The sequence below is a fragment of the Macrobrachium rosenbergii genome, chromosome 54 (genome assembly GCF_040412425.1).
Source record: "Macrobrachium rosenbergii isolate ZJJX-2024 chromosome 54, ASM4041242v1, whole genome shotgun sequence".
NCBI lineage: Eukaryota > Metazoa > Arthropoda > Malacostraca > Decapoda > Palaemonidae > Macrobrachium > Macrobrachium rosenbergii.
The window spans coordinates 45,481,147-45,553,235 of NC_089794.1; positions in this window are offsets into that span (position 1 = coordinate 45,481,147).

A 72,089-nucleotide genomic window follows, 5' to 3' on the forward strand; every position below is an offset into this window, starting at 1 on the left:
TCGCGAACTGATTCTAGAAAAACGACGTGTATTGTATGTGTAAACTGCCTACTTTGAGTTTTTATAGAAGTCCATTAAAAGAAATGTTCCCCTTGTAAGCATCATCTCCTGTCAGTTTCTTTCCACCTTTTTAATTTCATTTCCTCTTCTTAAATAAGCGGATGAAAGGACTTTCAGTGATGTCCTTTCGCAGACCACATCTGAGTAAAAAAATATGTACTTATGCATGTGTATATTTATACATATTTTTGTGTTTGTATGTATATACATATAGTAGCGTGGAATCTTGAAGGTTAGAAGATTTAAAGTGTGATAAAACGAATGCAAGAAGTGAATCTCAAAGCTTAGAATGACTTGACGGGGAACAGTCATGCAACCGTGTAATCGAGATGTCTTATTTCCACGAAGTGGATATGTAAGGTATTACCTGCCTTTTAGGAATCACGGAGCCGACAGAGGAATGGGAGGACCTCGTTCCTGGATCTCAGAGAACATTGCAGTATTGCATCATAATTATTATAAAGTATACAAGACATTTTGAAACCAACGGATGAGGTCAGGAGAGGAAATTCAAGTCGGAAAACATTAGTAAAATGTTTTTCATGACGCAAGAACAATGCTTGCAAGAAGGTCGCAAGCCGTTTGCTGCAAAGTAATCAACCTGTAAACGAAACCTGTGTGAACAAAATTTAATTCTCATATTTTTATTTGTTAATCCGAAGGTTGGTTTACAAGCGTTGTAATTATATTTGAAATATAAACTGTTTCACGCTATCTTTTTTTTTATTGTCTTTCTTTTTGGCTATTTTGTCACTTCCCTTAACTGCAAGTTTTAGCGTAAATCAGGCAGTATGTTTAACAAATAGGTCATGTGAACTAACAAGAAGAAAAAACGCTTTTGATGGTTTAGACAACCATCGGGGTCTTAGCAATTCTTTTCTCTTTTACTTCATCTCATCATCTTCCTTATAGCTTCGTGGCCTCCTTCCAACTCAGCAAGGCACCCGGGTCTGTTCTATCATATCCAAACAGGAGCACTGATAAAACATCCATATTTCATAACTGGAAGGCCGGCCGCATCAGATTAAAACAATACTACACATTCGCCTACGCTAGTCAGTGTAAGACTATGCCAGATGAGAATGATGCAAGATATAAGAAATCCAGATATATAATCATGCTGAGTCGTTCATACAAAAAAGGGTAATTCTCTTTTATAAAGTATTATCCGATTCTGTCAGTTCAATTACAACGGTAAGCACACACTGACAATGCAGGGATCTGGGAGCCCATCTGGTCATTCTCTCTCTCTCTCTCTCTCTCTCTCTCTCTCTCTCTCTCTCTCTCTCTCTCCTTCTTCTTCTTCTTCTTCTTCTTCTTCTTTCCAGGACCGAAAAAATATTTGGTTCATTGATTATTTTTTATACGTGAGTTTTCTGTGTCCACGATACATACATACATTCATACATATACATATATATATATATATATATATATATATATATATATATATATATATATATATATATATATATATATATATACATATAAAAAATATATATATATCTATTTATAAATACACACACACACAAACACACACACACACACATATATATATATATATATATATATATATATATATATATATATATATATATATATATATATATATATATACATACATACATACACACACGCGCGCACACGGCATATAATGAATATTCCACTAACCTTTTGTTAGATACAAAAGGTAGGTAGAAAATATATGAAAGTCATAGTTATAAACACCCTTAGGTCACAGGCCATTTTCGCCAGTTACCTAATGATGCATTGTAAACAAGGCGTCCACCTTGACCTGCAACCCTCTAACCAGCGAGGGAGTTGACTCGTAAAATTTCACAAATTGATTATTAATACCGCCCTGTAGTGTAGAATAAAACGTCATTTACCCTGCACTAAATCGTGAAATATTTCCGCAGTTCTGCAGTATGACCTGCCAGGAAAATATTACGCAAGTGATTCGGAAAGTCTTAATTTCACAAAAATTTCGCTTGAAAATGTCCTAAACGGATAATAGTATAAGGTGAAGGCTATTCACAAGGACTTCCATAGTCTCACTGTGCGATGAGAGGACTCTTTTTATCTATAATTCATTTACATCACAATATAAATTGATGTGGAAACGGATCACTAAGATCCTTAGCCATCCTCATTTCCGGACAGATAGTTCATAAACTGACTAACCTCTTGGTATAACGCACTGATGAACAGTTCACAGACCTGTTCCTAACCTCATAATTAGCGTAAATTGATAAACTACAGTATTTGTAAAAGTATATTTCCGTAACTTTATAGCATGACAAAATGGGCAAGCATTAAACAAATACATTCCCAGTCGCAAAATATCTTATTGATCAAACAGTTTACATATTCCTACGAACCCTCGTTGTACTGCAATGAAAAAGATAGAAAAAAAAATAAAGTGCAACTATTTAACGTCTAGGAAGTATTATATATATCGTATAAAGTGGAAGGTGCTTCTGAAGGGTTTTATCACGACGCACAGGAAAAACTTAAAAAAGAAAAAGAAAATAAAAGCGATAATGGGTGGACATAGTAGAGGCAGTATTATAGGAATATGGTATTTCTCGAGGCTCCAGTCCAATGATATAATTAATTAACGATGATTTTCAGTTTCCAGTTTTTTGAACATGATCCTTTCTCTTAAGAAAACGAAAACAACATGAAAAACCACTTGCTTATGAAGTACTATATTACAGTTTTTTCTCCCTATTTGAAAATTGCTCACTTGTTGTCAACACAGAATAAGTATTAAGGAAATTCAGTTAGTGATGTTTAACAGAAAATTTTTAAACCAAGAACCACTCGCCAAGAAGAGAGAGGCGCTTATTATTTTTATTTTATTTATTTTCATTTTTTTAGCCAAAAATCGGGGAGCCCTGTATAAGAATAACGATTTTGTAATGTACCAAGCCGTTTCACAGTACCAATGAAATTAATTGGCTGCAAATAAAAAAAAAATTACACATACAAATCAAGGAAGATTTATTTCCCTAAAGAAGCTTACATGTGTTTTTTCTCCGATATCTTATGCTAATTGGAAGGAAAACGGTAGTAATAAAGCCTCACATAAAGATATAACACAATAATTATAGCCCGCATTCTTTTTATAGTTCATCGTATAACCTAGTAAAATAAAAGTACAAAAAAGCATAAAATACTTTTGGCTGAATTGAGAAGCGGAAGATCTTCCACTTCTGTCATCGATTCGGGGAGATACCGAACTTGATTCTAAGCTTCTTAATCAGTAATAGCATTTGATCCAACAACCGGACGAAAAGAAGATTGAAGGCGATATTCTTATCAGCTGACACCGGGAGATTTCAGCCAGATTAGATCTTTTGCCGATAGATGGAGCTGATTTAACCATTAGGCTAAATGTCCATTCCGTTCTTTACGTCTTTGTACGTGTTTGTTCCTCGGGGATTTTCAGAGGTAAATTGAGAATAAAAGCATGCGGTTTTATGTCTTTTTGTATGTGAATGTTTTTTATTTGTTCTTGTTTATCACTGCATGTTCTCCATTCAAAACTGTTCAGTGACTCCAGGCGAATGTTCATTTCTCAAATGAACGATTGCTGGAGGATACACTAAAGTTCGAGCACTTAAAAAAATAACATTTGATGTTTTTGATTTTAACAAGAAAATACTGTTTTATTTGTAAGGCCAGTGTTGGCAGTAACTAAAAAAACGGTATTAAAATACCCATAACTGGATTTAATATGTGAATGATTGTGAATGGAGTCTGAAGGTTTCATGAGGATATTTTCATTTTAGACATGAACAAAGGAATGCGTAACTTTTTTTTTCTCTCTCTCTCTCTCTCTCTCTCTCTCTCTCTCTCTCTCTCTCTCTCTCTCTCTTTACATATATATATATATATATATATATATATATATATATATATATATATATATATATATATATATATATATATGTGTGTGTGTGTGTGTGTGTGTGTGTGTGTGTATTTGCATATATCCATCCATATAGCATCTGGAGCCTAAAGCTGTTTGCCTTAGTCACTTATCCCACTTTAGAACTTCCAGGGGAACGAAAGTCTTATTGCATAAAATGTAAAGTTGCTAAAAAAAAAGTCATTTAGCTGCCATATATGTTCGGATAGGGGTCTGCATGTATTGAATAATGAATATTATCGAGCGAAAATGAATCGAAAGCCTTTGGAGACTGAGTTGTGTCTGCGTTAAATTTGCCACGAAGAATAATTGAAGGCTTGTGGTATATTTGTCGAAAGGGAGAACCTTTCACAAAAGAGTAGGAAAAGAGTTGTATACCTTAGTTTTACCAGACCACCGAGCTGATTAACAGCTCTCCTAGGGCTGGCCCGAAGGATTAGACTTTATCTTACGTGGCTAAGAACCAACTGGTTACTTAGCAACAGGACCTACAGCTTATTGTGGAATCCGAACTACATTACAGCGAGAAATGAATTTCTATCACTAGAAATAAATTCCTCTAACTCTTCACCAGCCGGCCGGCGACTCGAACTCGGGCCTAGCGAGTGAAAAAGAGTAGGAAAGCAGGAAATCTCAAGATACGGCAACTTGCATGTACGAGTTGTACAGTTAATCAGATTATTTTAGGGTGAACTGCGTGTGTGAATTTGATGAAAAAATGCTGAATGGCGAAAGAAATTTATTTTTCAAGTAATTTGAGAGAGGAAGAGCGCTGACTCATGCATGACGGACCTTTATGTGTATGCAAAAATACACGATAAACGGATTGGAATATTGAATATATGAAGCAGTCAGAGAGGACTAATGTTTTTTCTATTTTATCTGTTTGGTTGTGTATTTATTTGCATGGTATTGTTTTATTTGTTTATTCGTATAATTGGGTAGTTGTTTTCATTTATTTTATTTCTTTTCAAACCCATCTCGTTTTTCTGTAAATGACAGTGACAAAGTAAGCAAATCGAGAAGTTAAGAGGTCATTATGTCTATTACAAATGAACACAAACGCACATACATTATGTATATATATATAAATACTATATATATATATATATATATATATATATATATATATATATATATATATATATATATATATATATATATATATTTGTAAATGTGTGTCTTTGTAGACATATATATATATATATAATGATCTGTTTTTCTCTTCTTTCAGTTTCATTTTTCTCCATTTTTCTCCCATGCACATCGTTCTTTTCTTAGATATGGATATACAGATGGCTAAAGCTAGAACCACACTTGATAAACTGTGAAGACATAACTCTTTTGTCTTGAGCTGAATGTTTAGTGCTGATATTTTGGCATAATAATAATAATAATAATAATAATAATAATAATAATAATAATAATAATAATAAACATGTTATTTCATTAAAAACCGATTCTGAAGAAAGAAATTACCTGAATGGAAGGAGAAAAAAGGAGAGCATATACTGTGTCAAGAACTTATTTTAATGCAAATATTCAGTTGATAAGGTCTATATGCTTCTCTCTCTCTCTCTCTCTCTCTCTAACTCTTTTGCGAATGTATAATAATAATAATAATAATAATAATAATAATAATAATAATAATAATAATAATAATCTCTCTTTCATTAAAAAACTCTCCTGAATGGAAGGAGAGCATATACTCTCTCAGTTGATAAGGTCTATCTCTCTCACACAGAATATAGTTGTACACAGATATCTTGACTGCCTTCTGATTTTAGTTACGTTTTCCACTGAAAAATGTTTTAACCGTTAGTGTTAAACGCATCAAAAATATTAAGCAATCGAGAAGTTACTGCTTCACTGCGTGTTGGTCATTGTATGTGTGCGCATATGAAGTGCCTTTGCATGTTTGTATATATTGATGTGTGCAAATAATTTTTCTGTTCTTATTATTTACAACGAAACTCCGTTACCTATACGCGCGTTCTTCTTCAAAAATATTAAGCCAGAAATTCCACTTAATATCGAATTCGCTAGACCTAAGGAATAACTTACACGTAAGAGGAGTTTCAGATGAACTTCTCAGCTGTAATTCCTGAAGAACTATAAGTGATATTTGTGGCTTAACTGCTGGGAGCCGAGGCCGAGTGGTGTAGCGCTAAGCTTATGTTTGTTAGTTTCGGGCAGAATGAGTAGCATCGTTAGTTGTGGTCAAGAAAACGGGTTTTGGGCTAGCAACCCCACACTTAAAGACTTTTGAGAGTACACGTAAACGCTGTAACTCTCTGGCGTCAATCCATGAAAAGGGAAAACAGAAGTATGATTTCATAAACACACACACACAAACACACACACATATATACATATATATATATATATATATATATATATATATATATATATATATATATATATATATATATATATATATATAATTTGTCTGTATTGTTTTAACACAACCGTTCATTAAATTAAACACCATATGTGGAATTTGATGTGGAACATCCTATAATCATATATGCAAGAAGAGAGAGAGAGAGAGAGAGAGAGAGAAGCTAATTCATTCACCCGGCCTTCGAGGCATTCTCAGTTTATCCAGATATATGACGTCAGTCGTCAGGTATTTTACGTAAGCCTATTCATTTAAAGTTGCATTTTATTTTTCAAGAGACGCAGTAACATCTCATGTTTAATTTGGCTAAAAGAGATCTATAAATGAACCTTCTATGAATCTTCACCATCGTTAAGATCGTTTGTTTAAAATTTAATGGTCTACGAGATCGGAAGGTGCAATATGGGGCAGATTTCAGTATGGTCATTCAGCAGTTTGGCAAAACCACAAATTCCACACATCACAAAAGTCATCTTGGCTATTTAATACATCCTAAAATATCATTATTTATATTTTAGGCTAAAATTGAAGAGAAAAAAATACGATATGAATCTCCTGAAACACAACAGTTGACCAGTGATTGATATTTTGAAATATCGAGAACAATCAGGGAAAGGGAACCACAGTGTGATTAGTGTTTATATTATTATTATTATTATTATTATTATTATTATTATTATTATTTATAGATTAATGTTAAACAGATTAATTAAGGCAGTGAGCCCTGAATCTCTTTGTTCACAAGGATGTAAGATTTTATTCTTTTATAAGAAAAACAGTTATCTCATAATTGCAACATCCAATTAATTAAATGACTAGATAAACTGAGTGTGACAAGACGTCCTCAGGGGATCTGTGTCTGGTTCTTGTAAACCTAACTCTTCTATAATGAGACTCAAGTGAAAAAAAAAAACTGAGCTTTCAATCGTCATTACGGAAGACTAAGAAAGTCAAGCAAATGACTACACAAGTAGATGTGAGGCAATCAATCACCAGATATGTTAATGAGGATGGAGAGGTCTGGGAATGATGAACCGTCATATTTCTCCCTTGAGTCATGTTTTCTCCTCACCGCTCTCGTGGCCTCAGTCGTGTGAGCTTATCTATCCGTCAGCAATGCGGGACGTTTTTCTTCCTATCTGAAACTATGGGGCAGTTTCCATTGACGATAACGCGATGTGAAAATGACGTTCGATACATAATCATTAATTGGAGAAAGGGTTAATTATAACAAATGGGCGTGTATATACATATATACATACACATATATATTTATACTATATATATACACATATACAGTATGTATATATGTAATATATACATGTATGTATACACATATATATGTTTGTGTGTGTGTGGTTTGTGTTTGTGTGTATAATTAACCGAAGTGGACACGCTTACGCACGATATATTTATATATATATATATATATATATATATATATATATATATATATATATATTTATATTTATATATACACGTATATATCGTGTGTGTATGTGTGTAAATATATGTGTGTGTGTTTATATATATATATATATATATATATATATATATATATATATATATATATATATATATATATATATATGTATATATATATATAAATTTTAATCCCGTCACTATCGAATTCACTTTTCCATAAGAATAACTTACACCCAGAGGGAATTATAAATGATTATTGCATCTACCCTAAGATTCAAGCCTTCGCCTTTGCCAGCTGATGCATGAGTGACAATCGCATTATCCATTCAGCCATCAAGTTATGTCTTTGCAGTGGGACACTGGTGACAGTGACATTATTCATTCTGCCACTAATACGTAGCTGAATGGATGGTGTCACTTCACCCTTTAATCAGTCCACAACGCCATCGATTCGAATATTGGCCAAGATAAATATACGTAGCTTATAATTCTTAATATGGGCAAGTTATTCCATAGCAAGAGTCAGTTCCATATCAATGGGCTATTTGCACCTTAATTTTTGAATATATAAACATCAGTGTACATCAGTTGATAACATGATAAATATACAAAAGTTATTTACAGTATATAATATATATATACAATTATATATATGTGTATATACATACTCATTTAATATACACATATATGTGTATGTATACTAATTTTTGTGTTTGTTGTGTATATGCTCTTTAATATTGTGGCCTAAACTGGAGGGGACTTGAAGCCCAAAGACTTTTATTTACTTTTACGTATTATTTCAAACGAGATCTGTCAACGAATTGACGACGATCTGAAATATGTTTTATGAGTACCGTCCAATAAGGAGTTTTCTCTCTTTTCTGGTCCAGTCCCTTTGATGTCTCTTGTGGGAGTCATACCCTCTCTCTCTCTCTCTCTCTCTCTCTCTCTCTCTCTCTCTCTCTCATTACATAATATTTTCTGTCGTGGGGAGCTTAGTAATTATCTGTTTATCATTTTCTTGTGGATTTGATGCCGATATCTTCTTTCTCGCGGAGTTGATATCCTCTCCTCTTTAGTTCCTTGTTTCTCTCTCTCTCTCTCTCTCTCTCTCTCTCTCTCTCTCTCTCTCTCTCTTCTTACACACATAAGCGCGCGCGCGTGAGGTTTACCATCAAAATAGAGTATTAAACTTGCCTTCATATAAATGACGTGTACCTCAACATTTGAAGTTGTATTCTTTGTGCATGTTTATTGAGTGTTCTCTGTTTCTGAAATGAGTTTTAAATGAAAATGTTATTTATCAACTAATTTAACCTTTTTATGAAACGTCTCTTGTATTTATAGCATTCTGATCGTGGTTTTTTATGGGAGTAAGAGGTACTAAAAAGATCAAATTTGTGAAAAACAAGTTATCCACAATTCTTTCAGTATCCTAATTATACTGCAATGTAGTATGTTCACTCTGGATGCTGTGGAATCTTGAGTTCTTTTCAGTTCTCCCTACTGACGTGATTTAACAAAAAAAAAGTCAGCTTGTCGTGAATTAGATGTAAAAACTTGATGTAATCTTAAAAGGGAGAGAGAGAGAGATTACATGACTACTTTGTTATGAAAGTGAGTTTGAAGCAAGAAGTGAGTTTTACCCATTTATTTAAATATTTTTCGGTGATGTTAGGTCACTCCAGGTACCTCTCAGTTGATTCAACGGGTATACCAGGTGATATATTAATGCCTTTACAAGGATAACTCCAGAATAATGCTAATAAAACGTTTTGTTACCCTCAGAACTCAGCTTTCCTGGAAAGAGACAAAAACGCTTTAATTTTTGCATGTATGTTAGAGAGGGAGAGAGAGATTATGAAAAGTCGTCAAGTAGTGCATTTCCAATCCCCGTAGATAATCCGTAGAGCTCCTCGCTTCTTCTATAAGACACAGCATTAGAATCATATTTCAGAGAGGAAATCTATCCTTTGTAAATACAGCCTATTGTGGTGTGTCCGAGGCGCTCCTCTGTGTATTTATAGCCGGTTTACAAAACCTAATATGGCTCCTTGAACCCAAGAGTATTTAATTCCAACACGTTCTGACTTTATCATAGACTTCATCCAAATGCCAAGGAGAATGTTTCTCTCTCTCTCTCTCTCTCTCTCTCTCTCTCTCTCTCTCTCTCTCTCTCACGAAGCTGAATTTATGGTATAAAAAAGACGGTAATGCAATCTTTTATGCTGTTCTTGAAAAATAAAAAACATAATTAAGGTGTGAGCTTTATTCACTTATGAAAACTTATGGCAAAAAACTTTCGGCAGTTCTTTCCCGTTTTGTTTCTCTTAATGCCCTCTCAAGGTCGTTCCGACCCTTTAATGTCAATTTTGCAGCTTTACGGTAAAGCCCTCTTTCGTAAGTGAGTTTTAGTCAAGTCAGCCTTCAAGATTATCGGAAGTATTCCTATCTAGTCATGCAACTCAAGTTTGTAGTATTGCATTAACAAAAAGTTCCTTTATTTTCATAACTCACTTTCGTATTGAATTAACTAAAAACCCTTCTTGTTCATTTTTTAAAGTACATTTCTATAACAATAGAGTCAGCAGCAGGCTGCTGCAAACATGGAAGTTGAATCTAGCATCATCTTGATCATCCTGTAGGTAGAATAGTCATCCTCATATTTTCAAGAGAATATCAGACAGGAGAGAAAATGCTTGACGATAACGGGTAGGGTACAAACTAAAAGGTTTAGTTGTTCAGGTGTCCGTCCCCGGAGAAAAGATAGAAGAGACGTGAGTACCCATAGTTTAGGATGACGAAAGAAGGAGATAAATCAAGTTGCGCAACAAAGGGGATAGAGAGTGCAAGAATGAAAATGTTGCTCAGGGAATGATATCAAGGTTTATGAAATAAGACGTCCGATAATAAGCAAGCAAGCTTGCAAGGCAATTGTCGGATTTGGTAAACCCAACAAAGGAAAGATAGTGTATGGCTGTTTGGTCTTAAAGGAAAGACCGTCTCAGTTTTAATTTGGCCACGAGTTCTTACGCATACTCTTAGCTGGAGAGATCATCTTTGGCATGGATATCCACTTAATACATTTATATTTTTTACTTTTTGTGCTAGGACTCAGGACCTGCGATTCAGATCTAGATTGAGGAAGAAACCAAAAATGTTTATTAGGATTAAGAAGAATAACAAATTCCAAAAAGAGATGGTGACGGTGCCAGAATGCTCCTTAAAAATCGGAAAATGATACCTGATAAACCCCAGAATTCGGATACCGAAAGGGCATGTCTTTAGGTCTAAAGTGAAAATGGGATCGTCATTACCAGTGACAGTTGGTAACATCCAAATGGAGAAATATTGGTCGATATCGAATGAAAGTTATGAGATTTACAAAAAAAAAACACTGATTACGTCAAAATGAAAAAGAAAAGAATCGTAAATGAGGCAAAGAATCAGACTGAAATCAAGAACCAAAAAGCGTCATAAAGTTAGAGACAAATAAGATCATAAGGCGCCGTCGGGTGCTGCACTAAAAAGCGAGATAAATTGAGAGGGAGAAATAGCGGTTAAGAACCATCATTTGGTGCTGATTGTACGAGACACCAGCCCCACAAAAAAGACGCGTAATCACAGCCTAATTTGTCGTGTCTTTAAATGGATAATAACTTGCCTAAACGAACTTAAGTACGACTTAATGCGCAAAACCTAATTCCATTTGTGATACTCGATTCTCGAATACCCTCGACTCCATCCTTATAGAAATGGATCGCAATTAGACGTTCCTAGTCCGGCGAGAGAGACTTGGGACAGCATCCAGTGAATAATGCCTTCATTATTGGTCATAATGAATGAGTTTGTACCCAGTAGTTGTTAGTTACATCTTGAGGGGCAGTAGAAATTTAATCGTCAAATCACCTCATTTTATTGAGAAAGATCAACGGCAAAGCCGAAGACTTAATCGAATCTACACTCCCTTTTTAGAAATAACAATTATTAGTATTTCTTTGTCACTTGATTTGTTAAATCACCATTTGTGTTTGCTCTGACATCTAACTGATCACGCTAATCAACAAGTAAAAAAAATGCGCCAAAGTTTATCTGGCGCAATTGGGTTTTCTGTGCAGCGTATAATGCTGTATGAGCCGCGGCCCATAAAACTTTCAGCCACGGCCCTGTGGTGGCCTGTCCTATAGTGTTGCCAGACGCACGATCATGACTGACTTTAACCTTAAATAAGATAAAAACTACTGAGGCTAGAGGGCTGCAATTCGGTATGTTTGATGATTGGAGGGTGGGTGATCAACATCCCAATTTGCAACCCTCTAGCCTCAATAGCTTTTAAGATCTGATGGCGGACAGAAAAAGTGCGGACGGACAGACAAAGCCGTCTCAGTAGTTTTCTTTTGCAGAAAACTAAACTAAAAGTTGTGTTAGCTTAGTCAGTAAGCAATATGAACTATGCAATCATTCCTGAGGTCACTGAGGAGCTCAGAATATGATCGTATCCTAAATTAATTACAAAATGGTCAACAGTGTTTTAAATATTATTGCTTTGGCATTGCTGTATCCATACTCGTGTTGTGTCATCATTCTTCGGAATTAATACTTTGGACATTTAGAGAACTTTAGGTAATCTTTGAATATTACACGATACCTGTCGAGCAAGAACAGTTAATTCTCTCTCTCTCTCTCTCTCTCTCTCTCTCTCTCTCTCTCTCTCTCTCTCTCTCTCTCTCTCTCTCTGGGCATGATTCCATATAAAGACTAATTGCAAAAATTATAAAATTTCTCAGCACTCCCTAATAAGAGTACCCGAGGAATAACCATTTTAATAGGCCGCTATAACTAAAGGCTGGACTCGTAAAGTCGGGGTGTTCCATTACTTAAGTTCCTGCAACTAGACGATATTCCAGCATTAGTCTGTAAAGTTACTTTTAATACGGATTTGCCCCTCTGATTACAAACCTACGTGTGGCAGGTTATTTAGTAATAATGATTTTAGTTACGTAGGTGAGAATGCGTAGAATATGCATAAGCAGGGCCAACGTGCTGCTGTTAAGGCGTCTGTGTTGCTGGAAGACGTGACTGTGGAGGTTGTTGTACCTACTGTATTGATAACATTTTCATTTCATTAGATTTATACTTAATGTATTGATATCATTTTCAGTTCTTCAGATTTACACCTAATTTATTTATATCATTTTCAGTACATTAGGTTTAAAGTAACTGTTTCAGTGACTGCTGTTATGTTTTCCTGATCTTTGGAAAAATTATCTGCCAGCAAATAATAATAATAATAATAATAATAATAATAATAATAATAATAATAATAATAATAATAATAGTAATTGGATTCGGAAAGAGAAACATGCAGAATAAAAGGACATGGCTCTTTGAGTCACCACCTATCCTTATCGAAGGACAAGTTCTGTTGGCGATGAGTCATCGATAACGTGGATTCTGCCCCATCTGCCGAACCTTCTGACCTTCGTCGGCGCATTATCAGAGAGAGAGAGAGAGAGAGAGAGAGAGAGAGAGAGAGAGAAATATAGAAAGATAGTAACAGAGTAAGAAAGAAAATAAACTAAAAGTCCTAGTCATCGTTCCGGTGTTCAGAGGATGGTACAATTGTGGTAAACTCTTAAAGATTTGGTTTTATTTTTGTTTCGCTTTTTGTGAATAATAATAATAATACATACATATATACATACATACATACATACTGTAACACTGTGTTTTTTATTTCATTAAATGTCATTTATCATGATGAGCATAAAATCTCCAAGCTGAAAAAAAGACAAGTTCATAAAGAATTAAAATATTACAGATGAAAGAATGTAAGTTACAATCAAGTTAGGCTGTTGCCTGATAATCTTGAAGGGTTTTGTTGATTTTAAGTATGTTTCTGAATGATTTTCTTCTTTCATCCACTCAGTCACTTTTTTTTTTTTTTTTTTTGAAGTGGAAAAATTCAAGATTCAATACTTTGTAGTTCAAGGAAAATTACTTGGTTTGTCTATTCATCTAATGATGTCACGGTGAATTATAACATAGCAGGTCGAATCATTAATGTTTCTGTAAGTTAATATATTGAAATTGCTCTGAATTTATGGCATGAAATAATACTTTCAATTTGGTGGCCAGCTCAAAGAGTTTAACTGCAAAATATAGCTTTACTGTGGAAAACTTTTTGGAGTTTTTAGTTACTTTTTTTTTTATCACAAACCGATTATTTTCTTTTGGAGAGACAAAAAAAAAAATGTTAATTCCCAAGTATGGATGGATAGATGAAGAGGTAATGATGTAAACACTCGACTTATGGGCCCGTACCAAACAGGGTAGAGACGAGAGCACTCTGTCTTGGCTCCAATAACCACAGTGTCCAGAGAAAGTTTTCACAGTAGAAAACAAGTAAAAAATGCACCGAAGTCTCTTCGGCTCAGTCAAGTTTTCTGTACAGCGTATAACACTGTATGAAACTTTCAGCCATGGTCCATGAAACTCTTAGCCGCGGCCCATGAAACTCAGACACGGTCCGGTGGTGGCTTAAGCCACGGCTCATGAAACTCTTAGCCGCGGCCCATGAAACTCAGCTACTGTCCGGTGGTGGCCTCTGTTGTTGGTACCTATAGCGGTGCCAGAAGTACGATTATGGCTAACTTTAACCTTAAATAAGATAAAAACTACTGAGGCTAGAGGGTTGCAATTTGGTGTGTTTGATGATTGGAGGGTGGATGATCAACATACCAATTTATAGCCCTCTAGCCTCAGTAGTTTCCAAGATCTTAGGGCGGAGGGACAGGCAAAGCCATCTCAATAGTTTTCCTTTACAGAAAACTAAAAATATATTCGAAGTCAAGGTCGAGTTACTAGTGAATTAGGATATATCGAAAGTAGATCATTGGAGTGAAATAGTATTTTTATACGGTAGCAGTGATCCAGGGTCCTTCTGCGCAATGATCGATGCAAGCGGTCGGCCTAATGGTATTATATAGTGAATTAAAAAGTTTAGGGATTGAAAACTATATTTTGTCTCTTTCGAACTGACGGTTAATGTCCTCAGCCGATATCACTGAATCTAATCGTGACGGGCGAAATAAAGACTCATCACGGAAATGCTTACATTCCTAACTTGCCTTTTTTATTCGTTTTATAGTTTCGTTAGTTAGCTACAATACACAAGGTGATAATGCTAAGAAGATGGTTTTGGATATACATCACGATAATTCAATATTTGACAAAATGTAAAGAGAGGTCGTGTTACTTTCTACGACTACACTACATCGACCAGGCAGAAGAATGATAGGAGTGTCATCGATATTGAATGCTTATATGTTTTGGTAAAAAAGAAAACAGACCAAACAGATGAATAACCACAAAGTATGTGGTGGGAGACAACGCAGAACAATTGCAATTCCTTACCTACAGCAAGATATTCAGGCAGACATGGCAAGACTGGTTATGCAGTCTCCAGAAATGTTTTCAGTCATTTGCACAACAAAAATAATGATAGACTTCGAGTGATGGCTTTCGACGCTTTTTCATTATTAGATAGAACTATTTGTGATACAGTTTATTTTGCCACTAAATTTCTTTGGTGGTTAGGAATTAGTCCATATTACAGCACGACTTCTACTGTAGATTAAAGCAAGGAAAACAGCGTGAGTTTCAAAGAAGGGCGAAGAAGACTAGAAAGTTTATTATGCGAGACAAACCCGCTCTAATGGCTGCATTCTAGTGTTTGTATATGAACAGGTAACTACAAGCAAACGATGTGTACCTCTATCCTTATGTGTTAATGTATGTCTGTTAAGAGCCAACAGAATCTCTCTCTCTCTCTCTCTCTCTCTCTCTCTCTCTCTCTCTCTCTCTCTCTCTCTGCATGTAACGGTTTTTTTCTGTATAATATTCTTATGTGTTTAGTTTTTTTGTGTGCGTAATGTAAATGTTCACCTTCTTTTTATTCCATTTGCAAAATAGACCATATTGGAATATCTCATTTCTTTCGTTACCCGTAATTTTTCTGTATTTTTTACTTTCCCGTCAGGTCTCAGGAAATTAAGGTCCCCTTCCCTTTTGAGTAAAAAAAAAAAATAAATCTTACAAAATAAATCTAAATTTTTATTAAACCGAGCATATATACTGATACAGGCCAAAAATCTTAAAACTGTTTTTCAAGCAACGAGACATAAATCCAAGTAATAGTGATACTTTCCTGGACTTTTATGCTTTAATTTAGGATATTGATATAGTTCTGTGAATTACATGAAATGAAAAGAAAGAGGAAAAAATCATAGACTGTGTCCTCTTCTCAGATCTGATAGTACAGAATTTGATGTTCCGCCACATGTATTGCAAAGCGGAATAAAAGTGAGAAGAAAAATTAACATCGTGGGAAAAGCCTTTCTAATTTATATATAGTTCTGATACCTTATTATTAATTATGTTTCTTCAGACTGCTGCTCCTACTGCTCCGTCTACAGTTTCTTCTTCCGCATTTAATACTAATAATAATAACAACTAACATGAATTCTTGTCTGCACGAATGTATAGCCATCAATTCTTATCCGTCATCGTGCAACGTACCCGCTTTGGGCATAAACTCGAGACGCGTTCTCTCCAAGAGTTCATTCCTCGGGGCACGTTGGTCATCTGAAGATCTGACACCCAGCTGGTGACGAGAGAGCCCCCGGGGCCTGGCGTAAGAGATAATGATGCGAGCCTTCGGCCGAGCCTTTTTCCAGGGCCGGCGGCCCCCCCGGAGCGTGGATAATTAGCATTGTGGTCCCATACCCGCGTGGACAAGAACGCTGGTGGCGTTTTTTCCGACGGCCTCCAACAGCGATGCTGAGTTGGTATTTGCTCAAGTCAACGCCGGTGTCACGACCCGCCCGCTCACTTCTTCATCTTTGGGAGGAAGAAGACGGAGGAGATGATTTATGACTTCGTTTATTGATATTAGACAGCCAGTGGACATGATCCCACGCTGGCTGACACTCGGCAGAGGGCCAACTCCATTTTCGGGCCTTTTATCTGAACGGTCTTCTGTGTGAGAGTTTCCCGTCGTCAGTTCTTACATTGTTTTCTTGTCCGGGATGGATGACTCCGTCGGCGTTCTTGCAGCATTCTTTTATACAGGTATTTTGCTTTTCCGAGTCATTCATATTCAAGTTCATAACAGCATTTTCCAAATGAAGGAAATCTAATTTTAACCCCATCTCTGGAATGTTCTGTAACTATTGTACCCATACCGTAGAAAAAAATGGTGGTAATCCAGGAGAGGGTTTAGATAGCAAATCCTGACCCTACGGACGTTACGTACTGTCCCGTGGCTCAGACAAGGTATCTTCATTTTCTGTGCGCATGTATGTTGTAGGTATGTATGTATGTATGAATGTATATATATATATATATATATATATATATATATATATATATATATATATATATATATATATATATATATATATATATATATATATATATATATCTCCTCATTGATGTATATATATATATATATATATATATATGTGTGTGTGTGTGTGTGTGTGTATACATTTGTCTGTATAGAGCATTGTTTCTCAACCTTTTTACTTCCGCGCATCTATGACTTAACAGAAACTTTGGGGCGCACCTTTGGTTTTAATATGGACAAAATACTTATGAAATTTTAATTTATTGTGAAGTTTCAGAAACTTTAGATTGCTGGCACGGTAATACTTTCTTCCTGAGACGATATTTTACTTTTTTGTGCACAGCGTTCAAGCATATTTTAAAATGTGTTTTTTTTTATATGCTGCATATTTTTATTTTCTTTTAATTGTCTTTTTCCTCACTTATTTCCTTTGGGGCTGCTTTTCCTGCTATAGTGCCCTCGGGTCTATAGCAGTTGGGGTTCATAGTCTGTATAATAATAATAATAATAATAATAATAATAATAATAATAATAATAATAATAATGATAATAATAATTATGATTATTATTATAATTTGTAGTAGTAGCAGTAATAGGAAAATTATAGATATGTATTCTAAAATAACCATTTATTTTTTAGATATTACATTTTGCATTTAAGTATCCTAATGAGAAACCTGTGTTTGATGAGAATTAGCAATTTTGTGAATGTTAGGCCTTATATGTCATAAACAAACACCTCTTCATCAATATATTTGATATTTGATCTACTTTTACATTTAATGTTAGTACAGAAAATCCTTGTTCACAAAGATAAGATGTGGAAAATTGCAATAAAACCGTTAATGCCTTGTTAGCTATTGAAGGATATTCTTCTTTAACTGAAATCCAAAACTGATCGATGGGCACCTCTTTATGCCTGATCTTTAATCCCCGATCAGTAGATATAGCGGCCAGCTCTTCCTCATCTGTTAACGAAAAGCCAACGTCCTTGGTAGAAATATCAATGAAAGGGTTGCGAATCCAGTCGTACTGCTCGGTGTTTATGGAGGGAAAGTAATAATTCAGATTACCTTCCAGAGTCGCTAAATGATCCACTATTAAAGGAATTAAATCGTCTGAATAGCCTTTTCTCAGCAAAGGAAACATTTCCAAACAGCCTGAACTTGCTTTCCTTTTCCAAATCACTATGTTTTTCTGGAATGCTTTGATTCTGTCGGTAGATGAGAGAAGATTTTCATTTCCACTTTGCATAGACATGTTCAGATTATTCAAGTGTTGAAACATATCAGTCAGATATTCCAGTTTTGATGTCCAAAACTCACATTCCAAAAGTCCACAAAATTTACTTTTATTTTCTTTTTTAAAAAATGCCAATAGTTCTTCGCGAAGTTCAAGCCCACGACAGAGTACCTTTCCTCTTGACAACCATCTCACTTCTGTGTGCAATAGCAAGCGAGTGTGTTGTGAATCCATGTTTTCACAAAGTTGTTCAAATATACGAGCCTTTACTGGTCTAGTCTTGATGAAATTTACCATTTCGACAACTTGATCAAAAACTGCTTTCAATTTAATACCGTGTTTTTGCCATCAGGACCTCTCTATGCAAGAAACAGTGAGTTGTTATTATCTTGGGATTCTTTTGCTTTACAAATGATGCAAGACCTTTAATGGAACCCACCATTGATGGAGCTCCATCAGTACAAATTCCAACACACGACTCCCAGGATAAATTCCATTTCTCAAAATAACTATTCAAAATAAGGAAAATATCTTCACCTTTAGTAGTGGTAAGCAATTCCTTGCAACAAAGATACTGATTTACTATTCTATCCCCATCAATAAAGTGAATAAAAGCCAGTAGATGAGCTTTGTTACTTATGTCTGTTGATTCATCAACTTGTAGCGCAAAGTATGCATCCTGAAGTTCATTACGACAAACATTTTCCTCAATGTCGGTAGACATTTCCAGAATACGCCTATGAACACTTATCATTTCATAGTGGAATTTTACTTAATTGTTTCTCTGCATCATCTCCTAACATATATACGTAGTCGTCACCATCTTTCTGCAAGCGGCCAAAATAATAGATACTGTAGATTCAGGAGGAGTACCGTATGTGACTTCATCTTTACGGCAATCATTTCCGATACTTCATAAGATGCAATTTGAGCTTTTTCGGACAACGTTACTCTCTACTTTTGAAAGCAAATGCTTGCTTTGTTTGTTGCTCAAGTAGTCTTTTGAAATAATGTACGTCTTTTCCTTGAAGACTGCAATGCGATGTTTGAAAATGTTTACTTAATTTACTAGGAAGCATCGACTCATTTGACATTTTGCAACCACAAACCAAACACAATGGGAGAGGCTGATTTCCATCTCCAGTCCACGTAAAGCCAAAACTTAAATAACTTTTGTCGTATTTCCGATTAGGTCTAATCTTAATTTTCTTAGCTGGACACTTCACTCGAAACGGTTTCATAATTAGAATTAAGTTCCTCACTGGTACGTTTCTTGCTTAAAAATCTGTCCATTTTATGGGTAGTCCACCTGGTTTTCTATTATATAAAAAAGTCCATGAATTATGATTCACTGAGTATCTTGAACGAGATATTTGAAGAGTAATGTAGTAACAGTTATAGGTATCTACTGACCGACTGACCAGAATCGCTGTTTTAGATTTAGCTGGCCTTCTGCCAGCACGGGCTCTTGCTCCTAGAGCAGCCCGTAACGTAAACCAGAATCGCAGATGCCCTTGCTTTTAAACAGGACACGGAGGTCATCGTCACGAATCATAAAACCGCTTTGACATGTCAGCCACCATATGGTGAAGTCATTAACCTGGATTATAAGTCACTAACCTGGATTGCTGCACTGGTTAATTCTATAGCCAACCGACCTCAAGGAAAATTGGGTATTAGCTATCCATTCATCCACTGCACTGACCATATATGGTGAAGTCATTATCCTGGATCCACAAATCTGGATTACTGTACATAGATTAGGCTTAGTTTATTCTGGTATCTGGCCTCAGGGGAAATTTAGTATTGTTCCTGCTTTACTTTTATGAGAGGAAATCAGAGATTAAGAGTGACAGGCAGCTACTGTGGCTGAGAATCGATGGAAAATGCAGGAACTTAAGAAATTATGTTAATGGAAGAATATACTACTCTTCATCACAACAGTTCTACAATTTAATATTCAAGTATCAGAGAGAAAGAGAGAGATTCATGAAAAAGAAAATATAAAAAAAAATCTACCAAAAGTAATGAAAGATTAAGAGTGTCAGTTCCATTTCAACCACGAATGAGACGAAGATTTCGTAGAACCAGTCAAAAAGTACTGGAAAAAGGACTGGTTCTTAACACTTTTTATGGAAATTCATATATCGGCAATAAAATTATTATTTTTTTTATATTTTTCCGATACTGAGATTAAGGATGAAATAATTAAGAATATAAGTTTTCATTTAGCAATGAATTTTGCAAAGCATAAAACACACAAAACTTGTGAGAAAGGTGTTCGTGAAAGGAAAGTGTGTCCAGTAGTCTTAAGAAAAAAAAAAAAAAAAACTGACGGTTGTCATTTTCGGCTGAGCAACTACTAAGAAGATTAGCAGGATAGAAATTCATAAAGAAAAGGGCCAGTAATGACGGATTTAAACCCCCAAGGAAATTAAAGGGAAAGATCAAGGAATTTACCTTATCTCTCTCTCTCTCTCTCTCTCTCTCTCTCTCTCTCGAGAGAGAGAGAGAGAGAGAGAGGGAGAGAGGCCAGTAATGACTGATTTAAACCCCCAGTGAAATGGAAAGGAAAGATTAGGGAATTTACCTTCCAGTTTAAAATGTCAAATATCGAAGACTTGACTCAGACATAGAAACCTACACTCGGTGTCTGCAAAATTTATGAAAATAATAACATGTTTTAAACATTAGAATATAAATTTCCTATTCCTTGGGGCGCACCTGAATCACGTGTGTGTGTGTGTGTGTGTTTGATTTGAGTGGGGGGGTTGCTTGGTGACAGAGGATAGCCTCGGGCTGAACGACCACAAGTTCAAACGTGAAAGTCCTTACCCGTTGTTACACACGGAAAGAAAAAGATTCTTGATGTTCTTATTCGGAAGTTGATACCAATGTGTAAATATTATCGGAAATAAGCTACTAGTTCACGAGAGTAGTAGGGTAAATACTGTGATCTGTCTCGATGCACATGAATTGGAACTAAGCAACTGCTCTAAAGTTTTTAGTGCAGAAGTGAAAGTTTGCGCCTATGATAACGGAAATTTTATTTATCTTATCTGTGATAATAATTACTTAAATTTTTGCCCACCGGTTTCGCTGAATCCTGGCATCAGTAATCTTCGTTTTAAGAAGTAGATTTTTAGCTCGTTTCGGGATTAAACTCTTAGTTTCTTTTCTTTCGCATTCCTTGGCTTTCCAGCTTAATCTGAGAGAACCAGCCTTGTCTTTCTCCTGATTTATTTTAGGACTGGACACCACTCGTTATTACTAATCCGTGCCCTCGTCGTTTGCATTGAGAAACGTTGGAACCTGAATTCTTGGCTACGTAAGAAACTGGAAGGCTGTGAACAAACGAATTTTCTTCTTAGGAATAGAGTTACTCAGAAAGATATTACCTTTGCGATTTTCAGTTAGTATTTGGGACAATGCCGAAAGCCCGATGCCCTTGTCTGTTTTGTTGTGACGCAGTAGAATCGACTGGCTCTCAGTGAACTACTGTGCGTTTCAGGGCCGCGCTAATTGATTTTCGTCTGTAAAATCTTTACAAAGCATCGGATATTGATCGTATTTTGGAAATAGCTATTTGAAGCCACAGTCTAATTGTCAAAAACATGCAGTAATGTCTAATGTTGATAACTGAGGTACTTATCAGAGTAAATTAAAGAAATTTAAAGGGAAACTTGGCTAAATTTAGCAGGCTCGTAGATAGAGGCTAGTAAAACGTTATTGATATTGAAGTATGACGCAAGGCCGAGGGACCGGGTCTACCCAATTGGGTGGAGTCGCTTCGTACCTGTGGTGACTACGTATGCGATGACGTATCTCAGAGGTACCTGCTCATTACGGCAATTCGCCTGCCGACGCAATAGGGAGGTAGACAAAGCTCTGCCTACATGGGGGATTTGAGGGGGGGAGGGAAGTGAGTAGACCTTCTCTTTCTCTTGGCTTTGGTATGACGTACTTTACTGGACACCCCGCCCATATACTTTATGATTGAAGTCTCAGATGCTGGTAGCAGTAGTAATAGTAGTAGTATATAGGATTCTTATATTGTTTCACACACTCAAACATCTACCCTACATACTCTCTCTCTCTCTCTCTCTCTCTCTCTCTCTCTCTCTCTCTCTCTCTCTCTCTCTCTCTCATCTTTTCGATGAGTTATGTCTCTAAGCAGAGTACAATAAGGGAATGGGCATCAAATGAGAATATTCATTGTGTAATAGCTCCATGGCGCAGTTCACGTTTCCTTTAACTTGAAATATGGACCAGGTCTTACAGCAACACTGTGTGTGAAAACCATTGTTATTCTGGAGTTTCTGTTGCTTCATATTGTCTCAAAAGTTCCGGTTCACGTGCGCTTGCTTAGTCCTGCTAAATGAATGTAACATAACGCAAGTGTTCTAACCTTAACTTCCTCAATGCATGATCAATCCCAAAATAAATCCACAGTGCTTGGTATAGCACACTACTCCCAGTTCATTACTTTATTTGTGTGCTTCTGTGTTAGTTTGTTGGTTTCTATACGCTCGATTCATTTAGAAACTAACACTAATGTTTGTTGTAGGGTTGTTGAGTGGTTATCCGTGAGTCTACAGTATGTATTCCCGGTTTTATCTGTCTATTTACTTTTTATGGATTTGAAGTTACTCATTCTTTCAGTTTTCACTTATATTTCAGTATGATTGTATTTCACCAGTTCCAAAGGTTTTGTATAACTGATAGCGAAAAGGTAAATAAAAATTGCGTTATAATTGCTATGTATTCGTATAGTCAACGTAAAATTGTACAATGAAAGTTGTAATACTGCCATATGTATATTTACCAAACTCCTTTGCTATTATATTGTTATATGTACATATACCAAATTCTTATTCATTACTCGTGGTATCAACAATGGAAACCGTAATATTATCGTCATTCTCAACAATGATTTGCCTAGCATTTCTTTTAGTACTGGAATTGGATGCAGTCATGCTTCTGCTTTATCTAGGACCTCAGTGCTATGAAAGTAATACAGTTACTGCTTTCAGTGATATTGACACTCTATAACAAGCTTTGTATTTTATTTTTTTATTTTTTTTTTTGTATGTGTTTTAACTCAAATCTGTGTTTCTATCTTTGGCTTCAACTGCTATGGTCGCCTGTTTAGGTGACGAGCGCTAAGAAGTAAAGTAGTAGTAGTTTCAACTCGATTAAGTTTAGACAAAATCTCTAGCAATTTCTTTATTTATTTACTCTGACCGTACATATATAAATGCTTAGATTATCATCCATTTATAGTATATTGCCTTACAATTTCGATAATAATCGCATATCCTAGTCAAGGTATTGCTTATTGTACAAGAGGGTCAAGTATTTGTGTTTCTACGATCATTATCATACTACTGGGAACCCTGCTATTACGTCTGATGTCATAGTTTACGTCACAGCTAGCCTCTCTCTGGGTGCTTACTAAATTTAGCTAAGTTTCCCTTTAAATTTCTTTGAATTACTCTGGTTATGCCTTAATTATCCACATTAGATATCACTGCATATTTTTGCCAATTAGGCTGTGGCTTCAAATGGCTGTTTCCAAAATACGATCCATATCCGATGCTTTGTAAAGATTTTATCGACGAAAATCGATTAGACACGGCCCTGATATGCGCAGTAGGTAATAATTGTTTATTATTATTATTATTATTATTATTATTATTATTATTATCATCCCTTATAATGTGGAATCATTCTTAACAAATAAGCCGAAAGAGAAGGCATTAATGCCATGTAAGCATCATGGTAAATGCAAATTCAGTTTTGCCTTTAGTTGTGGCATCTCTCTCTCTCTCTCTCTCTCTCTCTCTCTCTCTCTCTCTCTCTCTCTCTCTCTCTCTCTCTCCTTAATGTTATCGTTCCCACGTTCCTAAAAAGAAATTAATTTTTCCTTGTAATAAGTTGTGGAGCAAAAGCCCGTCATTTGTGAAGCCCTGTGGCCTTGCTAGCAACAACTACCTAATTAGGTTAGCATTTTTTCGAAAAAAGCCAATTAACTAATTAACTAATCCACTACACCTGAAGAAGGAAAGAGAGAGGGTGCGAAAGAACCTCCTCCTGAGGGCTTATCACTCATCGGGGCTAGACATCGATTACATCTTTATTCATCTTAATTACATGCGCGTGATTCTCGTGGTTCCGTAGAGCATTGCCTCTAATGGGGTAAAATCTTGTGACCGTTGCAATATATTATCGGAGAACCATTTCAAGATCCCAAAAAAATATGAGCAGTCAGTGGCATAGTTCGTTCATTAACATTTATTGCAGATTATTGATTGTGTAATGCGTGCTTAAATGACATGGGGTTATCTAACTACAATTGGCCCACGTTGTAAAATAATTCTTTCATCATATAGAAGACTTGGTTCTTTTCCACCGGTGGTCACAGCAATTATAGTTAAGGTCATTATTTAATGACCTTGAGATTAGGAAAAAATGATAAGCTACAGTTGACTGACAGCATTTTAACTGCCCTTTTCTGGTAACTATTAAAATGTTTACTTTTTCCTCTCTCTCTCTCTCTCTCTCTCTCTCTCTCTCTCTCTCTCTCTGTGTGTACAGCATATTGTGATAGAAAGGTACATAATATAAATCACAAATATCTACGTACCTATTGAGAGGGTATTTGCACCTCATCGAAAGAAATAAAAAGAGAAATAATTTATTCCTCAACTTTTCTTCATAACAAAATCATTTTAAAGTCACTTTAAATCACTAAAAAACCAATCAGAATGCATTATAAAATACTCCTTCAAAGCTTCAAAATCCATTGTGATTTCTCGGTTCAAGTGCAAAGATTCGCCGTTTGCATGTATAGGGACAGGTCTGTGTGTATAAGTCCTTTAAGGGTACTAGAGCTTAGGACTGTGTCAGGGCAGGCTTCAGGGGTTTAAGGGGTGATGCATTAAGGTGCAGCCAGACCCTTAGAGATTTATGGAGTAAAATTACCGAGAAAAATGTAGCGATCGGAGAAGCGGTTAGTAATCTTCGTAAATTTGCCTCCAAAAAGCTGTGAGGAGGACCGCAGTCTCCGCGCGAATTACCGGACCTCGATAAGGATGATTTTCTCCCGAACGTGACGTTCGCTCGGCGATAACGAACCCCGATAAACCGGCAACTACTGATGTATTCATTTTTCCGATAACGGACGTGGCTTAATCGAATGAATAATGGCGGATGGACGTCGAGGCTGAAGATTCAATAAATCAAAGGAGAGGTCGATCGAAAAGAAGGTTTAAATGATTGATTTATGCTGGGATTTTTAATGGCGTCTCTCTGGTGAGAATGAGAAGGCCGGATGAAAATGTTTCATTTATTTTCATAATGTACACACAAGCCAAAAGACTATTGGCAAACAAGGCAGCCCCCAAACGAATAGGAAGGTCATGCGGAGATTAAAAAGGCAAACAGAGAAGAAGAACAAATATGACTGAATTACTTATGTGTGAGAATGATAAGTTAGTAAGTAAATGATTAGTAAATAAAGAAACAGAAGAACGGAGGTGATAATAAACTATAAGAAATAAGAAAAAATATGAGAAACTATACTTCAGAACTTCACAAAGAATGTGTAGTCGTTCCGATAGCTCTTGACAAATCTAATTAAAAGAAAAGAGAGAAGAAGGCTTGAATGTTTAGATAGAGGTTAACGAAAAATATTTCAAAACTGATAAACATTAAGATCTTCGTCACATTATTTTATACTAAAATATATTTTCTAACTGGGGCGAATTTCGTGCCATAAGCAATCATGCATGAACAAGGTGCATGCCACTTGCATACGAGGCACATTGACAACTAAACAGCTACCGAGAGATGCAGAGAGCATGTGACCAGAAGCAGTTGATCAGTGTACTGATTAAAACAATGATGATCATGCTCTGAAGACCCAAGGAGAACATCGGGTAAGTTGAATATAAAAGACTGCAGACAGAACCGTTGAGAGGACATGAATATAAAAAAGTCGAGGTTTTATATCCCGAGCCTTTCAGTTGCTTTGTGGTCAGAGTATTAAAAATAAAAATTGGATCATTTCAGACGCTTAGTGCTCACACTTGAATCGGGAGGAATGAGGACTCAGACCCTAAGATATTTGAAGAAACATTTAAAATGTTCGGAGATTCGAGGAATGAATAGCCTTTGATGTTTTTACCGCGTAAAATGCTCAACCGAGAGATGTTAGATATTTAGGGGATAAAAGAGCAAGATTAATGTTGTTGTTTATAGCCTTTTTCTTTAGGATTTTTTGGTCCAGAAGGATGAAGGTGGCTCCTAGAATATTTCACACTTAAAATGTGGACACTATCTAAGATGGATAAATTGATAAATGTTAAGAAGAAACACTTGAGCCGTGTAACGGTTTGCTGAATTAGGTTAAAATGTCACCACGGAGAACTTTCCAAATATTGAGTTATAAAACTGGATATGAAAGGAACATCTAGAATGTTTAACAAATAAAATCCTTGAGAGAAACATATATAACTTTCTAAGATGCAAAGTTTTTTTTTTTCTTTCTTTAAGAAAGAAACCTCGGGCATTTGTAATATTTAGCGGATAAAATTTTGATGATGGAAACCGGGAGCATTTGAAGTATTGATAGTATAAAATTTTAAATCCGTTGTAAGGTTATTATTATCATTATTATTATTCAGCAAAAAGATACCGATAACAGAGGATTTCGATTGCTTAGAAAATAAAATACTGATGACAGAAACCGAAAGCGTTTTAAAGGTTTATGGGATACATTGATAAAGAATACCCATTTTAGGAGTCTTTCAGCTTTCCAGTTTATAAACGACTGTAGAGATGTTTTGGCTGGTTTAGATTAAGCCGCCTTTGTGATAGCACATGCCCTTACTCAAAGTCTGGTGAGGCGTTGAAGGGGTTAAGAGGCCTGATGTAGACCTTTGGACTCTGGCAAACTAACAAAGACCGCTGTGCATGGATCCGATAACCCTGCAAACTATTCAAAAGGTAAGAGGGATGAAGATAAAAGGACAGCGCACTCAAACTATTAATGAGAAAGAACGGCGAAGATGGTTAAGAGAACCATTTAGTATGTTTCTCAACTAATTGATTAAAATTGATTTTAGGAGTATTTTGACACTACAATTACATGCCTAGAAATGTAATGATTTCTCATTTTCGTTAGAATGTCAGCGTCTCTGAGAGCTAATAAAACAAAGAACTCCAATGAACAACAATATTACAAGTTGGTCTGCTCCTCTATTTTCTCTTTGTTTCCCACCTTCATCGCGAAGCTGATATCCCATCTCACATAACTGAGAATCTAGTTTCATTCTATCTTTTCATGTCTTTCGTTACCTTCAACGCTCTCTGCACGACTAGGGGTGCAATATAGTGGGAGGATATGTATGGCAGCAAGCAAATTAAATCCCACAGAAGTAAGTCCCCCATGGATATATTCAAATCATTAAACTTGCGAGCAAAATGGCCTTCTTAATGGTGAGTCGAGAGACACCCGCAACTAATCACATGCAATAAAATTAAATCTTGATCCAAAATGCTCTATGTCAACTCTGCCCCTTGATTATTTATTGTATGAGAACTGTTTAAGTCTAAACACATTTCATCTTGTAATGGAGAGATGACAACAGTTCGAAAATTATTAGTCTTGTCTCTCATGTTGCCAGCATGTTTATTCGTCCTCAGATATATGGGTGCTTTGTCCTGATGGAGAGGGGGTGAGTTTTCTCGGACTGCCACGTGTAAAGGGCATCGTAATAAAGCTATTTGTATTCTAAACGGTTTCATCTTTTGGAAGAAATATCATTATTCATCAGTGGAGAAGATAATCTGTGTATATTCTTTAAAATAATTATACTATATACATTATATAATATATGTACTATATATTGTTATATACATGTGTATATATATAAATATACTGAATATATGTGTGTATATATATATATATATATATATATATATATATATATATATATATATATATGTATATATATACATATATATATATATATTGTATATACATACATATACACACACTTGAGAATTTGGAGCTTTATTCATGTCATCCAAGACTGATTGAAGCCTTATGCTAGAGAGACGTTCCTTTTGCAGAAAAGAGGAATAAATTGTTACAGAAACTGTCGATCTTAAAGCCTTTTTGGACGGGGGAATTTTGTGATGCTAAACGTGGCGTATGATTGGCAGGTGTATCGAAATGAACACAAATACTTTGAAGATGGTAACGTTAATCACTTTTGGGGTTACTGTTGTTTTAATATTTATGAAAACCTATTGCCTTAGACATTATGGAGCATAAATATGTCGTAAAATTCATCCCACCTACAAAGCAGAAGAGAGAAAGAGGAGGGAAGCAAAGGCGTCCGCCTTCGCTGCTAACGTGCCAGACAATGGCAGATTTTTATTATTCTGTAAAAGAAAACTATTGAGACGGCTATTTATCTGTCCGTCCGCACTTTTTCTGTCCGCCCTCAGATCTTAAAGACTATAGAGGCTAGAGGGCTGCAAATTGGTAAGTTGATCATCCACCCTCCAATCATCAAAGATACCAAATTGCAGCCCTCTAGCCTCAGTAGTTTTTATTTTATTTGAGGTTAAAGTTAGCCATGATCTTACGTCTGGCACCGCTATAGGTGCCACAACACAGGCCACCACCGGGCCGTAGCTGGAAGTTTCATGGGGCCTGGCTGAGGGTTTCATACAGCATTATACGCTGTACAGAAAACTCGCCTTCGTCGCATTTTTTACTTGTCAAAAATATGGACCATTAGGATTATGGAGGTATCCTTACATATTAATGTACCGCGTTTCATACTAATATTTAAGAATGATTCGACGAACAGAATCATGACACCAAAACCCTCTTGATTTAAACGTCGAATAACGTCAGCTTCCAGCGGGAAAGCGCCGACTGAACGCGGCCTCTCTCTTTTTTCTTTTTCTCATTATAATCCTCATACATCGTGGCGTAGTCACAGGCGACTGCTGAATATTAAGCAGATCATAAAAAAGGCTGTTCCCTGGGCTAAAAGGGCCCTGTTGTAAATCACTATTGATATTCTTGTCTTCGGAGTATTCAAATGAAAGGTAAATATGGCAATAGTTAGCGGGATATTTCATCTCGAGAAGATCCGCTTGATGGTTTTAACATTTTTTAAAAGCACAACAGGTCTTTTATTTTTTTTTATTTTTTGTTTTTCTTTTTGACAGCTGGGGGCCGTCGTCGACGGAAAGTGGTCCCTCTAGCCAAGAGGAGCACCGACAAGGACAACAATCGTTTAAATGTAATTTATGTGAAAATAAAAGAGGAGAGAGAGAGAGAGAAGCCGTTCTGGTTGCGAAATTGGCGAAAACTGAAAGAGCGTAATAAAACGGGGCCCACTGAGCGTCGCCTACGTTTTTGGGAATCGGGAACAAAGGAAACATACTTCTCTTAAGAGGTGAAATTCGTTAAAATAAAATGCATAGATGCAAAAAAAATTGTAACAATTGGCAGTCAGATCAGAAATATATTGTAATTCATGTTTATAATCCTTTAACTGAATATAATTGATTATATGCTGTATGAAGAATATTGCGTGGTGTACCTAAGGTAGATAATGTGGGATTTCGTTGAGAAAGTGAAATACGAGGTAAAAAGATTGAACGTGGATGATCAGCGTGGGACCAAGGAAGGAAAAGGGTGTGTAGACCAAACCTTTGTTGTGGCGAAATTTGAGATAAAAAGGAGAAAATATCTCGAGATAAAGTTTACAGAGATGCAAAGTATTGGGTTTTGAGTTGCAATGTGTATGAAAGTTTAAGGGCAATTGGAATTTCTATTTCGAGTGAAGCTTTTGCAAGCTGTAGAAAGGAGAGAGTGACGGGGTTGGTGTAAAAGTTAACCATTAAAAAGACTAGGTTGTATGAGTGGGTGTTCCATGTTCATATGGATGGCCTCGTGAGAGGTGTCAAGGAAAGAAGTTTTAACAGTAAAGCATTTATTAACTGACTGCTAAGTTTTTACCCAAGAAACGCGAGCCACCTCAGTCTATGGCAGGTCCATGAGTGAGGTACTTGGTAATAATTGTGATATCAGAAAACTAATGTTATTTTTAAAGAAAAGTAACTTTTATTTCCAAATTTAACTTTATATCAGATCTTACAGATGTATTTAATCCCTATTAAAGACTGTGTTTGGGGGGGGGGGTAAATTTTTTATCTTAATATATAGTTTTAATGAATTTTAGCTAAATTAATGTTTGATTTTAAGCGCTGAATGGCCATAGTTGCCCAAGTGCTTGACATGTATGCCTAAAATCTATAAATCAATCAAGGAAAGAGCAGGACACATAGTTGGGTAATGATAGTAAAGAAGATTTGTAGCACCAAGAGAAAAACACTTGAAAATGTCTGTGAGATAGGAGAGAATGAAAAGGAAATGTTAGCAAGATTAAGGTTATAAGATTCTATAGAAGACAGGATTGACTGAATGTAAGTTTCGTGGCGTTACAACTACCAGGGCGGCGTCCAGTATGAAAATTGGAAGGATGGAGATATTACCAATAATAGAGCAACCCTGGTGGTCGTTACTGTATGCTGGCTTCTGTAGAATCTTATAACTTTAATCTTGCTAACTTTTCCTTTTAAAGGCTTTTTCAATTCCTTCTCTCTATGTACAACAAACCATCTATACTATGCATTGTTGACTTCTCTTCATGTCATTAAAAGTTCACAGAATCTTCTCTGCTGAGACTGAAGGAAACTGCAATCGTTATCAACATGCAAGAAATTGTGTTATAGTTTAACCTTTTCGCTGGTTATATGCCAGCACGGGCTCTTGCTCCATCAGCAGCCTGTAAAGGCAATGCCTCGTCTGGAATTTACCAAAGATAGCATCCAAGAGCAACGAATGTTGCAAGGAATTAAGAGGTGATTAAACCAAATTCTTTATTACTAAAGTGACGTGCAGTTGTTAAATATGAATGACAGAAATTGGTGTAATATGTTGAGATCAGTACTTTTATCTGCGTAGTGTATGGGGATTAAAGAGGGTTATGACATGGACTTAAAAATAGGGTCAACAGGTATAGGATTGATCAGTGCTTTAAGATAAATGGGTTCTGCATAAAGAATAATAGGGAGAAGATTATTGGAAATGGTAAACTATTTAGAAGTCTTTGGTGAAGCGGAGAGAGAAAAATAAGAAAGTCCGGCGCTGAAGGTCTAGGAGTGAGTGCCTGATATACAGGATAATAAAAAGAAGTAAATACTAATGCAGTATGTATAAAGTTGGCCGACTTCGGACCGTCGTAGCTAATGTGGGACCGGGTGAAACATCTATTACAGGATTCAGTGTTGTCTTCTTGTTCTCTTACGTGACGTCTTAAGGAAATAAGTTAGCTAGTAATAAAAACGATGAAGAGGTAAATAGATAAGGCGATCAGATATAGCAGTTGTCTTCAGAGAACACACACACAAACAATAAGATGATAATGAAAGTAATAGTAACGCTGGTAACGTTGACACGGATCTTGCATAAGCACAGGCAAGGAGAGAAGGCAACGTCGCTTACAATGCCAAGCGTTATTAAGTAACGGCAAGTGATATATGAGAATTTAAAAAACTTTCGTGGCCACTCGGACACAATCAACAAAATTTATGGTCGATCTGTTGTCATCGCTAGAGAGACACTCACCAGCGCATCTTGTGTACTTGAAGGAAGGCAGGAATCGCTCTCCATTTAGCATTTTGACTGCTCCGAGATATTGTATCTAAGAGATGGGAACAATTCTCGGGTAGTAATTTTGTGAGTGATTGTGTGAATACGTGTATCTGCAAAATCTCGTCCCCTAAAAAAATACCCTTGGGAACCGTTGGCATCATTACATCTCCTAAATTGCTCAGTCTCCAGATTTCCATATTCTTTCAATTTCCCAGACACTTCCTTTGCTCCTTGTATCCTTTATTAGCATACCCCTTTCACAAGGCAAAGGTCTTTTTCAAATAAGCTTGCATTTAAACTGCAGAAAATCAGACATTCCTTTCGTCACGCTCTTCTGAAAGAGAAAGTCCTTCCGCATGAGTCAAAATCATCTCTCTGCGGTATTCTGGGACAGAAAAACGACCGTCAAAGTCATTAAATCACATCAGAATTCTTAGAAAGAAAACCAGCGCCAAAGAACATTGAATCACAATGGGATTCAGTCTTAAAACCGGTCAAAATATCTTTACAGAGGCAATTTTTGGTCAGATCCTTTCACAACTGGTTCATTGCTAAAAAAAAAAAAAAAAAAGCCATTTAATAAAAGTGTTCTTGACCCTAAAGTCAGCGCCAAAATCCGTTCACAAAGAAATTCCTGGTTAGAAACGCTGAGTAAAAATCATTCCAGAGCAAAAAGCTTGGTGTCCCCCGTGTATTATTTTGGATGGGTTGGGACCACACTGGGCATCGCATTAGAAAGAGATAGATGACAGAGGTGCAGCGAGAGCCCTTGTTCCCAGCGGCGAAAACCTTGCTCTTGGCCCAAAAGTGGTCGTTCGTAATTGCCATGTCTGCATGTTGGAGGTTGTTGGCATGTAATTTATGCATAACATTATCAGCAATTAAAAACTACTGGTGGCGCAGGAGCTAAACTGCGAATAAATTACAAACGGAAGCCGACAATGGATGCAGTAAGCGCAATATACCATACTCGAATGCGTCTGCCCGAGAAATATCGTATTTTAAACTCCGGGTTACATCGGTCACTAATTACCTCCTAGAGGGAGATGGCGCATTCATTTTTGTCTCCTTTTTAATTTTATTACCGAATGAGTCAGCTACCATTGCCCTGGCCGTATATAGGCGAGGCATCTCAAATTAACCTCCGATAAACTGCGTGATATTATCAAGTTTGTGAGAAAGGTTTAATAACTACATGGATTCAGAGGTTTATCAGTGGACGGAATCAGTGAATTATTGATAGTACTGCACACAACTAAAGAAATTATTGAATATTACGTTTATGGAAAGGTTATGGCTTACCGTTGTGATTTTTTCCGAAATACAGTTTAATCAATTTGTGATGGGCATTTGTATCTTATCCCGTCTCCTATAGTGAATAGCATAGAATCAGTATTTCTGTGGTATGGCGCTTGATCTTATCATAATCTGAATTCTTTGCCTATGAATCTAACCATAAAGAACAAATGTGGACCAAGTTCTTTTCTTCTGCACAAAGTACTGTATGTATGAAACATAAAATTAAACCCATGACACAAAAGATAAAAGATAAAATGAGACTGATCATGACGGAATAAAACTATCGAACTTCAAAATTTGCTTCTTAAACTGAAAATGTCCAATACCTGTGCCTTTTTTCACTTAATTGGTATTAACTTTAGATGCTTCTTGTGCGGTCCATGGAAATTATTGTGTGTTTTTTTTTTTTTCATTTTTACGGTTAGCTACAAGACATATATAACTAACTCCTCAAATTGAAAATATGGGAAATTCTATATAGGTGTGTACTTATGTCTAAAATATATTTGTAATATTTCTTTAAAACACTGTTGGTGCTCTCTGCTTACTTTTCAATTGCTTGCTTTTTTGTAGCGAGTTTCATTTGCCTCCTAGTTGTTTTGGTTTTATTGCTTCCTTGAACTGCCTTACAAGGAGTCATTGTTATTTTCGTTTCACAGTGGAGTTTTCTGTTTATCAAAGAGTTTATTGTATACCACCACTAAGTGTCTATATTCCACGTGCAGTATTTTAGAGGTAACGAGGCCCTTGTCTTTTCTACGCCAAAGGATTCATAGCAAATTCGTACTCAACTTTACATTCTTCCCTCTCCTGGCCTTGTATTCAGTGCTCAAGAACCTTTCTGTACCCCTGAATCCTTCAGCTAAACCTACTAGATTTTTTCCATTGCGGGGTTATTGCTTTTGCTCTGGCATGTAGAATCTATTTTAACCTCACCCACTCGTATTCCAATTTCAGAATCACTTTCTCCTTAGCTTGGAGCATGTACGTTGGGCTTCCTTACATGGGTGTTCTTATATTTTCATAAAACAGTATTTTGCAAGCTCCGAAACCTTAAGCAGTTTCTTTATGTTGATCTTCAGCTGAGAACCCTTATGGACAGAGCCAGCACACTATAAACCCCAAGAGGTCTCTAAAGGAATTGAGAATGCAAAGGAATTTAAAGGGAAAGGTTATAAATAATTAAATAAAGGGAATATACAATAAAAACCGATAAACATGAATTCAGGAGGCGTCAGTAGAAAAGTGAATGATTTTGCTCAATGCTTAAACATTTGGAGATCAGAAGACTTCACAGTTGCACAAGGCAAATTAATTCCACATTTCAGTTGTGGCCAAAATAAAACTCCTAGCAAACTGAGTAGTATTGAACCCGATACTAGAAAATGACAGTGTTTGCAGCAGCACCCTGCCTGGTGTTGTGAACAAAGATATCTAGGTCAGGTAGAGAAGAGTGCAGAGGAAGGCTGTCATTATAGTACATTTTATGCAATAAATGTATTGTACTCACTTTACGTTTATGCCACAAGTCAGTCAACATTAAGAGTTGGCAAAATAAACTTGATTGATAACATAACCCCGTCCAAGAGTTTGAGATGAGAATAGTTTAATACTACACCTGAAGACCACGCTGGAGAACAGTACTCCAAACAAGGAAGAAGAAGAAGAGTTAAAACACTCAGATATAATAGCTTCATCACGAAACATCCAAAAACATTTCCACAAGATACTAACTTTTTAAGATACAGAGGAAGCAATATCACTTATATGCTTCTCACAAGTCAAATCTTATGAAAAGTAACACTTAAAATCTTAAAAGAATCAGACATTTAAAGCAGTATCATTTACATATAAATTAGGATGCAAAGGCAAAAGTATCTCGGATCGTCTATCATACTTTGAGCTTTAGAAGGGTTAAGTATCATGCCCCAAAGTCTACTACACTCATGATACGTGCCAGATCTCTATTGAAGGATTCTGCAACCACAGACCTAAGGCGCAGAGGGGGAGCAACAGCCAGCTACAAGAGATACTATAATAAATGGCAAAGGCCCAAGAACATTATCTTAAGGAACACCATAAATTATATTACCAATTATATTACTGGCCATCAACAAATACCTTTTGGGTTCTGCCAATTAAAAATTCATTAAAAATATTAATCAAAGATTCACTAGTTCCCGGTAATCTTAACTTGTAGATAAATTGCTTTATGATCCACACCTTCAAAAGCTGCAGTGAAATCCAAACCGACTATGCGTGCCTCTGCACCCTCGTCAAAAGCACTCTGCAAGAGTGCTTCACAAGTATCGAAACCTTTACAAAACCCAGTTTATAATGCTGGTAGCAGGTAATTTTCTTCCATAAACCTACAAAGATGCATAGGGAGTAGCTTAAAAAACACTTTAGATAAAACGGGTAATTGAAATTGGCATATATTTTGAGGAGCATGGGGAGGGACTTAGTCTCTTAGGTAATGCAGCAATGTTTCCCTTCTTACAAACAGAATGAAAACTTGCAAGTCCAGCTAACTTTCGGAAAACAGTGGTAATCTTAGGAGCTATGAAATCAACAGTCTTTTTGAAAAGATTGGAAAGATCCTGCTAGAGTCTGTGCCACTGTTACCTTTAAGCCCCAGAAGCAAAGTTTTGACTTCTCTAGATCTAAAGGCCATGGAACAAAACTCAGGCGTTGTTAAGCATAAACGAGGCTACACGAAGGACTCACTACACTGTTTGCTCAGAAAAACTCGAGCCAAAAAAAATTTGTGACTTCTGTTCAGGGCAATATACAGCAGTTCCGTCAGCTCTCACAAGAAGAGGCATGTAAGAATGAACTCCAGAGGGTGATGACTTAAGGGTAGACCACCACTTATGGTCATCACCACTGAAGAGCAAGATCTCCTTCACACCCTCATTATAAGCTCTCTCATTTCTCTCATAGACTACCTTACCTTAACTTCGAAGCTCAGTAAAATTACCCCACAAAAAGTCCGATTGCTGTTCCTCCAAAAGTGATAAGCTTCTTCTTTTTCTTGGTAAGCAAGCTTATATGCAGCATTAAACCATAGCTTATCTTTAAGACGAAACTTTAGGATTTTAGAAGGGATTATCCTCCCGATAATAACGCAAAGATGATCTTTTAAATCATGCTAAGATGATCATTTAAACACCCAGTAATATTCAGATTTCTGTAAATATCGCTCCAACTGAGCTCCTGGGATTTCAAATATATCGTTTTGCTTCGTAATATCCTAAACCTTGCAGATTTTGACAAGTCTTTTTGATAAATTTTTCTGGGTCTTCCGTAAAAAATTACAGGCTTTAAGAATTTACTATTTTTGCCTTCTCTGACAATCCACAAGGCCAAAATAGATTCCATTTCATGGCAGCAGATCATCATTCCTTACTATTTCACAAGAAATTCATGAAGTACTTTGTGTGTTGTGCATTTGTCATTTTTCATAATTACCTTCAGAAAGCCATTTATAACTATATATTTTACTACCTTCCATTTCATTGTTCCTTTCGCACTATGCTTGATAAAGAAGACTTGATGTCAATAATGTTTTTACATCTTTTCGAGAGTTTTCCTTTTTCAGTTAAATCGCATACTCATCTTAGACGGAAGCGTCAAACTCGGCTTGACCTACGGAAGGTAAATAAAGCAATACTCGCTATTCAGTTCAGTTACCTGGAACAGGAACGATTATGTTACACCCATATAAGTAAGGTTGTCATGTTAACATTCCCATTCCTGTAACATTGGTATTCCAATAAGGATCATCTACGTATTAGTTAACCGTAGAGCACTATTAACGCATTAAGCCCACACGCACGCACACAAAAAAAAAGAATAAACGAAGCACCATTGATAACCTCAACTAAGAATAACGAGCTCATTGGGCGTTTATCAAATCAAAAAAGCACTTAGAATTATCTTATTCATGGCCTGCACTAGATAAGAGCTTTAAAACATCCAGTAGCCATTAACGTCAAAGACTTGCAATAAATAGAGAGTTGTAAACTGATTGCTTCTGTTCTGCACTGGGAAGCCATAAGCCGCATAGCGTAGGGGCGCAGAAGGGACGAAGGATACTTCTTATTCTCAGCAAGGCAAAAGATCGTTGAAGACGTTAAATTCCGCACACTAACTGGTTTTTGGCATAATTGCATTAATGCTCGTCGAGTTTATTACTCCCAGTGCACAATTTGTCTGCACTTTATCAGCGTGATCTTAGATTATCTGCGTTCTCCTCTCTCTCTCTCTCTCTCTCTCTCTCTCTCTCTCTCTCTCTCTCTCTCTCTCTCTCTCTTATATATTATATATAAATATGTGTGTATGTATGTATGTATGTATTATATATATATATATATATATATATATATATATATATATATATATATATATATATAATATATATATATATAAATTGTTCCGACAGGAATACGAACCTATGCTTGCATAGATGAGTACTCACTGCCTCATATATATATATATATATATATATATATATATATATATATATATATATATATATATATATATATATATATATATATATATATATATATACATATATATATACATATATATATACATATATATATATTATGTATGTATGTATTTATGTATGATATGTATATATATATATATATATACATATATGTATATATATATATATATATATATGTGTGTGTGTGTGTGTGTGTGTGTGTGTGTATGTATCACACGGATGTACTGCTGAAAACCTGTAAGAGTGAGCAATAAAAACTGCAAGGTTGATAATAATAAAGATTTCTCACCACTTGCAGCCTGTATTTTTGTCAGTATTTTGCACCAACTGATAACTTTTCCTTTTCCTCCATGTGAACAAACTACCCTAAACACTGTGATCGATTATTTAACTTTTTGTCTTTTCTACTACTTTATCCTCGTACTTTTGCATTTTATCACACTGTCAGCAGTTCTTAACTTGAATACACCGCGTGAACAACTATTCTTAACAGCTTTGCTCGTTTATTTCTCTCTTTCATATGTATTCAACATCCCCACTTCACTTCTATAAAGAGGAGTCAGCTTACCAATCCAACCATTTCAGTCTTTGCCTCCATAGACACTCATCTTGTCTTCGAAAATCGTTTGCAATAATCTTGCCATCTTCCTTAAATAAAAAATTTGTGACTCGCCTATTCCCTTATCCTGCTACAATCTTGCCAGTAATTTCACTCACAAATACAATCTGTAATCAAAACACATCCATTCATCTCTATCCATACTTACTTTTACTGCTTTATTTTATCGGCCTCCATTTACCAACATTAACTTTTTCCACCAGTCTTTGAGTCTTCTCTTCCTTATCACCAGCTAACACTGTATCATCTGCAAACGTTAAACACTTTACATAATCCTTTCACGACTCATTTTCCTATTCCACTAACTCGTACCCACACCCAGTCTACACTTTCCCCAACTTTTCCATCACTCCATCCATACAAATCATTAAAGGAGACAGTAGCCCCTTCCCTTAGAATCACTTTGACACTGAGTCAGTCACTTTTCCATATACGTATTCTAACTTTTCAAGCTTTTTCCTCATCTTTCCAGAATAGAAGCTTAATGAAATCTCAGTTCATTGATTATTTCATTCCCCCTGCGTCCTTTCGTAGCTTTTCCCCATGCCTATAATCTTCCGTTCTTCAAGAGGGAGTATTGCCGATTCGTTCGGAATAGAGATCTTACCCTTTTTTTCCATTTTTTCTTTTAGTAGACCCTGACTAAATAATAGCACTAAATAGTCCATCTCATCGGTCGTTACGCAGAGAAAAGTAATCAGATATTTTAACTTTTTTCTTACAATATCCCAACGACCTCAGACAAAAATAATTGTCTAGGTCGATCGGCCGAGTCCATAAGTGCACGTCCGGGCACCATGCCACATTAATGGGCCGCCTTTTTGCCAAGGCTTGGGCTGGCAAAAAGCCAGCTTAATACAAATCAACCACAAACTTTATAGAGAGAGAGAGAGAGAGAGAGAGAGGATTACGAGGTTACGAGTTCTCAAGGAAGCTCGCAGTATACTATATACTATCGATCTGCATGTCTCCTTAATGGTTAGGTTAATGGCCAATTTACTGCCACGTGATTACTACCATAGGCTATTAATTCTCAGACTGCCCCCATTCGTTAGCAGAATCTTTGGCATCCTGATTCGGCTGAGATCAAGAGTCTGTGTTCGTCTTATATAAAAATGTATCTTTGATACTACAAATGGTCTATGAATTATCCGTTTTCTGTAATACATTTATGTAGATGGAACGTGAATTGACGTTGATACTATATTAGATATGTCGAAATTCATTCATAAATACATTTTGTCTAAACACTATCTATATATATATATATATATATATATATATATATATATATATATATATATATATATATATATATATATATATATATATATATATAAACTCCTCGGTCAAGGCTCGCCACATAAAGTGTTGACAGTATTTTAATATAAGGTATCTGAATATTCTTAAGGGTTTATATCATTAGCTTGAGACACCGACCGTTTACCAAGTTTGCGAAGTTTAACAACATGAAAATAAGAGACGGGGAAGGCATATTACTCCATATGTCTGTTGTGATTCTGAGAAAGACTTCTACTGAACAATTCTGATGTAAACAAAACATATTGAATTTTAAGTTGATGAAAAATTCAGGTGCATTTAATTACTGACTGAAGATAATACCGTCTCAGAGATAGAGAGAGAGAGAGAGAGAGAGAGAGAGAGAGAGACCAGCGTATGCAGTAAAAAAAAAAAAACTAAGGTGTCCTGAAGTCTTGATTCTCAGCAAATAAAAATTCTTTCTATCACTAAGCTTGCCAGGGAGAGAGAGAGAGAGAGAGAGAGATCCGGCTTAAAAGTTTTGATAAAATGAAAGGAGTTGTAACTTATTGCCTTCAATATAATCACAATACGCATTTGTCCTTCAGTACAATCACATTACGCATTTGTTTCTTCGTGCGTTTTTTATGGAACACATTAAACATCTCTCTCTCTCTCTCTCTCTCTCTCTCTCTCTCTCTCTCTCTCTCTCAGATTAGAGGATGAAATTCGGACTCTTATTAGGTAACTTTCTCCCAACGCTAATATATCATTCAAATTAGGCCCTCTTTCATTCAACGAAACCAAGCGACGTCCCCATTTCAGATTCCCAAAAGAGGAAAGAGAAGACGAGCACAGCCATACTATGTAACAGCAAGTCTCTCATTATCGCTTCATCGCTTGAAATCACCGCCCGTTATCTGTGCAGTCGATCGGAGTCACAGACTCGCGCGATCATATTGTTCTTAAGAGGAGAGTATTCTTCATCACGACAGAGCTTCATCGCGTGTGTCTGTCGGGTGCGTTCTTTAGGAACTCCAGCTCAGTGGCGGAAACTGTACGTAGTTTTCGTAACGAAGCGTTCGCATCGGTAAAAAGAGATTGCTAGGCGTATTCATGAACAATTGTGGCTCGATGGCAGGAAATTTTAAAGCTTTTAGAGATAAGCTGGGATTTGTGAAAAGCAGATTGACTTCGTTCAAGCTGAAAAATTGTCAGATGTACTCTTGAGGTTTAATTAAAGAGACAAAGGTACACTTTTCATTGGAAGTAAATTATTGTGTTTCTCATCCTTCCCGAACGTCAGGACTCCTTTATCTTGGTCACAGCATCCAGAACGCACCCTCTAGTCCCGAGGCCAGGTTACCAAGGGCAATTATTAATCATAATTAGGTAATGGATCTAGCCCCTGCGGTGTGCATCCCACCATATAATTACTCCTTCACAAACCACTAACGGCTCTATTAGCGTGCAATCACTAATGAAAGACTTGACCCACACGTCCGGAACGAGAAATTCTTCCCTCGTCCCCCATTTTCGCTCTTTACTAACATTAATTTCCACTTCAGAAACAACAGTGTTAGAAAAAGTTCCGATTTCCATCCCTTCCAGGTCGTAAAAAGAGCGAGAATCGTGTGGAGGGCCAATTAGACATTACGCTGCAGATTCTATGGGCTTTAGTTTCCTTATAAAGGAGGGTCGAAGGCGCTCCATAATTGGCAGAAAGCTCCGTCGTAATTTGCAAAGGGCAGCCATCTATAATCTCCTCGACACGCACGTACCAACCCCACTCCCTTGCCCCCCAAAAATTGTTACGATGTAAATCGATATTCTTATGATAATAACAATCTGTGGGGAGGCTATGGAAGTATGTGAAGTTTCCTCGTGATGTTCGGAAGGCGACGCCTCTTGCTTTAGACAACACTGATCTTTTGCGGAACAAACTTTAATGTTGATTTCTCTTTAAAAATTTTGTTCTTGATTCTAACATTTGTATTTTCAATACATGTTGGTTGGTACTTGAAATAAGGTTAACATACTTCAAAGTGGCTGAATTCTAGTTATAAGGCCAAAAGCCAGTGCTCATAGGCACTTGCCAGACCGGCACTGTGTATTCGTTGACCATAAACAATTTTTAAGTAAAGTAGCCAATTCTACATGGCCCAGAGTGAACGGAATTTTCAAGGCGTGAGGTTGAAGACCAAAGGAATAATTTGAGCAGGTTAAAATGTAATAACGCGAACTTTGGAGGGTGAAACCACGTATAACAGCCTACTGCAATACACTGATGAAATAAATCTGCTCTTGAAGTCGTGCGTCGGGAGTTACGAATATGGGGAACTGAGAAAAGCAAAAGGTTGCGCCAGATTCGATCTGTTGATTGTTCAAGCTTAGAGCCATTGTGCTCTCATTAGTATGCTATAAGTATTAACAGGTTTTGATTAGCGATGGCTACGGTAGCATCAGAGGAGACAAAATGTTTTTTTAATAACCTGTAATGGTGATTCTGAAAATGATAAGAGAATAAACCTAGAAAGTTTATGAAATGTTAAAGTGTCATGAGACATATTACGGCTGCTTTCATGTTAGTGGAAGGATCCTTCTCTCTCTCTCTCTCTCTCTCTCTCTCACACACACACACACACACACACACACACACACACACACACACACACACACACACACACTCACTCACTCACTCACTGCCCCTCAGTACCTACTGGACTTCATTCCTTTCTCAACATTTTAAAACATTTTATTATCTCTTATATCAACAAAGAAACTCATGTCCCATGCTTTATGCAAATTTCCCTACATGGCACCTCGTTCAGACTATTCTCTTATTTACTGGAGTTTATGTGATAACCCTTGTTTACAGTTAGATCTCATGAAATTACATTTAATTATTTAGTTTAATAAGGTATGTTAAACCGTTCTATCACTTTTGTGAAACTAGTTTGAGTTTTTAGGATTAAAGTCACAGCATTTACGTTGAATTGGGACCACATTACTGAGGTTCTCCAACACGTAGTCTCGAATCCTTAACAAATTACAGTAGTTAATCGGAGATTTGAGAGATGTAGCAAAATCTTGGGAGGAATTTTAAATCATCTCTTCAGGAACTTTTTGTTAATATAAGAAATAATGGATGACTGCATCTTCTAAATCTGTTTAGAATCTCCTTTATTCTTACCAAGGTTCAATTGATACCAAAAGCCATCGTTGAAACGTTTAGTAAAAAAAAAAAACTCACCCTTATTCACAGTGAATTTCTCGAAATCCTAAATAAAAGTAGACTCACCAACCTTTTTATTGACACGCCCCTCTAAGATGGTCCTTCCCTTCACGCCCCCTTGCATCTATGAAATCCTTAGGGGAAAAATAAAAAAAAAAAGAGAAAGAGAAGGAGTTTCGAGGAGGTAAATATATAATTACAAAATAATGGTATGTCTAACTAGATCGTCAGACTATAGGAAACTAATTAAAAGGCAATACTTTTTCATTTTTTTTATAAACTTCTGGTTCCTCACTTTGTTGAGAAAATAACGAATATAATTCTAGAATTTTACATTTTCCCTAGCCTCGTGCCCCCTGAAATTGCTGACCCATCGTGCCCCAGGTTGAGAACCACTGTAACGAAGATGTTAGATCGTCTACATGAAAATTATTGGAATACTAGGTCACTCGGGTAAGTTTTGGTTCGCCTTCTGACCCATCTAGACGTAAAGCCGACCCCCTTTAAGTCCAATTGCAAGTTCCATTTACTCCCGATATGACTGGGACAGATCTCTGAAAATGTAAAGGAAAGATCCCGTGAGTGTGATGGCTTTAACAATTAGTCAGATGGAAATGCTTGCGGATATCGAAAGAAAACTGAGAGTGGCCGTAAAACACGGGAAGACCTAAGGCAGAGCTTCTTCAGAAAACTATCATTGCGGAGTCAGAGATCATTCCGCGCTCGGCTGGATACAACAAAAAAATGGACCTGGGCGACCAAAGGCAACCTGAATGAGGTCAGCGATTATGATGAACGTTTCCTTGACTTGTTTGGTGTAAACGTCGTAACGGTGGTGATAGAGAAAGCGGACAAAGAACTCATATAGTATAGCAAAACGGAAAGTCCGAATCCTGCAGCATTTGGTAACCAGAAAACAAGCGCTGAGTTTTCCGGGTGAGCAGATGAGGAGGTCGATTAAGCAATGTGAGGCGATGCCCCTCTCATGTTAATGAGGAAATTAAAAGGCGAGAATGAGCGATTGCGATGTTAATGAGCGAAGCAAGAACTCAATGAGGCCTGATTTGCTGCCGATACCTGAATCATACGCGATGGTCACGCTAGACTGGCGTCTTGATTATTGATGGACCGGCACTGCGTCTGATCAAAGAGCCACAACTAATTTTGGGCAGTTTTGACAAGTGGTTCGTGGATGCTTATCTGTAGGGTGATGGGGCTAGGCTGCTTTTCCAGGGGCATTTACTGATAATTATGATGGACAAGGTGCTGTTAAGAAATTTAAAAAAGAGGAAGGGAGAAAAAATCGATGGAAGAATCACCTACTCATTGCTAATTCTCCATGTTTTCCTTACATTAATTCCGTAATTGATCGTAGGAAAAAACTAGAATTTTCGCTTTGTCTATTTTATTCTGTCGCGATCTTAGAGAGAGAGAGAGTGTTGGGGGAGGGAGGTGAAATTGCCTGTGACTAGTCAACTCCGATAACTTGGGATTCTGATCCTGTGATGAGATAAAAACAAAAATTTTAGACATCATCGAACTCTGCATAGAGACATTCTTTTAAGAACAAGTTCATGAGGACAGGTAACCTAATACTTTTTTTTAGCCCAGGCCCAAATAAAACTAAGAAAAATTAAAATAATACAACGCAGTCAAGTAATTCAAATGAGCAATCTGTGCTCGGGTCACTTACCTCTTTTCAAGATGAGATTTGTATTCGATAAAGCTTTACTCACAATGGAACGCTCGTTCTTTCCTGCTCTCCAGTCCTTATTGTGTCCCATTGCCACTGAAATCAGTGACTCCTAAGCAGTGTTTGCCAATTCCGGTGATGGCCACGGGAGTTTATGTACCAATGGCTGTTACCCAAGCAAGTTATGGCAAACACATTGATGCCTACACCTGTTTACTTGTAGACCATGCATAGAAATTCCACTTTCATTTTATATGAAGGCCGATGGCATGGGCAGCCAAGTGCTCTTGTGTAGCCAAGGCCTCGCAGAAAAGTAGAAATGGGAATATTTAATTGGCTTAACCCATAAATATAAAGATAGACGCGCTTCCTAAAATAAGGACTGTTATAGGAGTCAGAGAAATCAGAAGTGCAAGGCGCTGCCCTTCTCATGCTAATGAGAAAGTTCAAAGGCGAGAATGAGTGATTGCGATGTTAATGAGGGAAGCGAGATCTCAATCATGTCTGATTTGCTACCGATACCTGAATCATGCGTGTTGGTCGAGGTCATTTTTTTTTTCCCCAGCACTGCATGTGATCAAATCAAAGAGCCAGAACTAATTTTGAGCAATTCTGACAAATGGTTCGTAGGTGCTTATCTATAGGGTGTTGGGGCTGGGTTGCTCTTCCAGGGGCATTCAAACTTAATTATGATGAACACGGTTTTTTGAGCATTAAGAAATAGTAAGAGAAGAAAATGAATGCAAGAGTCAGGTTGTAAATGCTAATGGTCCATTTTTCCTTAATATTAATGCTACAATTATTCCTGGATGCAAGGTAGCTATTATGCTTTATATTGTTTAAGTATGATGAATGTAAAGAGAGAGAAGAGAGAGATGCACATGATTACGTATTGCAGATAACAATGGTGTATGACCTGACGCAACCATGAAAACTTCAGTGGTCATGCAATTGTGGACACGAAAATGTTCCGCAAAAAGGCAGACTCATATGAGAGACGAAAGCGAACTCGCCGCAGCAGCTCTAATGAGAAATCTGTGTTCGTTCCTACTTATCTCATTCCTACATCGGATTATATATTTGTTATTTTCTTTTCTCTGTTTTATCTTTTTCCACGTAATCACATTCAGTTCAGGGTAAGCTAGCCTTGCGTGCCAGTGGCCTTTTAGCTAGTTCCGTGGGAATGATTGTTCTTTTTTAATAATAATAATAATAATAATAATAATAATAATAATAATAATAATAATAAAAGAAATTATGTACTGTATTTCAGGGGGTTCTCCCTGCGAATGTTGCAAGTCGTCACTACCATGAACGATAATAATACATATGATTTCCGGAGCCTTTCTGTGAGAAGTTTGATGGGACGAGCAACCCGATGCCCTTAAATAACCCAATCTTGTACGAACTCGAAAGCGGGAAGTGGGGAAAAGAGAGTTGGGTCTGACCCCGAAGGAAAAGAAGGACCTCCCTTAAAAAAAGTTAGTCATAGAAGTTAAGGAACAAGGGAAGCAGGTAGAAACTTCCAAAACTCAGATGCATAGAAAATGAAAGGGGATTGCTGTTCGTCTCCAAGGCATATAGATCTTTAGACCTGGGTCTTCTCAGTGTAAATGTGGGATGTATTGAGTCTACGAATATTTTCAGCATGTTAAGTTAAAAATGGAAATTTTAATTTGAAAGAAGACCTGCAACTCCCAGGATGGCAGTTCTGTTTACTTTGGATATACTGTCAGTAGTGCTGCATCACATAACCAGCAGCAATGCGTCGTTCGTTTAACGTGAATTACTCCGGAAATGTCTGTTATCCAGTTGAACCACAGCCGCTTCTGGAAAGCTTGGGCGGGATATAGTCATGTATATCAAAAAGTGCGTCATCCTTTTTCATATTTAGTTTTGGAGACCTTCCTAAAGTATTTCATTTGGGCTAACTTTGTCTAGTTACTTCGAATTAGATTCAGCAATACTGTCAGCAACCCTTGATTCAGCAATACTGTCAGTAACCCTTGATTTAGCAGTCATTAGCACACCATTACGATTCCCGAATCACTGAGCCAGATACAGCATTCATGCTTTAATTCTGGAAATATTCATGTTCCGTAATCAAATACATTTATTTTTCTGGAACGACCATTGCTAGATGGGTATTATGTAAGTAAGGCTAGTAAAAGAAATTTTTTTGTTTCTTACATTAAGTCTTATTTTTGCACATTTTCCGCGGTCATGAGAATTTTGTTTCCACATTCAGATTGGCTTATACTTCATCAACATTCGCAAAAAAAAAAAAAAAAAAAAAACTTTTTCGCTTACATCAAACGATACTCAGTCAACCGCACATAGCCGAAATTATATTCCTTTTACAGCCTGGTAAAGCAAGAGAATAAAGAATAAAATATTCTGATTTTCTTTATATTTTATTGGAAATCAAGAAAAGAATGTACTTTCATTCCTTTCACTAGAAGTCTTCGCAAAGACAGTAGATGACGGTCAGCGGGGAATATCCTTGAAAATGATAACTACACAACCATTTAAATTCTTTAAGAGAAGCAACTGAAATATGCACAAAAATCACCCCACAGGTAATAGCATACATTTTAGATCCTTACAAATAAGTCTTAAGACATATCACCGCAAATGACTATGTGAATTTACTACACACGTGAAACTTACACTTATCCGAAGGAATCCATACTTAGCCCGTTATCGACAGCACGACACGTGATTTACACGTAAATGCGCAGATAGAGGCTAAACCTACGATACCCCCAACCTTGTATTCAGAGAGGAGATCTACGCATATGTAAGTCTCGGACCTCGTCTAATGATAGCTCTCTCCCGTCAGCCGAATCAATGATCGTTTGTCCAAAATGTGGATATAACAATAACCTGTAATTGTGTTTGAAAGACAAGAATTCCCCGCACAGACAGTGCTTGAGGTCGTGGTTTTATTTGTAGGTTTACGTCTAGTCCTTTGTTATTTTGTTACCTTTTTAAGATGCAGGATCATCTAACGCTCAACAGTATATAATATACATATATATATATATATATATGTGTGTGTGTGTGTGTGTGTGTGTGTGTGTGTGTGTGTACCGCCTGTTGACGACAGAGATTAAAATTCTTTATCCTTTACCTTCAGGACTTGTCCTTCACCAATAAACACAAGTAGGGACTCTAGGAAAAAAGAATAGAACCAAACAGTATAGTGTATTCGCAGACAAATGGGTGACTGGCTGGGTAAACTTTACCCTTATATGTTTGACATCAAGACATGTTCCAGTGATGAGTGCCAGCGCTTGCTATTTATTTGAATTACATACACCTTGATTTTCTCGTTAGTTTTCTTATTTTTAACATTCAGATATTGCTAGCATTTGATACGAGTATGTTGATCCTAATGCTTGTTATCGTTTCATCTGTGACAGTCACTGAATAAAAACTGAGGTAATGTATATTCTAGTTATTTAAACATTCTACGGCCATATAAAGCAGGATGGACGTTCGTAATCTGACTTATTAGGAATATGTGCCATTTAATTTGGGCGAACGAAACATCTGACGGTTTAGGAAGAGAGCGCAGATGTAATGGAAGTAGAAAATAGAGAGATAAAAATATTATAAAAATGAAAATACATTATTAAAATTGGCAGATACTACCAAGTAAACTGTTCCTTTCACAAAAGAAACCTCTAAGGTCGACACGCACAGAGAACCATCCATGACGCGGGGAAAGCATTACGCGGTAAATAAAACAAAAAATATTACAATTTTTTTCCGGGCAGATAGGATTTCAACCATAAGATTGTTTTGGTAATAATGGAGACCAGGGTGAAAAATAGGCGGATCTGCAAACATTTGCCTAATAAGGCATAAAAAAAAAACTCAAAGAAAAACTGTGGAAGGAAAAGGTTGAACTGACATCTGTTTACATACTCGTAGACTAGTAGGAATTGGGAGTGCACTGATAAAAAGTGGATAAATGCAGAGTTTTGAAAATATGTGCAGTAATGTAAATTTGACCAAAGGATGCAGGTGAATTAATAACAGGTAAATATACACAAATAAAAAATGGATTAGTACTAAGAAGTCATCTTGTTAACACACTTTGAGGGGTTCTAGAAGCCTCTGCAGCGTTTAACTGGACAGCATTCAGCAACAAAAGGCAGGTCCTAAGGTACCGTAAGAAGAATGATGTGTTTATGAACATTTCCCATTACGTTCTCGGTGAATATGCAAAACTAACGAGGCTCAGAGCTCAGACCAGTGTGAACAGATATTGAGACCCACCAGTAGTCATGCTAATATTTCAACGACTAAGGCATCAGCAAAGCCACAGTGAGATGCACCGTAACGTTAAGCAAAAAGCTGACAGATCCTGACAAATGTAACTTTGCAAATATCTTAAATAAAGATGTATTATAATATTATTCTAAAACCTGCCCCTTACCTCCCAAGAAAAGTTAATAAAAATCAACAATTTTCTAAAACAAAAATTGTGATTTCCATCTTCATATGTAATGAACAAAAGTTAAGACAGATTATAGCGTATGTGGTCTTTTGAACATTACAAAAATTTTATATGCAGGTTTACTACTTAAAGTTCTTTGTTATATCTCAACACTGCGTGTAATCAGACCACCAAGTTGCATTGACGGTAATTTAGTATCCAGCATATTTGAAAAGAGTTCGAGTATATTTAAGATCCATTCACAAAGATCTGTAGCACCATTTTAGCCAAGATTGTAGTAGTTTGTCCTACTTAACTTCGCAGTTTCTTGATTTTTATAATTGATTAAATAGTTATTCAACTGTGGATTCATGTATGATGCGATTTCAATATGCGCAAGCACCAACATAGTGTGCGTTTATATATATATATATATATATATATATATATATATATATATATATATATATATATATATATATATATGTGTGTGTGTGTGTGTGTGTGTGTGTAATATATATATATATATATATATATATATATATATATATATATATATATATATATATATATATATATTATATATATATATATATATATATATATAGAATCTATTAGTCACTTCCAAATACGTATGTAATTGTAATAACCCATGCCCTCTTATCTTCTCGAATTCTTCACACTTTTTGGATACGCTTGTCATTGCAAGGCCTTAGATCCAATACAATAATATCAAGTAATTCTAATGCCCGTAATAGGATTCAAATACGCATCCAGAGTAACGTTCTGATACTCTAAATACGTGTTCGAATCCTGCTACGGACGTCAGAATTCCTTCATATTCTTTCATTTGGATCCAAGGCTTTGTAATGACAAGCGTATCCAAAATGTGTGAAGCTTCTAAAACATAGCCACATAATGCACCTACCTGGACAGAAGACTCGTCAGAAGTGTATCGGAGCCCGCACATTGAGTGATTCACCTCTACTGCTTTGCTCTCATTCACCTCTTCCTAAATATGAAGGCCCTTCCATTCCAGTGCTTCTTTAGTGCCATCTGTCCAGTACTTCCTTAGGCCTTCTCCTCTTTCCTCAAAACACTTCCATATGCCCTGTTTCCTTAACGTATTGCCCTCCTTTACTTCGAAGCGACCAAACCAAAGTTCTGATTCCTCCTTCAACCTACACTAACCTTTGTATCAATTCGATGTACTGTATCTTAAATATTATTTTCTCCCTCGTTTAGTGCCTCTTACTCGCATATACTGTGCAAACAATTGTTCATCTCGACAGTTTCAATCTAATGTCTTTTGCCTTCATGTTTATACTATATTTAAGACTAGTTAGCTCGGCAATCACTTTGTACGTTGTAACCTTGGCCACCAAAGACTCTTCAGCGCTCTTACAATTATTATTCCTTGTTGCATCTTTTTTTCATTCACCTGTTCTTTCATCCAGCCATCATCCAATATAGTTGCTCGCAGATACTTATATCTGTTCATTGCATCTATCTTTTTACCATCCACATTAACATCATTGTGTCATCTTCGAGGTTTCCATTTACCCTTTTAACTTTGCTGCTGCTCACTTTTACATAGACCTTTTCCTTCAGCAAGTATATTCGCAAACGCCCCAGTTTCTGAAGTTTCTCTTCACTATCCTCAGTCTATGCTGTATCATCTGCAACATTAGCCATTCCAAACTCCATTCAAGACCCCCCTTTTTTCCTGCAAGTTCGCACATAGATCTGTTATTCCCTCTTTGACTTTTCACATCATTCCATCTAATATATCAAATAGCTATGGGACATAATGTACCCTTGTTTCTGCTACTTTACTCCAAAACCAGTTACTGACCCTTCTTAATATCCCAACGTAGTCTGCACTTTCATCGTAAAAACTAGTCATTATATATATATATATATATATATATATATATATATATATATATATATATATATATATATATATATATATATATATATATGTATATATATATATATATATATATATATATATATATATATATATATATATATATATATATATATATATATATATATATATATGTATAAAACACCGTCAAAACTATCCACATTACATCTCTGTTAGTCCTGCCATAAGCTTTTGCGGTGTCCATGTACACCACGTACAGTGTTTTTTGCATTTACTCTCAAACTGCTATCACAATTGTTATTTTAGCACTCATGACCTGCACATGTTCATTCATGTCTACACTCACACTGTTCTTCCCTTTCAAGCATTCTGTATATTTGTCTTACATTTTGAGTTAAAATCCACCACACACATTCCTTGGTATAGTTATTACTATCATCTCCATCACCTTCACCTTATTTAAAGGAACAATTTATCGTCTCACCAATTCCTGAGGAACGTTCCTTGCTCATCACTCACTCGCACTCTCACCGACATACTGAAGCATTCCACTCTTAATTCCATCTGCTCTTGATGTCTTTCTACAACGTTAACACTTTCTTCTACAAGCATTCTCAAATTTTCTCAAGCAACGTGCAGTTCTACCTCTCTTCTAGCCTCCATATTCAACATATCTTCAATATACTCACTCCATTGACTCAGGACTACATTATCTTCAGACAGTATCTCTCCTGTGGCAAATGTGAATTTACTTCCAAAGAGAACAACTCCTTTAATGTATTTGACAGTTTTAAACCTCTGTTTTCACTACTTGTCTTCTCTCTCTCTCTCTCTCTCTCTCTCTCTCTCTCTCTCTCTCTCTCTCTAGAGTTCCTCGTTGGGAGAGTCGGTAGAATTGTGGGCTAGCACTCGCTAGGCCTGAGTTCGAGTCTCCGGCCGGCTAATGAAGAATTAGAGGAATTTATTTCTGGTGATAGAAATTCATTTCTCGCTATAATGTGGTTCGGATTCCACAGTAAGCTGCAGGTCCCGTTGCTAAGTAACCAATTGGTTCTTAGCCACGTAAAATAAGTCTAATCTCTCTCTCTCACACACATACACACACACACACACACACACACACACACACACACACATATATATATATATATATATATATATATATATATATATATATATATATATATATATATATATATATATATATATATATATATATATATATATTATATATGTACATACATACCTACATATATTAAAGCAGACCACTTGCACAATTGCTCTGTGCATTAATACAATTAATAACAGGACCTTATTTAAACAGGTGGTACCAGACAATAAGGATAGATAGTCCTGGAAAGCTTGTAACGTTTTTCAAACTAAAATCTCCGTTAGATGCCATCATGTTTAAATGAGATCCTGTTATTAATTGTGTGTGTGTGTATATATATATATATATATATATATATATATATATATATATATATATATATATATATATATATATATATATATATATATATATATATATATATAATCATGATGCTACAAATGTAAGCAATATCAAATCCACGCTACCTCGGGAATATCCCCGATGGGGAATTATCACCATAGGGAATTTATAAGTGATAAATGGACGGGCACTGCCGAGTCTCGATCCCACGACACAGACGCGCATCCAGCAACTCCAGTCGACGTTACCACTGAGCTCGGCAGTCCCTGTCCATTTATCATTTATAAATTCCCTTCGGTGATAATTCCCCATCGATATATCCAGGTAGCGTGGATTTGATATTGCGACATTTGTAGCTTCATGATTGTATATAAGTCACGGTGTGATAAAAAAATGTCATATATATATATATATGACTTTTTTTATCACACCGTGATTTATATACGATCATGAAGCTACAAATATCGCTTAATATCAAATCCACGCTACCTCGGGAATATCCCCGATGGGGAATTATCACCGAAGGGGAATTTATAAGTGATAAATGGACGGGCACTGCCGAGTCTCGATCCCACGACACAGACGCGGATCCAGCGAATCCAGTCGACGCTAACCATTGAGCTATCAAGAGAGGTATACATATAATAAGTTAACACCGAGTCTGGTGTACTTTATTTACTGATAGCTCAGTGGTTAGCGTCGACTGGATTCGCTGGATGCGCGTCTGTGTCGTGGGATCGAGACTCGGCAGTGCCCGTCCATTTATCACTTATAAATTCCCCTTCGTGATAATTCATCGGGGATATTCCTGAGGTAGCGTGGATTTGATATTAAGCGATATTTGTAGCTTCATGATCATATATATATATATATATATATATATATATATATATATATATATATATATATATATATATATATATATATATACTCAATATATATATATATATATATATATATAATCTTTTCATTAGTTAGACGGATTTTAGACGTCACTTAGTCTCCCAACACTTACAGATAAACTGCATTCTCCACATATCACTTCGTTTTTACTCAACCCTTTCGTTTAACACCAGATCTTACCGGCTCAAGTTTTAATCAGATAAAAGAGAAAAATAAAACCCACTGGTTGGAATTTTTATGAGAAATCGATGAAAAGGTATGAAACTCGCACTTTGAATTTCCAATTTCAACACATTGGTAATCATTACCTTCGAAGAAAACTGACGTTCCCAAATGTGTCATTCTCTTTTCCCTCGAGTTTATCACACCTTCAATATCTTTTTATCTTCCGCCCCACACCTCTCAGCGCACGAATAGGATCTGCATTGCCTATCAGATAAACGATGACTCGAAAAATTACTGGTATTTACCTTACTACCCCGATTTTCTCTTTACGAAAAAAAATAATGGTGCTGATAAGGAGAAATACCCGATTGGAGGGTGTAACTTTGTTTATCGTCCTCTAAGGAAATGCTTTCGAAACTGATGTTTTTTGAGATAAAAAGCACGCGACTGCAATTTCTTCTCGGGCTTATGGGACATTGCCGACACGCCTCAGGTGCAACGTATGATGATACCTTCACGCGACAGGTATTTCATGAAGCGGAGATGCCAGATCTCTCTGGCGGAGTCAGTATCGTTCTGGTATCGCTTAAAGCAGAGTGCCAGATTCTTCCACAAGAGACAATGTCGTTTAGGTATTTCATGAAGCGAAATCCATCCTGAGAAGGTTGTCGGTTAGGTATCAGATAAAGAAGAGTCGCCAATCCTTTGAAAGACTTTCACTTTGGTATTTCATGAAGCGCAATGACCAGATATTAATAGAGGGTTGTCATTTGGGTGTCAAATGAAGCAGCTTTGCCAAATTGTTCCAGCGGAGTCAGTATCGTTCAGTTATCTCAGTTTGAATTGTAGCTGAAAAGAGCTTCCAAAGACGTCAGTGAAAAGCAAAACTGTCTTTAAAAAATGAAGATAACCCATTCTATTGGACAGTTTGTTTCACTAATTCACTTTTTTGGCATTTGAATGCGGGGTGCCCGTAACAATTACGGTTATTGTAAACCTTATATAATTCTACATGATCTAATAACACGCTCACAATCATATTAGAAATTCTTATTGCTTATTAATTCATTATGCTGAGAATTACAGATCCTTCTACCTTATAATAGCTGGTGTAACGTTTTGTTTAATAGCATATTATTGTTCTGTGCGATTCATCTCATCAACTAGTATAATTTTGTGTTTGTCAAACCATCTTTCGTTTCTTTTTTTACATGAAACCGCCTCTAAGTCAGCACTTGAATAATATTCATATTCACGGTTCACAATTTAACAAAACACTACTCTTTTTGACCTCTGTGTCGGCCGCATTGAAAGAAAACAATAAGGGTTCTGAGAGGCGCAGGTTAGATTTCGACGGCCTTTGACGTGCCCTTCCCATTATGGGGCTAATGGCTATTGTCTGGGATTATTTGAGTTAACAAGAAACTAATTGCTTGCCCGGCTCTCCGATGCCACCTGTTCCAACCCCGCCATCCTTTAAAAGCTTTGGAACGTTCGTGTGAAAGTCGGAATGCCTATTTGAATAGTGTGTTCAGTAAGTGATTTCTAGCAATAAAAGTGGTACCTGAATACGTGAATCTTTCTAGGATTTTGCAAGCGACTCGTTGATGTCTGTGAAATAAAAAGAGGGCATGTCATATACCTGAGGCAGATGTCGGTTGGGTTGTTATCGTCTTCGTTTAGGGTAGACGAAACTCAACGAAACCTACGAGGAAGTGCGGAGAGGGTGTTTGAAGAATCGGATCCCGCCGTTAACGACAAGGATAGGGAGGAGTGATGCACTTTTGTTTGCTTCTATGCGTGTTCTTCAGCCATTGTTCGCTAGTTTGCGTGCCTTATTGTTCGCGCGGAATTCATTCTTCTTTGGCGCGGAATGTTTTCATGAAGTCAGTGCCGTTTTACCTTTTCAGACCAGAAGATGAGAGAAAGAGAGAGAGAATGTGTGAAAAGAAGAGAGAAGAAAAGAAGCACTCGAAAGGACCCCTTTTCCCCCGTGGCCCTATGACCATCCATAACTCATCTCGAACGCCGGATGAATATAGCACCCTTTGGAAGCTGAAAGAGGCATACCAATAGCTGCGCTCTTAAGGAATGTCGGCGTATTTCCTTAAAGGTGAAATTCGACCTTAGACGCACTTCTATTCCGGCTTGGAAAGGTTAAGCTATAGCTCATATTCTCACAAAATGCTTCATGTTCGAATGGGAATGGCATAATTGACTGTAAATAACAGCAGCCGCTCCGTGTATATTTGCTTATGTAAGAATTCAGCCTCTCTCGCTTACTTTCCTTTGATCTGGTGCGGTGGTCTTCCCCAGAGGAACTTGGCTCTTTCCCATCGTACACGGAGGATTCCTGTTCGATGAACCCCACGGAGGTTGCCCGATGGATTCGTGCCTCTTTTGTCTCAAGCTAAAGGAAGTATATTAGAGAGAGAGAGAAAGAGGTTAGGGGGAGGGGAGGCGCTTATCAGTGAATTTTTTTTTAAGGGAAACCAGATGCTTGATATTTATAGATCGATGATTGTAAATGTGAGGAGGAAAGGATATGAGAAAGAGAGACAAATATTTGGGTTCTGGTAGCGAAAGGAAATTTATCGTTTGATCAGAAGTCATTGGTTCTATAATTTCTAAGAATAAGAGAGAATCAAAATAAGTATAGTCAAAGAGTCTTTCTCTGTCACAGAATATTTGTCGTAATATTTTTTTTTCTTGGTTTTTTTTTTTTTGGGTGGGGTGGGGAAGCTAGTTGGGAACTTGCTACATCCCTTCTTTTCAGCCATGCCCATCTCAGTTCATTTGGATATCAGTGCCATTACATATGGCGGTTGATCATATCAGGTGCAACAGTTACATGTCCTGCATAGGGTTACGCCATACAACCTGAGTTATACTGTGTTTTGTGTTATTTATCATTATTGTCGAGTTATATGTTAGGTATTCTCTTGTTTTATCTCCCTAAATATGGACATCCCATTCTGCCAGAGTTTACTCTGCAAGTTATTCGACTTTTTTGGCTTGGTCCATATACATGTTTGAACTCTTTGAATAATAATAATAATAATAATAATAATAATAATAATAATAATAATAATAATAATAATAATAATAATAATAAAAAAACAATTATTTTTTATTTTTATTTTTTTATTTATTTATTTATTTTTTTGTCTATCACAGTCATCCTATTCGACTGAGTGGTTTTTATAGTGTGGGGTTCCGGGTTGCATCCTGCTCATTAGGAGTCCATCACTTTTCTCACTGGCATATTCCATATCCTTCTTATTTCGATTTTCAGGTCTTGATACTTATCAAATTTCTCTCTTTCTTTCTCATCTACTCGTGTGTCCCATGGTATTGCGACATCAGTGAGTGATACTTTCTTCTTGATTTTGTCAGTTAACGTCACGTCTGGTCTATTGGCACGTATCACCCTATCTATTCTGATACCATAATCCCAGAGGATCTTTGCCTGATCGTTTTCTATCACTCCCTCAGGTTGGTGTTCGTACCAACCAAGCTAGCTGGTGTTTCCTGCTCAGGCTCCAGTGGAGGGCTTTTGCTACTGAATCATGCCTCTTTTTGTACTGGATTTGTGCAAGCGCCGGACATTCGCTTGCTATGTGGTTAATGGTCTCGTCTTTCATATTGCACTTCCTGCATACGGGTGAGATGTTATTTCCATTTATTGTTCTCTTGACAAATCTGGTTCTTAGGGCTTGATCTTGTGCCGCTGTTAGCATTCCTTCTGTTTCCTTCTTGAGTTCTCCCCTCTGTAGCCATTGCCATATTTCATCGCTGGCCAGTCCTTTTGTCTGTCTCATGTACTGTCCGTGCAGTGGTTTGTTGTGACATTCCTCTGTTCTGTTTTTCATTCTCCTGTCTCTGTATATTTTTGGGTCTTCGTCTACTTTTATCAGTCGTTCGTCCACTCCACTACTCCTGCGCTGTATCTGATTATTGGCACTGCCCATGTGTTTATGGCTTTCGTCATGTTTCCGGCGTTGAGTTTTGACTTGAGTATCGCCTCAAATCTCTGCATATATTCTTTCTTGATTGTGTCCTCCATCTATTGGTGTTTTTTATCCTCTCCTTCCATTATTCCCAGGTATTTGTATCCTGTCTCATCTGTGTTTGATGCTATTCCCGTCTGGTAGCTTTATCCCTTCGGTCCTTGTTACTTTGCCTTTTTGTATGCTGACCAAGGTGCATTTTTCTATTCCAAACTCCATCCTGATGTCTCCAGATACAATCCCTACAGTCTGGATTAAGGCATCTATTTCCTTGATGCTCTTACCTTACAACTTGATGTCGTCTATGAACATCAGATGGTTAATTCTGTTGCCTCCTCTCTTGAGTTGGCAACAGAATTAACCATCTGATGTTCATAGACGACATCAAGTCTCTTGAGTTGGTACCCAGCATCCATCTTCTGCAGTACTTTTGTCATGGGAGTCATGGCTACTACGAAGAGTAGTGGGAACAGTGAGTCGCCTTGAAAGATCCCTCTCCTGTTTTTAACCTCTGCTAGTCTTATCCCAGAGCTTGTAAGTACTGTATTCCAGTTGTGCATTGTATTTTTAAGGAAGCTGATGTAGTTTTCCTCTGCCCCATATATTTTCAGGCGTTCTAGTAGCCACGTGTGCGGTATCATGTTGAAGGCTTTCTTGTAGTCAGTCCATGCCATGCTTAGGTTGGATTTCCTTCCCTTACTATTCTTCATTACCATTTTGTCTATCAGGAGCTGGTCTTTTGTGCCCCTACACTTCCTTCTGCAGCCTTTCTGTTGGTAGGGGATTATTATTATTATTATTATTATTATTATTATTATTATTATTATTATTATTCAAACATGCATATGGAACAAGTAAAAAAAGGCGATTAACTTGCTGAAGAATGTTTGGCAGAATGGGATACAAAACAAGAGAATGTCTAAGAAACGAGGCAGCTTCGAGCACTGCATAAAATCCGTAGAGTAACTCCTTTGTTTAAAAAAAAAACTCTGGCTCTGCATAAAAACCCATAAGATAATGCCTTTGTACATACAAACACGTAAGTTGATGCTTTTATTACAAAAAAGGGCAACTTCTGGAGCAGCAGAAAGCGCATGTGATAATACCTTTTTAAAAATCAGAAAGGCACCCTCTGGTTCAGCCTAAAACGTCATTGAGAGAGATATAAAAATCTGAAAGTTGGAGTTACCCATCCAAACCCATCCAAAACCCAAAAGTGGAAAAACTTATTTTGCATACAACATGAAAACGAGTGAAGATATTCAACACGTTTCGTCTTTGTAAATCCTTAAAATGTAATAGATTTTATTAGATGCATTTTGTTTTCATGCTTATTACAGCCTATTTTGTCCACCATCTTTAGTACAAAATCCATCTAGAAAAGGTTCTGTGGAAAATAAGAAAATGCTCACTAACTGCTACAGCATTTTTCCTCTTTCCACACGAATTTATTTTGCCCCGTTGGTGGAAATAAAACTTAAGAGAATAATTCATAATGACAAGGTGTTACGTATAATAGTAATTAATTTTTCTATTTTCTGCTGCTATCAAAGCGAAGGAAGGTTTTTTACGTACAAATTAGTTTACATATTCAGCAGCATCAATAAATGTATGGTAATTTGTATTTTCGATAACCCTGCAGAGCAGTATAGAACACTCCTTCAGTTTTTTTATTTAATACTCTATAATTCTAATTTAAGTTATAAAATTAAGAAATGTTGGAAGTAACATGAACTGTGATGTGAACCATTTTACTGGCATTAAAAAACAGTTTTTTAAAAGGTTTATTTGCCCATAACAGATAATTTAGCAGTTAGTACAGGTGACCCTAAATATGTAAAAAGAGTATTCTTAAGCATTTGACAATGAACTGTATTAAAAGCAGATACAAATGCTGTGAAAGTCTAATTGGAAAAAGAATGCTACAAGCCTAATGGCCCCAAGAGAAAAGCAGCCCAATACAGAAAGGGAAATTGGGAAATAAAGAATAGACTGTATAACAAAGAAAAACAAAAAAGACAAGTAAACTATGAAATGAGACTTTTATGTGAGCCTCCTCAACAAACAAGCATTTATACCAAGCCTAAACTTACGATGTTCCAGTGATTCAGCTGTATATATAATTAGAAGGACCAGGAGGACCATTCCATAATTTGGTTATACCTGGAACAAAACATATATAAATGTGAACATAAAATACTGCAAGGCTGTTGGGATTAACAGTATATCTATTACTACATTGTGCATAGTACAGCCAAAAGATGATCAGAATTACGACAGATTTTACAAAGCACGCACAGTATGCTAAGTGAACGATGGTGCAAGATGACTGTTAAGATTTTTGAATAGAAATATAACAGAACTCAAGGTTTCTGCCCAGCAACTTAAGATGCAAACATGAAAGAATAAGAACTAAAACATTTCCCAGTGTTAGATAAGTCTCCTAATATACCAGTATTTGAACTGTTTAAGAAGAATTAGACTGGATATATTACTCAAAACTGTATTTGCAATCAGGAACAACACATGTCAACGAAAAGATTTAGGTAGGAGTGTATCCAGTTTGAGTTTTCCACTAATTTTAGCGAAATCTCTATTATGTGGTTCAGCATCAAGGGGGCCGTACTTAGATGATGGAATTGGTGTAAACAAAGCAGCATCATCTGTGCAGGCAATACTCTTGCTTTCAAGGCCAACCCACAGATTGTGCGTACACAGTATAAATAGTAATTTGTGAAGAACACTACCCTGAAGAAGACCAGATATTAAACTGAGGCATTTCAGTTAAATTGTTGGAAATCTTTAGTTTTTCTTAACAGAAGTAAAAATAAAACAGTTTAAAAAGCTCCGTATGATTTTTAAGTAATATATCTAAATACAGATGTACTGCAATTACATTCATGTATTGACCATTGTTGTAAAGGGCACTTATAAGTGATAATAGTTATGTAGTACTTAAAAATAAACCTGAGAGATAATAATAAAAAAACATGAATTCTTTTCACGTTTAACAAGGTATATAACTCGTCAATCTATGTTACTTACGAAATCATTTAATTTCAAAACGTTTTACAGTCCTTCAAATTTTGAAAATTTTCGTCAGTATGCTGGCCAAGTACATAAAAAAAATATAAAGGGCATTGTAGCCAGTGATATTAAAATTATTTAATACTTTAAAAACATTTCATTAGATGAATACCTCTCAGCAAGTTTAGTCGATACCACCCATCGTATAAAATTGTGCAAAGCCTTTAAAATTTTATAATTAATGTTACTCAGTGAAACTTACTCCAGAATTAATATTCACAAATATCAACCGTTTTTTATTAATATATAACTCAGAGGTTTTTTCAGCAAATTTATTTGATTTTTAGTTGGAAATAATATGTGAATATAGATGCATCTTCATTGTGTTTATAATAATAATAATAATATTATTATTATTATTATTATTATTATTATTATTATTATTATTATTATTATTATTATTATTATTATTATTATTTTCCTCCATAAACTTTGAGCTATTGAATGATGAACTTAATCATTTTCCTCTGACAGGATTATGAAATGTGTAAAGATTTTTATCACGTAAAATTTACATTCGTCCTATAAGATATATTGCTTTATAAATATACTTCTTTAGCCTGTTTTCTCCCTTAGTATTTAAAAGAGCTTCAACATTTTGTAAGGGAATGAATGTATTAACATGTAAGAATATATTTTATTTTATGCTTATCTTATGCCTGGATTTAACCTTGATTCTGTATTCATATTTTCCGCCACATTCATTCCTTCTTATTTACACCATCATTGATCTTTAATATTGTAGCCTCAGTTTAACATACACATGAGGAAACATAACTAAGGTTGAAATAGAAACGATAAACTTTCCAGATGACAAAAAATGGTAAAATTTCATGTAAAGTGGTACGCACATTACTATCCTTTTTACTGTTTTTATCTAGTTCTTAATTCCGGAATGTTTTCAACCACCAAATGCTGCAAATGAAGTTTACCTCTTATCGGTAATGCACTTTCAGTTGTAAAATATGTTAAACATTATTTGTAGTTCATCTTTCCTGCAATGTTTTAGAACAAACAAATAAAATAATATGCCATCATAACTTCCCATCACAAAGACTGCAGAGCGCAAGTAGTAACACTTGAAGACGTAGAGTAACTTCATTAAACGAAAAACTAAAAACACTCACAAGTATTTTATACAACTAATCCTATTCATAGAAGGGTGGAAAAAACGTCTGAAAACTAAAAATAATTAAAGATGTGACTTCGCTTCAATTAGCAAAGTGGTATTGGATTTCTGCAAAACAAATAACGACAAAAAAGCAATGAAGCCAAAAAAAAAGTTCTTTTAAAACTATCAACAATAACTTTATCCACTTGACTTGAGTGAGCGAACAACAAGAGATGAAATAATCTGAGAATAAATAAATAGATAGTAAAATCCAATGATAAACTGCAGCAAACCGTCACCCTGCCATGCGCCTACATCCCCCAATTGCACGCTTATAAAAAGTTGTCTTTATCCTTGGGGGCCGCTCTTTATAAGGCAGCATTAACGCCTACTCTTAAATGTAATTGCTGGCATCGTCGACAAACCTAATAATCACATCCCATTGACTTGGATGGTTTTAGTACTGAGCCTAGATGTACGGTCCGCGTAGCCCCATAGCTCCCAAGGTTTGCTAACTTAATAGAATTGTTCTCTCTTTGTGAATCTCTTGGAAGCGTCTCACAATTTCGAGAACGTACTTTAAAAAATTCTTTTTGCGCATGTAAATCGGATCTTCTTTTTCAGCTTCATTTACAAGTAATGACTGCTTTAGGTACTGTGAAATCTTGTTTGATGCTTAAAAGAGGTTCAGAAGACCTGTGCTCCAAGGTTTCTGTTTCTTGCGAACTCTCGAATATCGTAGGCTGATATCTCAAAGAGTTAAATAATGTAATCCTTAGAGAGAGAAGTGGGGGGTGGCTACAGAATGTGTATCGAGTTCTAAAAAGTGAAGAATATACTGAAAATGGTTTTCTCAAAAACACTGGGCTCATTATTATAAGCCAACGAACATTACAAGGTTGAATGATGACTTTAATATATAAGGAACCACAGAGCTGAGTATATTCGTTATTTAGTAAGGGCAAATGATCTCAAAGATAGCTCGCACAAGATGAACTGACACTTCATGGTTCTAACGTTGTTAAGTTATAAATGTTGATATATATATATATATATATATATATATATATATATATATATATATATATATATATTATATTATATATATACGTGTGTGTATGTATGTGAACATTTAATTTATATTTAAAGGTAACATCATATTAGAGAAATGTATACTTTATTTAACACTGTGTTAACGAGATTATAGATATGGTATTACGTATCGTTAATTACCAGATAGTCCAAACTTAGTTAAAATTAAAAAATATATAATTTCAATTTAAAATTGTGAAAAAATATTTTTCTCCACTATAAATCAATATAAAAGATGAACTATTGTAACTAATTTAAGTGGAAATATATTAGAATGAATTGAAGTGTTTATCTTTTCAAACTACTTTTCCAAGTAATTTTTTCCACTCAAAATGACGAATTTATTTAACATTTTACAAGAATGAAACGTAATATGAATAAAGAATTAAGTTTATGACCACAGTTCTCCACTACTCCTGAAATATTAGTTTCTTATTCAGTGAAGACTCATCTTGCTGACCTGATATTGCTCACACACATCCATATTTCAGAATCACTCGGAGTATAATGATCTGGTGTCCAACTTTCAATGCTTACCTAAAGTCAGTATACTGCTTCTTTAATTTCTCAAGTATTTTGTTTGTTTCCCTTATTATTGTAAACCGGTTTTACGAAATTGAGAAAAACGAAGGAAAAGGCAGTGACCAAGATGAATAAATGCGAAACATGGATTAGAATATAAGTAGATTTGTGCGAGGGTGGCTGGAACAAGGAGGCCTCTAAACAGAAGGTGAACTATGTAGCCTCTAATTTATTGAAACGTTCAGTTCAATATGGTGTTGAAAGGGGCGTAGCCAGAAAGGGGCCACTCTGCCCCCCCCCCATTCACCATAAATAATTTCATTATTATTTCTGCAAAGGGCAGAGAATATTTAATTAAGCTAATTTCAGTGTGATGCTCATTATTAGTATAAGAAGTAATTTCTCGGTCTTCTCTAGGTTACTTAGTTAGGTATTGCTCATATGAGCAACCTTCGAACTTAGAAATGATTCAGCAAAGGTTTGGATAGCTGGAGATAACGTCCTTACTCGGAAATACGTAAGACTGCGATATCCTGATCAGCCTTTGTGTACAGTGTTTGTTTCTCTCTGTATCTGTCTCCTTTGGCACTCATATTAAGAAACTCTCATGATCTTATACATGTAGAGCTGGGTGGTATTCAGAATTTCTATATCCATTTTATTAAACTTAAAAGAAAGAGAGAAAAAGAGAGATTATTAAGAAAATCAGTTGAAGAATTCTCTCACTGATATGATAATGATATTTGAATGATTTTGGGAGTACAATGGTCTCTTAAAATTTATGATTAAAACACTATTTATTTTGTAATAGGAGGAGAATAGTATTTTTCATCATAAATCTACGTTTCATTCAAATTAAGCGATATGTGCGTTCGTACCAACCCTTTCTGAAGTCAGTCATTACTACCCCCTGTAAACGTCTATAAAATCCATAGATTTATCAACAGTGTCGGAAATATTTTGCGCATCCTACAAGCTCACATGTGAACATGGTTTTTAAAATTTCATGCATACAACAGGTGTAGTCTTTGTTTGAGGTAGTTTTTTTTTTATGTGCATGCGTTAATTCGTCATCTCGAAGCGACCAGTAAGCAGTAAATTTAGAACCAGTTTTTTTTATATATAATCTGTATGGTTTTATGTGTACGTCCGCAAAGAATATGCATGAGGGAAAATCTGTATACTTACAGGCATTTCGTGCCATTTGACATGCATGCTTACAGGAAAATATAAATTCATTAAAACATGAATGTTTCTTTAAATATATTGTCGCTAAAATATATACGTTTTCTATTAATTATTTGATTGTTCTGGAGAGATACTGGAAAGCAAGGAAAAATTAGTAAATAATGTCCTTCGACAATATATGATCAAACCTGCAAGAAATTCTATAATAATAACAATAACTTATTATGATAAGAACAAGCAGAATGGGCAGCTTAAAACAAAATCACACTGACTCAACAGCATATAACCACTGGGAAGTGCTTCAGTATGAGCTCTTGAAATATAGTATTTAAATTCACCTCTCTGTGCCGAGATAGTTTGCAAAAGAAATGTAAGATTTATGCGAGGTAAAAGTCCTTTTTGCACCTGTGAGAAGTGTAAGAGTTAAGTAATAAATATCGTTTCTAATAATTGATATTTAATCCTGATGCAGTCTGTTTTCTCTTGTTACACATTGTCAATAAACCTTCTGGTGTAAGTGAGATTCGCCCTGTCATTTTGGGCAAGTTATGCTCACAAACAAACAAGACACCCAAAGTTAAGTATACCTTAGTTTAACCAGGCTACTGAGCTGATTAACAGCTCTCCTAGGGCTGGCCCGTAGGATTAGATTTATTTTACGTGGTTAAGAACCAATTGGTTACTTAGTAACGGGACCTACAGCTTACTGTAGAATCCGAACCACATTTTACCGAGAAATTAATTTCTATCACCAGAAGTAAATTTCTCTATTCTCATTGGCCGGTCGGAGAATCGAACGCGAGCCCAGCAGAGTGCTAGTCGAGAACGATACCAACCCGTCCAATGAGGAACTAAGACATCCAAAAATAGGTAAACAAAACCATACAAGTAAAGTATTCATGTTCATGTTCATGTTAACTGGGTTGAACGAAGAATTGAATAAGGCTTAAAAATCGAAGACCTAATTTCTTACTTCACTGCATTTGCGCCTTCCAAAATTTGACACAAGGAGGATCGTAATTACTAATTGACAGAGCTTTAAAACGAAAAATGGCTCGAAGATAGTTTAGTGCATGCTGATGAAAAAAACGTTAAGAAAATATCGTGTGAAAGTACAGCACAGTTAAGCCACAAACCTAATTTTAATCATTCATCGGTTTAAATTGTAACGGAAATAATGCCTGATTATTTTGATAGGGGGCCAAGGGATTAGTATCTTGTTCGACAAGTGTTTAGTGGCTTTAATGTCATATATATATATATATATATATATATATATATATATATATATATATATATATATATATATATAATGTATGTGTGTATGGATGTATACGCAGTTGCGTATTTGTCGAGAAGATAAGAACACATAAGAAAAAACAAAATTGTATGATAGGTTAGCATTATTCCACTCACATTTAGGAAAAGGGTCAGCGTGCAACATCTTCAAACTTTTTAAATGTCACTTCAAACGTTACATTTATGTATTCAATAATATAACCTCTCGTTACTGCTAGTGTAGCTCCGATTGGTAATTATTAAAACCGTTTTTCAAAGATCGCTCGAATATATTATAAGTAAACCGATGGTTTTCTTTCTTCAAGAGAGAAGAGTTACTATTTTTATATTCACAAAATTTAAGGGATTTTAACATTCTGGAGACAATTTTAAAATCACCATATCCAGCATACTCCTTTTCTAACTTATATAAAAATACAACTTTCAAAAATTCTTTTTTTTGTTTTTTTACCTCTGCCAAATTCGTTCATTGAAATGAAAAATAAAAACGAATTTCAAAAGACTTGGCAGTATATTAAGGTGCCCATATTCATTAATAATGAACTGAAATATTTATACTTTCTGAAAATTTAGCATACTATGATAAATTGTTCTTTTCTTGAAAAGTGTTTTGTTTGATTTAAATTTGTATCATCTGGTCTCGGTGTGATAAGCAAAAATACTGTTTAAAAACATATTTTAGTAACTATACCTACCAGTGACTTGATTGATAATAGCATTTTTCGGCTCATTGGCCTCTTCCTTCCATTCAGTCTCTCAAAACTTCTTTTTTATAAACGGATACAGCCCCCAACTGTATTATACATGAACCCTGTAGTGTCATCGGTAGCCTTTTCATCTATCAAGCAGGAGAACCCCGCCCCCTCCCCCCCCCCGCAACATTAGGTAGATAAAAACGGTGTTCAAATTACACTGTGCCTCTCTTCATCGAAGCTTTAAATATATACGTGGTAGGCAGACGACTGTGGTGGTCCTAACTAAAAAGTGCTGTCTGGTTAGCAACCTCGTCCTAAAGATAAAGATATATATATATATATATATATATATATATATATATATATATATATATATATATATATATATATATATATATAATGTGTATATAAATAAACCTCAAGGGAATCCATGTCCTTGTTTGTAGACGCATAAAGCGAATTATCATTCCACCTGTTCACAAAATCAAGAAGTGCGGTCATTTCTTATCCTTAAAAGGAAGGTTGAATTCGTGGGCGTAGGGGCTGAGGCGTTTTTAGGTGGTCTAGGGGTGGAGGGTGGTGATGGGGGATAGGGGGGAAATGGTTGGCAGGTAGGGGATTTGGTATGGGGAGTAGGGTTAAATGGAAGATGGGGAAGGAACACACCTGACCTTGAAGTCAAGGAATCGAACAGTGTGGCTCGGCATTTGTTAGGAAATACCTGCCCTCTGACAACACTTATGCAAATTTCTGTAGGAAACAAACATCTAATTTTCTGCTTATAAATATATATATATATATATATATATATATATATATATATATATATATATATATATATATATATATATATATATATATATGTGTGTGTGTGTGTGTGTGTGTGTGTGTGTGTGTGTATATATATATTCTTTCTCTCTGTGTGTAATATATACTTAAAATAAAATCCATCAGTTTGAGACAGGGAATGACTTTATAAGTACTCCAGCTGCATTGTTAGGACATATTTTTTTTCTGAACAGTATCGCAAGAGAAAAAGAATGAAAGATGATCTCCCGTATAGTCTCTTATTTCATTTCACAAAAAGACAGACTGGTTTTAAAGTAAGAGTTCCAACTAGCTGCCACAGAAAGAGAGAGAGTGCAATGATTTTTAAATAGTACCTGCACTATGTTATCATCGGGGAAGAGAGAGAGAAAGAAAGAGAGAGACTCATCTCTCACTCCATGTAAGTCAAGGCTCGAGCAAATCTGCTTGTGTTTGTTAATGCACTTATGATTCTCCTCCAGAAACATTCGTCATTCTATTAAAACCTGCAAGGGAACTTGTGTCACCAAATATAGTTGAACCTACTTAGGTAAAATGACAGATTCTGTTCTGTTGGTATCCTTTAAATCTAATGAACTAACCTTATTAACAGGAAATAGCTGAAGAAAATTGCAAATTAACTGTTCCCAGAACACGCAGAAATCCCTCACACATAGAAATATGCCAAAATTATAAATAAGCTTGATGTGATAGGGTAATCTCCCAGCTTCTTCTTCTTCTTCTTCTTTGTCTTTTTTTGTGTGCTCGCGCTCCATAATTGGATCTGGTTGAAAGAACATGACTCGGTCATTCTGTCATCTCATCCTTTTTAGATCTCTCTCTCTCTCTCTCTCTCTCTCTCTCTCTCTCTCTCTCTCTCTCTCTCTCTCTCTCTCTCTCTCATCTTTATTTTAGATATTTTTACTGGCGAATTTTTCGCAAAAAACAAGTGTTTAATGCCGACATTTGAGGCACACAAATTTTTGTATTAATCATTTAGTTTTGCCCATCATCGTGGATGCTGCCTTTTGAATATGAACAGCCCATTCTTCAACAATCGAATCAGTCATTTGTTGATATCGATTACAAGCCGTTATTTAGAGAAGGAATGCATACACAACTCTGTCGGGTGTGTTCCTTTTCACTCATTCGTGAAACATTGTCATAAAAAGATCGATAAAGCATTAAAACGAAAATCGAATGTTAATGGAATTTTTCATAATTTTCTGACATTTAACCTGACTCGGTCATCTTGGCTGGTGCGACATCAGTTTATCTTATCAATGGCCTGTGGAAGCCATGACATCGAAGGTCAAGTGGGCTGATCATTCCTTCATATCTCACATGACCACAATGTGCAATTCTCTGTTTCCTTTTGCCTTTCCTGAATATTTAACGTTCCTAGTTTTAGAGACGATTTGGCATCACTCGAAGGTAGATGTCCACTAGCACCCACTTTCCATGTCGGTCTTTTACCTTGTAAAATCGATCAAGTGAAAGTCCGTCGAAATACGGAATTGCGATGAAAGCAAAAAGTATAAGTTTCGTTATTCTTGATTAAATGCAATGTGGCTGAAATAACTCACGGGAAACACTGCTAAATAAACGATAGCGACAAGTAATTTTTCTATAATGCAGCACATTGTTTCGAACCCTTCAGCGACGCTGCTTCGAAACAAAAGAACCACTGATGCTTACAGGAGGCCGATTGTGAAGGCAGAACTAATTTGAATATTTAGACTTTGAACACCCTCACTGGAGGTGTCTTTAGCGTTTCCTCCTCACCCATCAAGAGGTTCCTACGCCTTCCATAAATTGTCTGGAAGAAATGGAGGGAAGACGATGCGCTTTTGTCAGGTCTCCAGGTGAGTCTTTTTCAACCATACAGAAAGATGTGAACTCCGGGCTGTTACAAAAGGCCGATGCTTGGGCCTTTTCAGCCTGACATCCCAAAAACCCTGGTACTTATTAGTGTTTACAGTCTTATCTTTTCTTTCCAGTTTCTAAGGAACGTGTAAATACTCAGGGCGCACGAGAGGCCAGTGTGCAGGCACCGTGAAGATCAACGATAGACGTCGGTAAATAATTCACAAATAAATGCATACATATACATACATACATACATATATATTCATATACATACATATATATAAACAGAAGTTTTCTAAGCAAATTCGTATTCTTTTGGCTTCTTGCACAAGGAGTATATGATTATTATGAGTTATTGCAATAAGTCCAGCAATAACTCAAAACTTACATTCTTAACTAAGGGTCAGAGATGGTGGAACCAAACGAGATTTTGACTGATGCTGCCTGTCGCCTTTCACGAACAGATCTTCACCCGATTCTAATTCTGTTGCGACATGTTCAAATAAGCTCATTCTTTTACGGTTTCATGACAATTATGCTTGACTTGGTGGTTGTACTTATCTCTATGTAATTATCGCCATTGGTCGTAGTTGGGTATCTCCGTAACTTTCAAAACTAAAAATTTTAACGGTAAAGCAAAATGACGAATGGTGCAAGTTTTACAGTTTTATTCTCCTAAGTTATTTTGTTTTTCTTCTTATAAGACAGATTGATTGCTCTTATTCTAGATGGGATATGAATGACTTCTGTATTTTGAGATCTAGGAGTGCTTTTGTTATCACTGCAATAATTGGTTGTCTCACAAATGGCACTGTTAGTTGACGAAGTATCCTGTTGCTATCCTATTTCTAGTCCCCCATGTATGGAGTCAGATTTTTTACTTCTTACATATTTTCTCAAATCAGGATTAACCAATTACCATCAGATACGTTTGAGAGAACGAAACAGAAAACATTGGTTAAAGCAGTAATTATCAAAGGACCACCCGCCCCCCGCCACTTTTGAAGGTGAGAAAGTTTTAATTTGTTCTGTTTTTGTTTATTTTCTATATTTTACACAACGTCTGTCAGGATACTATTCGCTTGGAACGTCCTGACAAACATAGCTTAGCTTCTTTCCTAAACTGTCACTACGTATGCTTGGACATTGCCCATGCCATTGCATTCATTATAATCACACTCCTCATCTGAAGCTTGTTCAGCTAACTCTTGATTTCATCTGGCAGTAAGATTGAATGCTTTTTCAAGATGGCGAGGTGGAACTTTTTGTAATTTGATACTCCAAAGTCATTTTTTGTACGTTTGTCTTCCAGAAAATTAAAATATAGCATGTCCATTGGTAACGCCTTAAGATTTTACAAATAGGAAGCATCAGAGTTTGTAGAAACATCATGAAGCTTAAAAAGGAGATTGTTATTGCCACTTGTACAGCATTACTAACTCTCGTCAACTTCGCGTTACGTTTGTGATAAACTGTAACAGTGCTGCTTCGTGCAGAGATGGACCACTCCTGCTGTAACAGTACTCTTTAAAAGATGCGAAGGGAAATCCTTCCATCTTGTTAACATCATTTCCCCTCCAGTTCATCTTGATCTTCCTCCGGTCGACCAGAGGGTTGGTCCGCTTTACTTTTCGTAAACATTATTTGGGTGTAACCCTCGAGAGTAACAGCGTGCAGCTACATTTCCCGCGTCCAAGCAACACATGTCAGGGCTCATCCGCTCGCATTCACTTGGACCACGCGGCTGACTTAAGACAAACGTCTCTCGGCTACCTGACCCACATGAATTCTAGACCCTGCGAATTCATAGCTTCCTGTATACGTTCGTGGAACGCCGTGGTTCCTTATTTTCAAATATGGACCGAAGGTTATGCAAGAGGATACTTTCCTGACATGGCCTCTTGAATTAGGATCAAGGCAATAAGTAACATGTTCATTCATAATCAGACAAAGTTTAGGTATTGTAAAGGTGTTTAACTTTAATTAATTAATTCTCTCTCTCTCTCTCTCTCTCTCTCTCTCTCTCTCTCTCTCTCTGTGATATTCATCTCCGACTCAAAAATATTTAAGCGTATCCGATTTCTTTAGCATAATCTTCCAGGGACATCTAAACGCTCTTGGCTTGTTTTAATTAGGATTATATGTGTACTGTTCATTGCCTAGGCAGAAAGGTTAGGGCTTATTAAAAATATGGCTTGTGAATATCAAAGTAGATCGAGAGAGGGAGGGAGAGATTAATAATGCTTTGAAATATGATCTGTCTTACCCGATGGTCAGGTGGCATAGCTAGTTCTCTTTACGCAGTCATTACATTTGTAATTTAGTTTTCGGTAATATTGCCAAAAGCTGTATTATCAGAAAAATAGATGGTTAACTAGTAATAAGTTTTCATACCTTATATTGGTTAAGTGATTCGCTCTCCTCAAATTAGGCCCGAAACAGTGATTTAAGTAGCACTCAAATTTTCATATTCTGCTGTATGAAATAACAAGCTGAAAGGACGGTAAGACCAGCTTAAAATGTATGTGTTGTGGAAACTGATGACGGAAAACTGACATTGCATTTCCGATGCCTAACCTGAACTTAGAGTTACTCAGCATCAGATAGATTGAATCCGGCAATCATGTGAATCATATTTTATTTCATTAAAAAAATCGTAGTAATCAAGTCTAGAGGTAATCTTTTATACGATTTTTTTGTCAGT